Consider the following 72,089-nt stretch of genomic DNA (forward strand, 5'->3'; position numbering starts at 1 on the left):
GTAATCTCAAATAAATAGGGTCTCCAACACAAGTACACATCAGAGATTTGTTCCACTTGGCCATGAAGGTGACAAATACAATTTCAACCCCCTTACCAAAAACAACTTTATGGAGTCAGCAGGAGTCAGATTTCCACTTGACATCGATACAGGGGAGCATCTTTAACAGGCCTGGGTGACAATGTCATTGGAAAAGCTGGAGAGAAGTTAGCCTTGATACTGATGGTTCTTCTTGCCTGTGTGTCAGGTGAGACGACAGACATACAGGACAGTGTTGAGCTGACAGTGTCGTGTCGGCGGTGACACCATGAGACTGAGCGGGGAGTGTTGAAAACGGCCCCTGGTCCCGGGAATGATGCACACGCACTCCATCAGCTCCTAGTGAGTCAGGACATGTCAACTTCTCTTGTCACCAATACCGACCCCTTTAATATGAACTCTCACTTAACCCACCATGCCAAGGACTTCCCATCTGAAAAATGCATCATTTTTGAAGAGAGGGTCAGAGTATTTAAGGGCTTTAAGGGCTTATCAAAATCTATCTCTTTTGGCATCTATCAGTCTACTTGTGCAATCATCTTTCAATGATGTATGCAGTTCTTCTTTTTAATTAAAAATAATTTAAGGTATCAGTATGCTGATTCTGATTTATGTGTCTAAATAAAACAATCCATCTACACTGAGTGTGCAAAGCATTAGGAACACCTGCTCTTTCCATGACCAGGTATACTGACCAGGTAAATCCAAGCTACGATCCCTTATTGATGTCACTTGTTAAATCCACTTCTATCCGTGTAGATTAACGAGAGGAGACAGGTTAAAGAAGGATTATTAAGCCTTGAGACAATTGAGACATGGATGTTGTATGTGTGCCGCTCAGAGGGTGAATGGGCAAGACAAAAGATTCAAGTGCCTTTGAATGGGGGATGGTAGTAGGTGCCAGGTGCACTGATTTGAGTGTGTGTGGGTTTTTAACACTCAACAGTTTCCCATGTGTATCAAGAATGGTCCACCACCCAAAGGACATCCAGCCAACTTGACACAACTGTGGGAAGCATTGGAGTCAACATGGGCCAGCATCCCTGTGGAACGCCTTCAACACCTTGTAGAGTCCATACCCTGAAGAATTGAGGCTGTTCTGAGGGAAAAAGGGGGTGCAACTCAATTTTAGGAAGGCATTCCTAATATTTTTGTACACTCAATGTATATGTGGTTAGATAAATAACCTATACTGTTTACATTCAATCCACTTGACATCTGAACTGCATTCCGTTGCTTTGCTCATTACATTTCCTACCATCCTTTAAATTATATGAATTACTTTTAGAAAAGGGGGGGCCGATCAAATGAGAAGGTGTCAGGAGGGTAGTAAGGGAGGGCACGTGCTATACAAAAGGAACATGTACTAAGGGAACTCATCTGGCTGTCCCAAATGATAGACCCTTTTTAATTTGATAGGGATGAGAAATAGCAGCTAGGGCTGACACCACTTTTTGCTGATGCGGTGTGGAAAATGTCCCTTGGAACATATCATTGTGTGAAAAAATTTGACAGAGCCTCTTATCGGCCCTCCCAGAAAAATAAAAAAGATCTAAACAGGGTAAGTTGTAACGATGAGATGCAATAGAGAAGGTTGGTCCACCTGAGCAGAGAGATCTGTACACAACCAAAGAGCATTTCACTCCATGGCTTCTCACCCTTACTGCACCAGCACCACCATCTTTAAACACTAATATCACTACGAGCTCAATCAACTCCACCACTCACTAACACCCACTTTGACCATGAATACTCCCTGCCATATACAGTGCCTTGCGAAAGTATTCGGCCCCCTTGAACTTTGCGACCTTTTGCCACATTTCAGGCTTCAAACATAAAGGAATAAAACTGTATTTTTTTGTGAAGAATCAACAACAAGTGGGACACAATCATGAAGTGGAACGACATTTATTGGATATTTCAAACTTTTTTAACAAATCAAAAACTGAAAAATTGGGCGTGCAAAATTATTCAGCCCCCTTAAGTTAATACTTTGTAGCGCCACCTTTTGCTGCGATTACAGCTGTAAGTCGCTTGGGGTATGTCTCTATCAGTTTTGCACATCGAGAGACTGAATTTTTTTCCCATTCCTCCTTGCAAAACAGCTCGAGCTCAGTGAGGTTGGATGGAGAGCATTTGTGAACAGCAGTTTTCAGTTCTTTCCACAGATTCTCGATTGGATTCAGGTCTGGACTTTGACTTGGCCATTTTTACACCTGGATATGTTTATTTTTGAACCATTCCATTGTAGATTTTGCTTTATGTTTTGGATCATTGTCTTGTTGGAAGACGAATCTCCATCCCAGTCTCAGGTCTTTTGCAGACTCCATCAGGTTTTCTTCCAGAATGGTCCTGTATTTGGCTCCATCCATCTTCCCATCAATTTTAACCATCTTCCCTGTCCCTGCTGAAGAAAAGCAGGCCCAAACCATGATGCTGCCACCACCATGTTTGACAGTGGGGATGGTGTGTTCAGCTGTGTTGCTTTTACGCCAAACATAACGTTTTGCATTGTTGCCAAAAAGTTCAATTTTGGTTTCATCTGACCAGAGCACCTTCTTCCACATGTTTGGTGTGTCTCCCAGGTGGCTTGTGGCAAACTTTAAACAACACTTTTTATGGATATCTTTAAGAAATGGCTTTCTTCTTGCCACTCTTCCATAAAGGCCAGATTTGTGCAATATACGACTGATTGTTGTCCTATGGACAGAGTCTCCCACCTCAGCTGTAGATCTCTGCAGTTCATCCAGAGTGATCATGGGCCTCTTGGCTTCATCTCTGATCAGTCTTCTCCTTGTATGAGCTGAAAGTTTAGAGGGACGGCCAGGTCTTGGTAGATTTGCAGTGGTCTGATACTCCTTCCATTTCAATATTATCGCTTGCACAGTGCTCCTTGGGATGTTTAAAGCTTGGGAAATCTTTTTGTATCCAAATCCGGCTTTAAACTTCTTCACAACAGTATCTCGGACCTGCCTGGTGTGTTCCTTGTTCTTCATGATGCTCTCTGCGCTTTTAACGGACCTCTGAGACTATCACAGTGCAGGTGCATTTATACGGAGACTTGATTACACACAGGTGGATTGTATTTATCATCATTAGTCATTTAGGTCAACATTGGATCATTCAGAGATCCTCACTGAACTTCTGGAGAGAGTTTGCTGCACTGAAAGTAAAGGGGCTGAATAATTTTGCACGCCCAATTTTTCAGTTTTTGATTTGTTAAAAAAGTTTGAAATATCCAATAAATGTCGTTCCACTTCATGATTGTGTCCCACTTGTTGTTGATTCTTCACAAAAAAATACAGTTTTATATCTTTATGTTTGAAGCGTGAAATGTGGCAAAAGGTCGCAAAATTCAAGGGGGCCGAGTACTTTCGCAAGGCACTGTATCTAGCAGACTGTTATAACGGAGCCCACATCCGCTGACAGCAGTCGACAGCTGTCTCTCTTAAACAGGCTACGCTATACACACACACACGCGCATGCACGCACGCACGCACGCACTCACACACACACACACACACACACACACACACACACACACACACACACACACACACACACACACACACACACACACACACACACACACACACACACACACACACACACACACACACACTCCTCCATCACTGTCAACAGATAGAGAGAGAGAGAGAAAGAGAGAACACAACTGCCAGGGCTGTCTGCCTATAGACAGCCCATAAATGACCTAAAGGAAAACATTTTAAGGTAGGCACAGAGGAGAGAGAGGTCCTCACCCTCGACCAATCAGGTTTCAGGAATCTGAGACTTTTAGATGACGTGTCCCCGTGGAATCCGGCACGCTCCGTGATAACAAGGGACGCATTCCCGGAGGAGACGGCATTATCTACTTACTCGGATTCGAGCTCGGCTGAGTCTAACTCGTCTTGATCCATGAGTTCGCTGAGATCTTCTCCAGTACGCTGATCCCCAGCGCCTCCACAGACAGCTTGTCCAGAACCAGGACCCTGCACCTTCTCAGCAGAGCTGCGTTCACCTGGAACAAAGGGTTCTCCGTGGTCGTCCCCATCAGAGTCCCTGTCCCACACTCCATATGAGGGAGGACGGTATCCCACATACAGACAGACAACAAGAGACGGAGACAGAGAGATTAAAAAAGAAAAGAAAAGAGAGACATGGGAGGAAAAGAAGTGCTTGAGCATCCTTAAAGTGACTCAATATGAAAGGTAGGTCATAGTGCTTAAAATGACCTGCAAATGAAATACCATTGGCACTATCCCTCATTGTACATTGGTTTGTAATGTAGCTGTGTAAAAGCATTATAGGGTACATGGTTAAAGGACAAAGCTATCTCGTGCATGCTATGATGTCTGTGTTTTGCGTTTTAGCACCTCTTTAGCCGAGCAGGGTGTAGAGGGCCGGCCCTGCTCTAACTACCTGTTCATTTTGATCAGGATTTACACAGACAGGAATTAAGCGTAGTTCTGTGCCACAATGAAGAGCGATCATATCACATTATACTACACAAAATGTAGATAGGAACAATAAATATCCTTATTATCAGTTGTTATCGGAGTGATGCTATGTTATTACTACTGTAATTTGTTCAACTTTGTATGAATGTTAAAACAATCATGGCATGCTGTAAGATTTTTGTATATTTTGGATCAAATATGTTTTTGTCGATATGTACTGGTCAGTGGTAAAGATGTTGTTCTTTGTCCCAGATAACATAACACTTAGTACAACAAAAACCTTGATCCAAAAGAGCGAGTATTATTTTTACAATGGTGTGTGGGCTGTGAAAGGAGATAATGGCCATTAACATTCAACATAAATCTATGGAGTTGTCTTGGTTATTTGGGTGATATAATACAAGATTCCCCATTCTAATAGTAGAATTATGAGAAAAATCTATCTCTCAAATGGCATCATTGAATCAGATTGAGATTCCACACTCAAAATGAATGTATCATTCCAGGAATCTGAGGTAGATGCAAAGTGTGTATGGGTGGGTATTGGGAATTGCTTCTGAGTGAACTCGCCACGTGTTCTCTTTTACATTTATTATTGCAGGTATCATTTTTTACAATCTCACTTCATATTTCTTGAGTTCTCTTGCAACATGTGAGCCGCTTGTGTCTTCAGTTTAGGGGTGTCACATTTGTTTCGCATGATTATGGGATGTGTAGTTTATAGCTCTGCAGAGAGTGGGATTCTGGGCTAGATGCAATGTGGAACAGGTGAAGTAAATCAACTCTTATTTTCCCCATTATCCAAATGTATATCAACATCTGTGTGTCAGGAGCAACATATTCTGTTGCAACTACATGCATTTTTGACTGTCTATATTTGATCTCTCTTCAGCTCAGACAAGAGGCCCAGCAGCCATGAGAGACAGGCACCAGAGGTCCCCCTGCAGAGGACAGAGAACGCCCACCGTGGTTGAGTGTCTCCCCCAGCCAAGGTGGCCAAGCTGAAGGTGGGCCGCCAGCGCACTGACAGCCAGAACAACATAGCCAAGCTGGCGTTCTTCTGCTCCCTGGAGAGGGTGGAGACCATGCGCTGCTTCTGGGAGCTGAAGCACATCCAGCTGGAGGGAGGTTTGGAGGAGGTGGGCATAATATATATGGCAGATTTCATGTGTCCTTTTACTGTGCCACTCCCATGAATTTACTGGTTGACTGGCACCATCTAGTGTTAAAGTCCCTTCCCTGCAGTATGCTGCAATCTCCAGTCCAGAGATCTTTTCACCCCTCCTCAGGGGGACCCTTGGCCATTTCACAATTTTGTTGTTGCCCTGAACTAGCTAACTTGTTTCACAAAATCAACAGCTTGATAACTAGTTGACAAATTGAATCAGGTGTGCCAGCTCTTGAATAGTTGAAATACATGGATGGGCTGGGGGTCCTCGAGGAGTCTACTGAGCTCTAGTTTACTGAGTTCCCCAAGAGAGGGCTGTAACTCGAACCCCCAAAACCATAAATCTATGGAATTAAAGAACAGAACCAAGATGTAGTCAGTTTTTCAGCCACTGGGTGGCATCGCTCTCAACTTTGAGAAAGAAGACATTATATTGACTCAACACCCTGCTCTGCTGCACTCTAACTTGGACTTGATAAGAATCATTATGCAGCGCCCCCCTAGAGTAGGCCTTGTCAAAAATGTGGGGCTGTCGGAGGGAAAGTTGCTTAGGCAAACAAACTATGAAGGAAAAGAAGTGGCTACAATTTACACTTATTTTGTTATTTAATGAAAATAATGGTCCGTTTTTTCCATGTACTGGGGTAACTGCGATTAAGCCTGACTCGGCGTTCCAATGCATTCAAAATACTTTGGGGAAGGCCCTTCCACACCGTTCTCAACAAACCATTTATGGACCTCGCTTTGTGCACAGGGTCAATGTCATGCTGAAATAGGAAAGGGCCTTCTCCAAACTGTTGCCACAAAGTTATAAGCACAGAATCGTCTAGAATGTCATTGTGTGCTGTAGCGTTAAGATTTCCCATCTATGGGGCCTAGGCCGAACCACGAAAAACAGCCCCAGACCATCATTCCTCCTCCACACAGTTGGCACTATGAAACTCCCGACGGGCAGTTCTTGTGCTTACGTTGCTTCCAGAGGTAGTTTGGGACACAGTAGTGTTGCAACCAAGGGACAGATGATTTTTACCTACGCGCTTCAGCGCTCGGCAGTCCCGTTCTGTGAGCTTGTGAGGCCTACCGCTTTGCAGCTGAACCATTGTTGCTCCTAGACGTTTCCACTTACAGTTGCCCGGGGCTGCTCTAGCAGGGCAGAACTTTGACAAACTGACTTGTTGAAAAGGTGGCATCTTATGACGGTTCCACGTTGAAATCCACTGAGCTCTTCAGTAAGGCCATTCTACTACCAATGTTTTTCTACGGAGATAGCATGGCTGTGTGCTCGATTTAATACACCTGTCATCAACAGGTGTGGCTGAAATAGGAGAATCCACTAATTTGAAGGGGTGTCCACACACCTTTGTATATATGGTGTATATATTTTACATTTAAAACATTTGTAGAAATAACTTAATCAGATGATATACATATAGCTGTTTCAAAATAGTTGACCAGCTTACCATAGAAATGTTTTGTTAAAGTGGTTTCTGTAATTATTACGGGGGGCTTGTTACCCCACGTCACCCTGGTCTACGTTCTATAACTAGTCAAAGACCAGTGGTGTGGTTCACAAGTCTACAGTACCAAAGTATTTTAGAGCAACACTTACGTTTGTACAGTTGTGCAGGGTAGGTTGCTATTCACCAGACCTGTGAACTCATCACTCTGCCTGGCAGAGCCTGTGGCGTTGCCAAGGGAAATCCAGGGTCCTTTTCAGACATGCCAAACATTTGCCACTGTTGTTTTGGTATCTCTGTTACCATGCTGCCTCCCAGAGTGTCAAGCTGGCACCGTGAGCCAGATTTTATTTGACTTATTTCGCCAGATGATGTGTTGCCAGTCGCCAGCCGCCAGGGACAGTATGTCCTTTCACAGCCCAAATGTTTAATTGTTGAGCAGTTCTGCTCTGCTGAAGCATCACATTATCGAGAGGACCTTAATTAAGGAACATTTTAAGTACTGTTGACATACCGGTAGACACCACAGGAGAGAAACAATGCCTTAAGCATTAATTCTGCATTTTAAATACAGTGAATTTTCTAACGATACGCAATTTAGTGTACATTACAAATGCTCAGCCATTGATGCGCAGCATGAATCCAATAGTACTGGCTATTTACACTCCGTTCCAAGTCTCCAAACTTGCTGGCAGTCTATAGAAACCCCTGTTATCACAAATACCCTTTCTTGTATGTCATGAACTCTTGGTAGTTTTAAGAGTTACTATTCGGAGTTCGGAGACATGTTGTTTTTATCCATTAATCATTAGGGCCGGGAATTGTCAGGAACCTCACGATACTTAGGTGCCGATACGATATGTATTGCGATTCCCACCATTCTGTTATGTATTGCAATTCAATACTGTGATTTTATTGCGATTTAATGTTGTTAACATATTGCTCACCAAATGTCTGCTGCAGAGGGACAAGAGAGAGCCATGAGCCTATTTAAAAATAGATAATAAGATGGAGAACAAGCGACGAAGGAAAAATACTTGACGTTTGGTGCAGCCAAATACCGCAAAAACAATACTGCAATATCCAGACTTTCCAGACTCACATCAAACATCTCCAATCCAAAGTTAAATCTAGAATTGGCTTCCTATTTCGCAACAAAGCCTCCTTCACTCATGCTGCCAAACATACCCTTGTAAAACTGACCATCCTACTGATCCTCAACTTCGGCGATGTGGTTTACAAAACAGCCTCCAATACCCTACTCAATCAATTGGATGCAGTCTAGCACAGTGCCATCCGTTTTGTCACCAAAGCCCCATATACTACCCACCACTGAGACCTGTACGCTCTCGTTGGCTGGCCCTCGCTTCATACTCGTCGCCAAACCCACTGGCTCCAGGTATATCTCTCTGGTCACCCCCAAAACCAATTCTTCATTTGGCCGCCTCTCCTTCCAGTTCTCTGCTGCCAATGACTGGAACGAACTACAAAAATCTCTGAAACTGGAAACACTTATCTCCCTTTAAGCACCAGCTGTCAGAGCAGCTCACAGATTACTGCACCTGTACATAGCCCATCTATAATTTAGCCCAAACAACTACCTCTCCCCGTACTGTATTTATTTATTTATTTTGCTCCTTTTTACCCTTGCAAACCAAGGTGCTAAGTACGTATTCTGACGTTCTTAGCACCGACCTCTCAGTAGGTCTGTCTCTTAGACACCATTTGCTGACAAACCCACCTGTCCTTTGAACCCCATGGAGCTGATGGGCTGAGGAGTGGGGATTGACGGAGTTTACAAAGTTTGAGCGTTGGAGCAGAGGTAATTGTGCAGTAATGTTTGGGCGTTGCTAACCCTGGAAACTGGGCACACTCTCTCTGCTAATCAGCATTCTGCTATCTGTCTAAACCTTCCTCTCTGCAGCCTTTGAATCCTCTCTCTGAGGTTCGAGAGGACCCTGTTGGACACTGAGATTAAAGACAGAGCGGAAAGTGGGTAAAGCCACAGGTAACTTATTCAAGGGCAGGGACAATTGGCTAGTGAGCAGTATGTGTCTGATGGCTTCGTAACTCTGGCGCAGACTCTGGGATTTACTCTGCTACAGGAAGGAGTAAGCCCACAGAATCCATCCCCCTCTAACATGCAGTTAGAAAATAAGTATTTTTGATGTCTTGTAAATAAGAGAAGCGTGTAGTCTGCTTTATGCCAATGGGTGTTGTGAAAATGATTGCAATCTCCCAAAGCACGGGACAGCATGCAGCACCTGGTTCATGTGACCTAGGACCTTAGTTAGAAAGGCATGGCTTTGAAACTTAGCTTTTTTCTTTAGTGTTTCAGTTTGTTCATTCAGGATGGCATGCTGTTACTGTTGCTTTAAAACACTATAAAACCCGACAGTTCTGGCACAGGTGTGATGTTCCATTGGATACAAGTTTGAAGTAGAACATAGCCCACCGATACTTGTCAGCACCTTAGTAAGATATGAGAAGGCCTTAGGCATTGGACCCTTTACACTTAAAATGACCATGTGCTGTTTCACCAGTTTGTTTCCACTGAAGAACTTGCCAGCAATTATGTGATAGTTGTAGATTTTCACTTTCAACACAAACTTAAATGTATGAAACATATTTAGGGGACAAGACAAGCATGTTTTTATAATGCCATAGATGTCTCAAGTTTTGAGGGAACGTACAATTGGCGTGCTGATTACAGGAATGTCCAACAGAGCTGTTGCCAGAGAATTGAATGTTCGCTTCTCTACCATAAGCCACCTCCAATGTCGTTTTATGAGAATTTGGCAGTACCTCCAACCAGCCTCACAACCGTAACCACGCCAGCCCAGGATCTCCACATCTGGCTTCTTCACATGTGAGATTGTCTGAGGGTGTGCTGAGGCGTATTTCTGTCTGCAATAAAGCCCTTTTGTAGGGAAAAAGTCATTCTGATTGGCTGGGCTTGGCTCCCCAGTGGGTCATGTATACAGATCATGTACAGGGAATTCGGAAAGTATTCAGACCCCTTCACTTTTTCCACATTTTGTAACGTTACAGCCTTATTCTAAAATTGCAACAAACAAAAACATGTTTATCAATCTACACACAATGCCCCATAATGACAAATCACATTTTTGCTAATTTATAATAAAAAACCACTGAAATATTAAATTTACATAAGTATGATTACAGCCTCGAGTATTCTTGGGTATGACGCTACAAGCTTGGCACACCTGTATTTGGGGAGTTTCTTCCATTCTTCTCTGCAGAGCCTCTCAAACTCTGTCAGGTTGGATGGGGAGCGTCGCTGCACAGTAATTTTCAGGTCTCTCCAGAGATGTTCAATCGGGTTCAAGTCCGGGCTCTGGCTGGGCCACTCAAAGACATTCAGAGACTTGTCCCGAAGCCACTCCTGCGTTGTCTTGGCTGTGTGCTTAGGGTCATTGTCCTGTTGGAAGGTGAACCTTCGCCCTAGTCTGAGGTCCTGAGCGCTCTGGAACAGGTTTTCATCAAGGATCTCTCTGTACTCTGTTCATCTTTCCCTCAATACAGGCCAGTCTCCCAGTCCCTGCCGCTGAAAAACATTTCCCACAGCATAATGCTGCCACCACCATGCTTCACCATAGGGATAGTATTGGCCAGTTGATAAGCAGTGCCTGGTTTCCTCCAGACATGACGCATGACATTCGGGCCAAAGAGTTCAATCTCGGTTTCATCAGACCATAGAATCTTGTTTTTCATGGTCTGAGAGTCCTTTGGGTTCCTGTTGGAAAACTCCAAGCGGGCTGTCATGTGCCTTTTACTGAGGACTGGCTTCCATCTGGCCACTCTACCATAATAGTCTGATTGGTGGAGTGCTGCAGAGATGGTTTTCCTTCTGGAAGGTTCTCCCTTCTCCAAACTCTGGAGCTCTGTCAGAGTGACCATCGGGTTCTTGGTCACCTCCCCGACCAAGGCCCTTCTTCCCCAATTGCTCAGTTTGGCCGGAAAGCTAGCTCTAGGAAGAGTCTTGCTGGTTCCAAACTTCTTCAATTTAAGAATGATGGAGACCACTGTGTTCTTGGGGACCTTCAATGCTGCAGACATTTTTTGGTACCCTTCCCCAGATCTGTGTCTCGACACAATCATGTCTTGGAGCTCTACAGACAATTCCTGCGACCTCGTGGCTTGGTTTTTGCTCTGACATGCACTGTGGGACCTTATATAGACAGGTGTGTGCCTTTCCAAATCATGTCCAATCAATTGAATTTATCACAGGTGGAATCCCCCAAAAAGTAACACAATGTGGCAAAAGTGAAGGGGTCTGACAACTTCCTGAATGCACTGAACAAAAATATAAACTCAACATGCAACAATTTCAACGATTTTGCTGAGTTACAGTTCATATAAGGAAATCAGTAAATTGAAATAAATTCAATAGGCCCTAATCACATGACTAACGGTGTAACGGTGCAGCCATGGGTGGGCCTGAGAGGGCATAGGCCCACCCACTTGGGAGGCAGGCCCATCCATGGCTATGCCCTTGCCCAATCATGTGAAATCCATAGATTAGGACCTATTGAATTTATATCAAATGACTGATTTCCTTATATGAACTGTATCTCAGTAATCTCATTGAAATCTACATTTTTTTGTTCAGTATACAGGATCTGTGGTGTCCCCGCTACGTAACAGTGCAACTGAACTAAATATGCCCCTCAACTGGCCTCATTTGTACACTGTAGGTGGGGAATATATGGTGTGATGTCTTTAACGTTATGGACATAACCATTAAGGTAAATGGGGGATTTGGAAGAGAAAAAGACTATGCGAAAGAGAGAAGCCTACAGTTGTTTCTCTGTCTCTCCCTCTCTCTTTCCGTCTCTCTCTGAGAGGCATCTAGAGCAGTACAAATCAGTGAGTAACAGTACAGTTTAATAGCGTCTGTTAGAACCTGGCATCGCGTTATGATGTGACAGATTTTTACTGTGGGGTGGCTAGACAAGCCAACTGAGGCTGGCATGTTTTTGAACTAGCAGCGTCATTATTGACGTCAAACGAAATTGCAGGACACTGTGTGACAGTACAGAGATGCTTGCTGAAATTGTTCTCTCTACCCACCAGGTACCCATATTTGTACAGCCACCCCTTCTGTTGATTGATGTAATGAGACATCTCCATTTTGGTACTGGACCAGGACAGTAGTGTCACAGTTGTCACAATAGTAAACACAAGGTCACAAATCCGCAGTGGGTTTGGACCACTCGGGTGAGGGGTCAGGTAGGGGGGGACTTGGAGACATAAGCAGTTCATCACTCATTAGCTCTTTATAAGTTTCCTCAATGTGTTTCCTCAAAAAATAAGTGGTTTCTCCCTTTAGAGTATGTTAGTTTGAGGAGGAAAAGGCATGTTGGTCACCACGTGGACATGTAGTCAGAGAGGCGCCTGTCAAATGGGGGTTGCATGCAGTGGCGTGTCCAGAACACTTTACTATGGGGTGGCCAAGCTGGGGCACGGACCCAGTTTAAGGGGACCATAACATTTTGAACCTCTATATAATTATGATAGTTTAATGCATTAAATGCTTCAGCTTAGGTTTGGTACAGTTCCCTGTTCAAATAAATCAGAAATCAATTCCAAATGTCTTGTTACAGTGTTTGCATTCAAGGTCCGGATTTGACTGTATATAAGCGTATTAGCATACAGAAGTAAATTCAATTGAGAAGTCCATCCAGAGTGCAAATTGCACCATGGCATTCGGTAGGGTCTTCATTTTTTCATGGGACCTCCTATGTATGCACGCGCTTGTCATACTCTTTTTGGCCAGACAGCATTAGATACATGGGATTCACCTCCTAAGACAGAGAGGTGCTGTTTCGCTCGCTCGGATGCTTTCTCCAGTGAGATTGATGAGTCTTGCTGTTGGTGCGTGTCTTGTTCAAAATTCTCAATATATTGAGAGACGACCTATCAGATCTCAGAATTTCCGGGGTAGGGGCACTGGGGTGGCCAATCAGATTTCAGAGGGTGTTGTGACCACCCCCTGGACATGGCATTGGTTAGCGTGGGTAGCCTGTGAAGCCTTGGAGATCACCCAATTTGATTCAGTTGGGGAGAAAGGACGCTGTGCACCGAGGGGAACTACAGATAGAGCATGTGACTTATTATAGCATCAGGTGTTGTGATACAGTGCAGACAAAGGGTACTGCACTGTCCATCAGTAGATAAGGAATTTTATGGCAGCAGGGAACGGTTTTCTTTTTGAATCACCCTATCATAATCACAGTACTCTACCGCAAGACAGTTGCCATCCAGCCACCAAGAATCTTCACGTACAGTACCGTTTCCATTGTCCTGAAATGGCCAGGGTAGACAATATTTTTCATTGTCAACCCAAGTCAATATCAATATTCCCTGATGTTGTCCTGATCCCATCTCTGATACCACAGGTAACCATCACAGCTCTACCGGCTGTGTTATCTCCTGGAACATGATGTGCTTTAGCTTAATGTCACATTCAATTCAATTACTGAGCTCAACACATGGAATGGGGATTACAGTATGTGTGGTAGTGTTGAAGAGTCACGTGAGTCGAGGATCCCAGCAGTGAATGATTTTGAAGCTGCCTCACTGTATAATATTGAGGATGTTTTGACGAATACAGAATTCATGGCTTCCATAGTCTGAGGCAAGCATTAACGTGTGGAAAAGAACACCCTTTTCACAAGTTGGATCGTTTTCATTGCAAAGATGGGGATATCTTGATTACAACAGAGGTATGGGATCTGTACAGCACTATACACTGTAGACACTGTAGACAGGCCTTTGGCACACTGTGAGCAGCGCACTGAACAAATAGGTCAGCGGGTTATTAGGTTCAAAGAACTGCTGACTACGGATGAGTCATTGTTAATCTTGGCTTTGGTTTAGAAGTTGAGCAATGATGTGTTCCATCAGTAAAGCGTGTTCCATCAGTAAAGCTCCAAAGACAAGATGATCTATCACCTTCTCCTGTTCCCCTCTCTGTCGTGGTATCTGGTAAGATCTGCAGCACTATTAATACATGGGGCTTAGCTTTCCATTTGTAACTCGGGACATCGAGTCGACTTGCTATTTACACGAGATTGCAACACAGTACATGTACAGTATGCAACAATATGGCGTCCTCCATGGAAGATGCCCTTACATTTCAGACTAATTTGCCATTATGTAAGTGTTATAATACACAGTAAGGATCTTGCTCGTGTTGTACTGAAAAAGTATATAAACGCAACATGCAACAATTTCAACGATTGTGGTCTGTGGTTGTGAGGCCAGTTGGACTTACTACAAAAATTCTCTAAAATGACATTGGAGGCAGCTCGGGCTCTCAAGGGGTGCAGCGGTCTAAGGCAACGCATCTCAGTGCTATTGGCGTCGCTACAGAGACCCTGGTTCGAAACCAGGCTGTAACACAACCAACCGTGATTAGGAGTCCCACAAGGTGGCGTACAATTGGCCCAGCGTTGTCTGGGTTTGGCTGGTGTAGGCCGTCATTGTAAATATAAAAAGCAAGACAGCAAGATAAATCAATGAATTAAAGTTAATCTTCATTTTAGCCTGCTACTTCTCAGGAATGTACTTGAGGAAATGGTACCTACATAATAATTATCTAATGAATAACACAAACTCTTGTTACCCAATCAAAAAAACTTTTTATTAACTGATATGCAAAAACATACTAGCGTGCACACATGTTTCTTTAATTCCATTTATTTTAACAATAAATTCAGTTAAACTTGGTACTCATCTTGTCTCACAAACACTGGCCTAGTGTTCCATCCCACAAAGTTCCGTAAAGAAAACTAGTGAATATGGGGGTGATGGGGGGGGGCTTCTAAGCTGTTAACAGCTGTTAAGTTTCTTAGCTGCCACGTGTTAGTTTTTTCCCCGTACTTTCCAAGAGACCACCAGGACCGGTAAAGAGTTGGCAGGCTAGGCGGTGTGATGGGGGGGACGGGGCTAGGGGACAGTAGGGGAATAGGTGTCCAACCTCAGGCCCCCCCCCAGCAGGCAGCACACGACCCTGGAGCATCCCAGAGCTGCGTGTTCCGGGTGAGAGAAGCAGAGGTCCATTTATAACAGCGTAGGTTGTCTCCTTGACAAAACTGACAAACTTGACAAACGCCCCTCTAATACCACACAGTACACTCCCCCGGCAGAGACTGTATATCCTGTTCAGAATAAGACACGGTTAAAGTTAACGCAGACATTAGCATTATAAAGATGTGTGTGTGGGAGTATGCATGCAAGGGTGCTGTCACTCATGCAATAGTAGTGGCATGGCAAATGTGCTACAGTACTTGCTAATACTCACTATCAAGGGGTGTGATGTGATTTAGCAACAGTAGGTGAACGTTATTTCCTTTCTGCATTTAACAATAGCCTGTCTTTTGAGGGACTTGGTTTACAGTTTCTTATTATTCCATGATTAGGTGTTCCACACCTACAGGGTCACACACGTTCAAACATGCACGCACGTCTTGTACAAGACTTGTACACACAGTCTTGTATAGCTAACCTTGTGGGGACACACAATTCAGTCCCATTAAAAATCCTATTTTCCCTAACCTCAACCTTAACCCAAAAACCTAACCTAACCTTAACCCTAATCCTAAAACCTTGCTCCTATCCCTATCCCTAAACCTTAACGTAATTCTAACCCTAACTCTAATTCTAACCTTAACCCTAAATCCCCTAGAAATTTGACCTTGTGGGGACAAACAAAATTTCCCCAGTTGTTTGTTTACTATTCTCGTGGGGACTTCTCGCGGCCACAAGAATAGTTAAACACACACACACACACACACACACACAAATAAAATAACGTTTTGATCATGCTATTCCTTTGCTGCCTGCAACCCCCCTGTGTGTGTGTGTGTGTGTGTGTGGCTGAAGTTGTAAATGCTCCACACATACTATATTGAGAGGGTGGGTAGGGAGGGACTTGAGTTTGGGCTCTCTGACAGCCACTGCTCCAGTTTCACTTTAAAGTGTTGGTGATATAAACTCGACCTCTGGTTTATGTAATCAGCCCCACTACTGAAGCATGTTTATTCCTCCCGGTCTTATCCACAGTTTAATCGTCTTACAGTTCCCCCCAGCCGGCCCACAGCAATGTAGCGTAATATGAACCTCTATTAAACGCATTGACTTTCGAGGTAGATGTGAACATTTTAGCCCATATCTGGGGAAGCTTTCACAGTTGTGCTCAGAGTTTTGTGGCCTGCTACTTAGAGCTGCAGTTTATAGCTCCAAGGCCTCTATTGGAGGACATAAATATTCAGGTAAATAGATATCTGCTGTAGTATTCTTTAGAGCACTATATTTTCGGATCTGTACCACTGAGTGCAACCGTTGATCAGCCAATGTTCAATTGAATTAGTAGTAATTGAATTAGTAGTAGTGTGAGTATTTAAGCTCAATGTTGATTTATGAGCGTCATTTGTGTGCAATGATCCTCTGAGGCAGCCCACCTTGACTTTCTTTTCCCCTCGCTCAATGGAACATTTTTATTCCATGAAAATAATTGCATGCGTAAGGTAACCCTCTGCGCCTATGAAAGTGACACAAGCTAAGCCTACGTTGTCGAATGACCTCCGTTGTTGAAATTGCCATTCTGTCACCTGTTGGTACCCAAGGACTGCATATTCTGTATGCAACATTTCTCCAATATGTTTTTGGCTCCAAAGTGTCTGTGGAAAACCGTATATCTCAATGTGAATTAACCCATTCCCTTGTTCAGGGGCAATAAGCAGTGTTTGTATTGATGACGCATATGTCTCTTATTACACTTTCCATTGATGCAAAGCACATAGAGTTCCAGTCAAAAGTTTGGACACACCTACTCATTCAAGAGTTTTTCTTTATTTGTACTATTTTCGACATTGTAGAATAATATTGAAGACATCAAAACTATGAAATAACACATATGGAACCATGTAGTAACCAAAAAAGTGTTATACAATTCAAAACATATTTTACATTTGAGATTCTTCACAGCCATTCTTGGCCTTGATGACAGCTTTGTACACTCTTGGCATTCCCTCAACCAGCTTCATTAGGATTTTCTTTACAACAGTCTTGAAGGAGTTCCCACATATGCTAAGAACTTGTTGACTGCTTTTCCTTCACTTTGCGGTCCATCCCAAACTCATCCCAAACCATCTCAATTGGGTTGAGTTTGAGTGATTGTGGTGGCCAGGTCATCTGATGCAGCACTCCATCCCTCTCCTTCTTGGTCAAATAGCCCTTACACAGCCTGGAGGTGTGTTTTGGGTCATTGTCCTGTTGATAAATAAATGACAGTCCCACTCAGCGCAAACCAGATAGTAAAGTGTGCCTTGAATTCTAAATTAATCATCGACAGTGTCACCAGCAAAGCGCCCCACACCATCACACCTCCTCCTCCATGCTTCACGGTGGGAACCACATATGCTGAGCTCATCCGTTCACCTACTCTGTGTCTCACAAAGACACGGCAGTTGGAACCAAAGATCTCAAATTTGGACTCATCAGACCAAAGGACAGATTTCCACTGGTGTAATGTCCATTGCTTGTATTTCTTGGCCCAACCAAGTCTCTTCTTCTTATTGGTGTCCTTTAGTAGTGGTTTCTTTGCAGCAATTTGACGATAAAGAACTGATTCACGCAGTCTCCTCTGAACAGTTGATGTTGAGATGTGTCTGTTATTTGAACTGTGAAGCATTTATTTGGTCTGCAATTTCTGAGGCCGGTAACTCTAATGAACTTATCCTCTGCAGCAGAGGTAACTCTGGGTCTTCCTTTCCTGTGGCAGTCCTCATGAGAGTCAGTCATCATAACGCTTAATGGTTATTGCAACTGCACTTGAAGAAACTTTCAAAGTTCTTTAAATTTTCCAGATTGACTGACCTTCATGTCTTAAAGTAATGATGGACTGTCGTTTCTCTTTACTTATTTGAGCTGTTGTTGCTATAATATGGACTTGAATATGGACTTTTACCAAATAGGGCTATCTTCTGTATATTACCAATACCTTGTCACAACACACCTGATTGGCTGAAACGCATTAAGAAGGAAAGAAATTTCACAAATGAACTTTTAACAAGGCACCTGTTAATTACAATTCATTCCAGGTGACTACCTCATGAAGCTGGTTGAGAAAATGCCAAGCGTGTGCAAAGCTGTCATCGAGGCAATGGGTGGCTATTTTGAAGAATCTCAAATATAACATATATTTAGATTTGTTTAACACTTTTTTGATTACTACATGATTCCATTTGTATTATTTCATAGTTTTGATGTCTTTACTAGAAAATAGTAAAAATAAAGAAAAACCTTTGAATGAGTCGGTGTACAAGATTTTGACTAGTACTGTATGTCCCAGATGGACCACTGCATCAAGCACATGTTGATAGGCTTATAGAGTACACTGTTGAGGGGTCCAATTACCAGGCCCTAAGTAAAACAAATTGTAACTGTCTTATCTGTCTATGAGCAGGCTAAGCGTGTGTGATGGTGTGGGAAAGATCTGACTGGATGTTCTTGTGAGAGAGAGACAGTATTAATCATGGCTGTCACCCCCTCTCCAATTTCAGCACAGAGGCTAAAGACCTTAAGTGCTTTCTCAGCCAGGGGACTACAGGCTACAACCTGAACCTGCCTTGATTTTCTCTTGCTCGCTCACTGGGTGGGCGCTCGTTACAGCTGTTTCGCAGCCAGCGAAGAGATTTCCGTAGCAACGTACATGACTGTCTTAAATACTGAAAATCAGGGCTCACATGCTGTTATCACAACCATTATTTTTTAGCCTCTCATAAACACTTCTAAGATGTGAATTGCTCCACCTGTCATTAATAAGGATCTTTTTTAAATGTTTTTTTTTTTTGGCAAACACAGCTGTTCTTTGTGAGTGGATCTTTTAACAATTGTTTGATATTTTGAGTTGACCTAAAAACGTCCCCTACCGGTTATAAATAAAACTTGTCAGTGTCCCTCCTCCTTTCCCCTCCCCATCTATGACACCTGTTCAGCCTAATCATTGTGAAACCACCAAGTCAGACTGAAAAGTCTACTAATTCACATGCAAATAAAGTCAAAGAAACCCAAAGCGTTTAAGCATCATCCCAGACAACTTTTCACTTTGCCTCAGAGAGCGGGACTGTGTACACTGGCCATTTTGAAACTTGGTAGGCGGGCCAGCGACTGATGACGGTCGTGGGCATTTGTCTGACAGCCCCTCCAGAGCCGAACCCCTGCCCGTCACAGCCACCCACAGCCCTCCGCCCCCATTGCTGCTCCCCTGCTGACGTTGGCTGTTCTGTTTACATTTAGGGAGGTCAGCTTATTCCATTCTTAATACCACCTCCAGTAGGGAGAAGTGCAGAGGTGTCAAACTGTGGGTGAGCGACATAGGGGCATAGGGACAATCTCACAGATTACCGTGACCATTACTAGCTGTATCTTTCTGTTTTACTCTTCATGGATTTGAATTAATTTTTCATCGAGATATTGGCATTTCATTCCCGTTTCTGTCATTAGATCAGCTTGTCTGTACACTTGAAGATGAGCACAGGGGGATAAGGCTGGCTACATTTTCCAAAAAAGGTTCCCCGTCTGTCTCACGGACATTGGTCACCAACCTTTCCGTGACCGTTTTTCTGTTTCGATTGGGCGTTCTAGTGATTCTATCATGAGTTCCAAGGTAGTGAACTATAACTCAACCTCAAGAAAGCCAAGCACGATGGATAACGTAACCGATTGCAATGGTGCCGGCTTGGTCCTCATTCAGAATCACATTGAGTCTCTGAACAGTAAGATGGACAAACTCATCAACATCCAGGAGAAGGTCCTCAACCGGCTGGATGGAATGTCCCAGGACATTGACAGTATAGAGAGGGACATGGAAACACTGAAGGTGGATAAGGAAGAGATCCATATCCCTGCCAGAGCCCGAACTCTACCACCGGCCCTGGCTCAAACCCAGGGCATGGGCATGGGGGGCGAGGTGAGAGAGATGTGTCAGGAGATGAGCTCCATCATGACAGTTCTGGACCAGCGCTCGGAGAAGCAGGCTGAGAAGCTGGACGGGATGGAAAAGCTGGTCCTCAGCATCCATCAGGTCATCATATTCATTGGGGAGACGATGAAGAGCCCCCGGGTTATAGAGATGATGTTTATGGGTCCGGCAGCACACAAGGCCTCCAAGTCAAAAGACCTCAAGATGGCTATTAAGAGGCAATCGTCCGCAGAAAAGAGCAAGAGCTCAGTTACTAAGAAGACCGACAAGGTGAGACTGGGAGTTCTAACTGCTGTCATGTCTTTGGCTATGCCAGATTATGTGATATGACTTGCTATTCTACAAAATAATTTCTCTGTAATTAATATCACCTGATTGAGCTAATCATGTAAATGTAATTAACTAGAGAATCGGGCACCCCAAAATAATATTTATAGAGCTGTTATCTTCCAAATAAACTCTTAAAGACCTAGTAATATTTTACATCCATAGCAGTCAACATTAATCTTCATCTTACTTCAGTCTCATCTGAAAGTTGTACATTCTTGGTTATCTGCAAGAACCCTGGCTAACAATTTGAATCAGCAATACAAAATTGGGTTTAATCATTTACTTACTAAATACCTAACTAATCACACATAATTCACATACACATAATTAAATCATAACTTGATTACAAATTACGTCATAGGAAAACGTCCCTAGCGGGCGGAATAGATATGACGACTTGTTACACAACGGAAAAGTGGCTGGGTTGAGTGAAAGAGCGGGAAGACAGGAACAAAGGCGAAGCTGTGCTATCGTAAATACAGTATCTTATGCATTCTAAATTACCGGCCATTTGGAAAAGGAAAACGCAATAAATATTTTCTCTGAGCTGTGCTTCAGTAGGTTGGTGGCAAATTGAAGGCCGTGTGGCCAAACCGAGTCCTCTGTCCTTTGAAGAATGTCTCTGGTTGTCAATTGAATACATTGTAGTAACGTCGTTGATAGACGGAATACTCTGTCTGTTCCTTCCTAACCTGCATTTGCAGCTGCAGTCGCTAACTCAACAGCTAGGAGGTATCACTTCTGTAGTGAATAAGAGTTCAAAGTTCATACCATTCGCAACCAAAGCTCCTGCTGATGTTGGCTTCGTCATGTAGTTATTTTCTGAACCATTCTGACATAGGATCGTCATCCTACCTCATCGGAACAGGAAGTTCTATTGTCGTCAAGGGCTTATATAGGAAGGGAGAAAAGGGGTGTGTTTCATAGTTTACAACCTCTGTCTCTTCACGTGGGCGGGCCACTGAGTGAGCAGCCCTAACTTATGAAAACCCACTTCTCACTTTCTAGAAGCTAAAATCACATTTCATCCCATCACAAAAAAATTCATATTCAAACATTTAAATTGAACTAATATTCCATGTGAATCCAATAACTCTGATGTGTAGACTTTCCACTGTAGAGTTTGTCATCTTATCATCAATGAGAATGTCTCAGATGACAACCGAACTGACATCATATTCATTAACTTAAGTATCACTGCATATGTTCAATCGTTCGGATTACCAGAATATAGTTCATTTCCCCCCACATACTGATGTTCCCAGAATCTCTATGTTAACCAAGGTTTTTTAAAAATGTAACCTCAGTAGGTTGGAGAAGGGAAAAGGGGGGAAGAGGTATTTATGACTGTCTTAAACCTATCCCCCAGGCCAACGTCATGACACTGCGCTAACCAAAGAGGTGTGTTTTTGCAGGTCTATGTAGACTATATAAAGGTTGCTTTATTAAGGCACTTGGATACGTTAATGTGAACTGCGTTCATATTTTTAGAATGGATTGACGATATGGATGTGACGGGAACTTAGGTTAGATGAATTGCTGGGTTCACTGTTCCCTCATGGACCTGCAAGTTACATGTCCTTAAACAAATTTGCACAGTTGTATATAGGTTCGGAGGTAGACACGGCGTTCCATGTTGTCATGTTTGGTTTATGATTTGATTTCGTTTTATGACTTTGCCACTGCAGAGGAAAATTATCAGAGCAGCAAAGCTGACTAGTCAAGTTGAGTTTTGTTTCCTAAGGAAGGATTGTGGCTTTGCTCATGCTACTTTTCCTCAGGCAGTGCTGGACGATGTGTCAAACCAATATGACTTATATAGCGATCTCCACTGGTTTATAGCAATATTCACTGGTTTTATAGCGCCATGCATAGTATGCCATACTGTATGGAAGGTGCCAAAGCCTATACACAGTGGTAAAATTGATGGGGAACTTTCCACCACTAGGCTTGTTACTGTGACTGTATTACCACCAGACCGGCGGTCACGAGTTGTGATGGCAGTTTAATTCCACGTGACCGTTTCGTCATGGTAATTAGGCTTCTCCAAGCTCTGATTCAGGGCAACCCCCCATGTACATTGTTTACCTCCCGCCATAGTAACAGTGTCGAACAGCCATTGATCTAAATGTCTCTACTTAACACTGTATGATACATGTCACAGAGGTTGGCACTTCTTCAGATTTGAGTGGCTCAAAATAGGAAGAAGAGGATGGACCTGTATAGGGGAGAGTTTTTAATAGTGGAGTGGTTCTATATCGTTCTATTCTATATTTTTTTGAAACTGCACTGTCGGTTAGGGGCTCGTAAGTAAGCATGTCACTGTAAGGTACCTGTTGTATTCTACGCACGTGACTAATACAATTTGATTTGATTTCAGTTGCTATATGCTGTAGGTGCTGTTTTCAGATTCATGGTATTGCTTGGGGATGGAGTGCTGGACCGGTAGAATGTATTTGCCTTTGTACTAGAAGCAGGCATGTGGCTTAAATAGGGATCTAACTTAAGGACTCATTGGCAACAGGTGGCAACAGGTAGCGACAGGGGTGAGAGAGAGCCTAGTGGTTAGAGCATTGGGCCAGTAGCTGATAGGTTGCTGGTTCAAATACCTGAGATGACAAGGTGAAAATCTGTTGATTTACCCTTGAACAAAGCACTTAACCCTACTTTACTTCATTGATGCTGTACTACTATGGCTGAAGCGTAGACAAATATGAATGCTCATAAAACATGTCAAAAAAAATATTTAAAAAACAACTGACATGGTGAGAGAAGACCAGAAAGATCTCTGTATGTGACAATAAATATATTTGTTTATCTTAGGGAAGTTAGTATAAGCATTTGGTTGACTAGATTTGGTACTGGACTGAATAGATAACAGAAAGAGAGGAATTTGATTCATACTGTCTACTGGACGGGGTTACACAATGTGTGGCACTGTTTGTGTTGTGGAAGATTAACTTTACACCCAATTCCTCTGAGCTTAATGGGCAGTCACTTCCAACTTCAACAAGCACTTGAAATTGTTGATACAATGTGAATAGCAGTAACACGCGGAGGGGTGGTCTTAGGCACAGACACTGAAAGTCAATGGGTAGTAGTGTTTGGCATTAAAGCCTTATAACAGGTTATAGGTACCCCATCACTCTCCATCATTGGCACAAGGGTGGATGCCAGGCAGATATCTGTTTTCATGCCCAGGGTATATTACCTGCAGGATCTATTTTATTTTTTAAATCAAATCAAGCATAGACAGTGTAGCGTACGAGTTTCCACATTTCATGGTGAAGAGTAGTGTGAAGTAGATGAACTAGGGTATAAGGAAAGGGGTACTGTAAATAGGTATTGGTATCGGAACATTTTAATGTAGTCAGACCCTTATTTGGTTCGATGAGGGTCCTTCCATTTCAACACAGTTCCAGCACAAAACAGACTCATTTGATACAGACATAACCTTTTCAGCTTGATTTGAGGTTAGAACTCAAACAGCAACTCGGAGGTAATGTAAGTCCTGACCTAACGTAGCAGGTGTAAGAGAAACGTCTGAGCGGGTCCCTACAATCCGGTTTTCATGGGAAAAGGAAGCTATGTTGAATATACTGTATCATTGAAAACCAGATGTTTACTGTTTATAAGTCCACATGTTATGGCAGCATCCATACCTCTGTGATTGGCTATTGGCTACTGTATGACTGAATTCTCGCTGTCGTCAGAGCTTTCGTCAGGTTCTACCTTCAGCCTCTGGCCAGCTCCCATCAACTCAAGGTATGAGATGTCTGTCCACCACAGACATCTGTCACTTTAGCCCCCCCCCCCTCCCCCTCCCCACACACACACACACCACACACACACACACACACTGTACTCAACCCCCCTATCCTTAGATTTGTCCTTCAGGAAGAAACACTGCTGTCACTGTGGAAACCCTCTCCTCAAAATATCTTCTCTGCCTTACTACTGAGCAGTGCTTACCTCACAACCAACAACTAAGAGGCCCTCAAGAGACATTTTTTAAGATGTTGATCTGCTCATAAAAGGACTGGAGCGTTTTCTGTGGTACTAGTGAGCCCCGCCTTACTGAAGTCTGTTTGAGAAGACTTGTTTGGTTGGTTGCGCGAAATGTTTCCGCTCAGGGTTGGCATTGCATGCCATTACTCACTATGCCGGGTGATATGCTATAAATTCGCAGCCTCGTACGTATGTAACACCCTATCCATTCATCTGCTGTGTGCAATCAACAGCATGCTTTGACTGAAACAAATGTTGATGCATATTAACGCAGTATCAGAGTGCTGCCCTGAATAAAACAACTGATAAGTTATATGTTATATGTTTGACGGTCACTTTAATGTAATTCTTCCTTACTCTTTCATGTCTTGTTTCCAATTTTCTTGTTCAGTTGTACCTTACACCACCCCTCACCCTTCCTCCTTACCCTTCCTCCTTACCCTTCCTCCTTACCCTTCCTAACTGTGTCTTTATCCATCTCATGTTGCATGCCATTCACCCTGTCCAACTAACATTGCCATGCTGTCGGTCTTCTTAACAGAAAACTACCTCTACTAAAGCCACTAAAGGTACTCAAGGGATGATAAACCCTGCATGTGAACGCAGCCCAGCTCCCCGGAGACCACTCACAGTCACAAGACAACAACGCTCCACAGACCAAAGAATTTCCTTGCAAACAGCAAACCCACCGCACACTTTGTACGTGTTCAATTGCTCAAAGAAAACATGTTTTCATGACGTTTCTGAGCAGTAGATATTGTAATTGCATTCTGGTAGTGGTTTAAGGGAAATATACATACCTGACCTCATTTGAAGGAATGTTGACATGCAGACCAAATGCAGAGCGCGATGATCTTATATCGCGTTCTTCCCTTCCTTTAGCCAAAAGATCACAAGAAGAAGGATGGGAAGGAGAAGTCGGGTCTGAGCCCGAAGGGTCTGAAAGCACAGAAAAAGAAGAAGCCCCCAGACACAGCAGGTGCTCACATCACAGCACATTCAAATGTGTCAACAATACATCACAGCCATACACCACTCACACACACAGTGACCTTTATTAGTCAAAACAACCTAAATCCCACACAGCAGCACTCACAACATGTAACATGTGAGATGTAAACAACACCTGTTCTGAAAGCTTCGAGAGCGAGAGAAGAAAAATTGATACTTTCTTTTTAGCCAAAGGAAAGGGAACAGGCAAGTCACGACACTCTTCCTGTCAGACGTAAACAACAGTATTGTACTAACAAGTATATCATGACACAGAAACATCAAAGAGCTCAAAAGTTCAGACAGAAACATCAGACAACCACTTGCCGTCCTCTTAGGAGGGTACCAGGAGTGTGTTGACATTCTGAGGCATTGTGCAATTGTCTGATTAAAGTTACCAAAGTGACGTTCAGGCAGGTGGTTGAATTAATTTGAACTGTATACCCTCTGACATTCTGTTTGTTCCTCTGCAGATACGATCTCCCTTAGGAAGCAGGTGTTGCTACTAGAGGTGGTTCAGAAGCTCAACAGGGAGAATGCAGAGAGATCATCATCATCATCAGGTCACCAGCAGCAGCAGCACCTCACCCCTGATGGCTTCCTGGACCTGGAGGCTGGGTCTGGAGGGGCCTCAGAGGGTTCCCTCAGCACAAACCTGCTGGACCTTATCCTCGAGGGCTCCAAGGCCCCTGTGACTGAAGAGGAGTCATTGTCTGAGGAGGAGGCTGCAGGAGATGGACTAAAAGTGGAAGAGAGGAAGGAGGAGGAGGTTGTAAAAAAGGAGAAGGAAGACCACCTTGTTAATGAATCTAAGGAAGAGGAGAGAAAGGAGGAGCTGTTGAAAATCACAGAGAAGCCCGAGGAGGATGGAAGACTAGAGGAAAAAGAGGGGGAGAAGGAGAAAGAGGGGGACACTACACTCTCTAAAGGCCCATCGGAAGCTGTTGATATGTCGGTAAAGGATATCCCTTCTCTCCCAACCTCAGCTGAAGCTCCAGGAGACACCAACTCCATTCCCGAGAGGTACAGTATCTCCTCTACCCTCACTCTCTTCCTATTTCTATCTTTCTCTCTCTTTGTCCCCCTTTTCACACGATCTTACTCTACCTTTCTCTCACCCTACTTCAATGGTGCTTTATGTGCTGATCCCTCTCTTCCACGTATACACACACATGCGAAACAGCATTCCACATTTTCTGAAACATTTCTAAAACATGCCCGTCTGTTCCAGCTGTGAAGACCACAACAAAAGTACTTCATCTGTGTCTCTGGAGGCAGCAAAACAGGACCAGGTGGAGGAGGGCAGCACCGGCAGTAAGCGTCGGGTGATGGAGGAAGACCTGGGAGTAGAGGACCACAAGAAGAGTCGGGTAGAGGACGGAGAGGAGGAGGAGAGGGAGGGGGAGAGGAAGGAGGAGGAAGAAGCAGAGAGACCAGAGGATGAGGATGAGGGATGGGGCGTCTTCAAGGCAGACGGGGTGGATATCAGTGTGGAGCGGAAGAAGAGGCTGGGGAAAGATCAGGCCACAGAAGTCAAGCAGTCTACTGGGGAAACGTTCTTCATTGGTGAGGACCAGCATCTTTATGGGGTACCGTGGCTTTAAGTCTGGCGCAAAGGTGGTAAGTGGGCGGAATCTTATTCATTTGAAATGTGCACACGATTCCATAAGTCACACATTGATCTCAGTGGAAGACTGGAATTACGCAAACAAATCTTAGGATTCGGGCCTAATATGAAATCCAACAGATTGCTGATATGGTGGCAATTATCTCTTTCTGTAGAAAATATTCATACCCTTATTGGATTTGGATAGAAAAGCATGCTCTCTCGGAGTAGCAAAGTACGAGAGAACTGAAGTTTGCATAACCAACCTTGTATCTTCTGTCATGTTTACCACAGGGTGTGAGTAAGCACAGGGTGATAATTTGATTATGACAATCCTGAGGTACCATTACAAGAGCACATGTTAACTGATTGACAATACAGCTTATATTTCCCCTCCATGCTACTGTTTGCCAGGGCTCACTTGATATCAATCTCAAAATGACTTCACTGGTTAAATGAAGGATAAATAAATAAGAATATATTTGTATGTATTTCATACCTCCCTTTAGACAAAAGTCCTCCTCCACCAGCTCCATTCAACCATCGGATAGTGTCGGCCAAACCCAACCAGATCAACAACTTCTACACCATCAACAGAGTTGAGATTCTAGGAGGGTAAGTGTTCCAACCTGAGCATTACTAGTATCAAATCCTAGATGCCATTGTGTCCGTGAGCATTTTTATTTGTTTAACCTTTATTTAACTAGGCAAGTCAGTTAAGAACAAATTCTTATTTTCAATGACGGCCTAGGAACAGTGGGCTAACAGTGGGTTAACTGCCTGTTCAGGGGCAGAATGTTCAGGTGTGTAACTCTCCTCTCTTCTCCTCTCCCCTGGTTCATAGCTTCAAAGTTATATTATAGGAGAAATCAATACAAAATACAATACCTTCACAAAATGATATTACTTTCCTGTATTGGAAGAGATCTGATTTTGTATTTGAGGACATACTGATAAAATAGTTCTGATAGTTCAAGTTCTGACTGTGAGATCCCAATCAATTCAGGGGATGTGTTATCTTGATGTGTAACATTATATGATTTGTGACTTGCAGGTGATAGTTTTGGCAAGTCTTTCTGACCCCTGTCGAGGGAGTATGGTTGCGTTGAAACGTTCCCATTATAAATCATAAAACGACACAGACAGGTGTAACTCAGAAACGTTGAACTGATGACACTTTACTTATCTTTGCTCTCTCCTAGGGGTCGTTTTGGCCAGGTGCACAAATGCATGGAAAACTCCTCAGGTCTCACGCTAGCTTCCAAAATCATCAAAGCCCGGAGTCAGAAAGAAAAGGTACAAAGTCAACTTTTTTTTTTAGACATGATTTGCATGCATGTAAAAACCTCCACACATCCTTGTAGCTTCCTTGAAAACTAATTTTTGAAGGCGGACCCACTTGGCTTCATATTCAAAATGTGGAAGTAGACATCGGAACATAATGCTCTAAGTCCACTTCAGTCTACGTGGATGTATTTCCTCAGATGTTTTTAATTTGACCCAGAAAAGAGAAGCCGTGCCTTGCCTGCTAGCTGTGAGTGAACATTTGACACTTCTCATTGTGTGGTTGGTGTGTGTTCGGCATGCAGGAGGTGGTCAAGAATGAGATCATGGTCATGAACCAGTTGGACCACGCCAACCTGATCCAGCTCTACGCCGCCTACGAGTCCAGGAATGATATCATCCTGGTGCTGGAATAGTACGTTCCCTCCACAGAATTAAATGGAACGTTATCAGCATTATACTGAATCTCTATGGTTTTCAACCTTGCTGTATCTTCCTTCTCATAATGTTTTCTCAACCCACATCTTTAAAGGACCAGTGCAGTCAAAAATGTGATTTTTTTCTGTGTTTTATATACATTTCTACACTATGAGGTTTCAATAACACCGTGAAATTGTGAAAATGATAATGCCCTTTTAGTGTAAGAGCTGTTTTTTACTGCCTGGTGACATCACCAGGTGGTAAATTTGATTGATAGATATTATTTGCCAGTTAAATAAACACACACAACAGATACATTTTTTTAAAGTGTCAGGCATATCACAAAAAAGTCTTATTTCCATTGTATTCCATTATTTCCATTCCATTGTAATCCCTAAATTCCATGGTGCGAAAGCATTACAACATTACATAAATAAAGACATATTACATAAAGACTTGAAAAATATATATATTGCTCGATCATCAGCCAGCTTTTGACATTCTTTTTTAAACGAGATTGGGGTCGGCATGGCTTTAAGTTGCTGGGGTAGTTTGTTCCACTCAACAGCAACGGTATATAAAAAGGTGTTCTTACCAGATAGACTCTTGAATTTAAAAACAGGCGATATCAGGCTCTGGTGGGCATCTCTAATATAAGTAAATGATGTGATAGGTACCTAGGGGCTGAGGCAGTAATGATTCTATGGACCAGAGCAAGTGGAATTAATTTGACCTTTTTCTCTAGCTGATGAAAATGCTTGACCTCCAGATGAGTGGGGGGATTTTAAGTAAAAACCTCGCCAGTTTGTTTTTGGCTGGTCTGTCTGTATTCTTTAGATGTTTAGGGATGCTGGTGAGCCATGATGTGCAGGCACAATCAAAGTGACACTGAACTAGCGCACTTGCCAGAGTCTTTAGGGTGTCACATCAATATATTTTGAGGTCCAGGAATTTAGTTTTGTGGTTTATCTTTGTTAAAACCTTCCATAGTCATAGTCTCACCAGGGAGGTACGTATCCAATTCACACCCAAGGTGAAACTGATGTTTTTGGTGTAACCACTGAGTTGCCTACTTTGAAACTAAAACCAGTGGACCTTGACAGCTTTTACTCTGGAACCAAATAAGATGGATTCTGTTTCTCATGATGCAGATGAAATGTGTTATCTGAATGTGATTTACTGATATTGGGTAACTGTACTAAGGATCTCTTCTAGGCTTTGCTCTAATGGGACACCAGTAGAGCAGAGTCATCCACATACAAAAGCAATTTACAATGTAGCAAAGAGCTGCTGTTTTTAGGAGTGAGATCATGTCTAAGTTTTAATCAGCACTTTCAAAACTGTTTTTTATTCAACACTATTACAAAAAATAAAACGCGCTTCTCTTTACTTACACTCGCCCTGCAATAAATGAGTAGCCAAGTGTATCGATAGCCCTGCATTTTTATTATTATTAGCAGCTATTTTAATTAGCAGTATATTTTAATATCGGGGAGTATTTCACTTTCTCTGGTCATATGAACAACATGAATTTGTGCCTGAGGCAGATGCGGTGCAACTCGAGTTTCTTCATCAGGTGTAAAACTGTGTCCCCTCTCTCTGGTCAGTCGCACCGGAGAAAAGGAATACTTCTGAGACTAATGCTGTGTTCAAAGCAAAATCTCTGACTTTTGACTTCAGTGTGTTTAAGACAATTGGGATCTCTGAGGGAAAAAAACGAGATCCGATTGGGGAAAACCATTTTTCCGAGGTCACAGTTAAAAGCACCATGACCATGAGATGCAGGTACCATCAGTCCAGTAAAATAAAAAGCTGTGCCTTGCAAGTGCCACACCAACTGATCTATTTTGTTATCAAAGCTTGAATATTGAAATATAATATGGTCTGAAAATAACACTATTGGCAGGCCAGGTATATAGCCAATATGCTGTGATAATGTATTAGACCTACTGCACAAACCTCATTCCGACAGAACTGTTTTTATTAGGCTAATGTTTAAAAAAAATGTAAGTCATGTTTAAAAAAAATCTCGACTTGTTTTTTGGCTGTGAAAGTAATCTTGACTCACAAAAGATCGGTGACCACTGCACTAGAAAGTTTTCATTAACATCCACCATTTTGTCTCTACTTGATAAATAGGATCTAACCGAGTCAATGGCCCTGCTGTTAAAACCAAAAGCATGGTACTATGATCAACCTTGTCAAATGCCATCTGCAGATCCAGCATTATCATTCCACAGAAAAGTCCTGATAAAGTCAGTTGAAAACAATAGACTTGTCAGTGGAGTGGGACTTTCATAAACCAGACTGTAATTTGTATCAAACTTTTTCCAGCACTTTAGACACCACACTCAAAAATAGATACAGGTCTATAGTTCCCATGTGAGTTTTGCTGCCCTTCTTGTGGATAGGATCACTCTATTATGTTTCGTATGTGTGGAAACTCTTCCCTGCTAAATGGGTGACAAAGGGGGCAATAAATTCAGCAACATATCTTAAAAACCTGTCAGGGATATTGTCGAGGCCTGTAGCTTTAGAGCAGTTTAGTTTAAACAGTCTCTTGCCAACTCAAGCCGGAGACACTGCTGTAAAGGAAAATGCATCAGCTTGTACAATCATCTTGGAGTAACGGCCTGGGTCCCGACCCTCCCCATACACTCCAGTACAACCAGGTATCCTCTAAATGAAATCTAAGGCAACTGTTGTGAAAAAGGCATAAAGATTTTTTAGCTGCCACTTCCTTGTCAAACGTAATTTTCCTTTGACCTCAAGACCCAAGATTTTGCCATTTGTTTCTGTTTATCACTATATGCCAACTGTTTTAGGGAATTCCACAACTACCTAGGATTATTCCTTTTCTCAGAAATGTTGCAATTAAAATATGATTTTTTGGCATCTTCAATCATCTGACTATCTTTGTTCCTTGGGGTTCTGTGTCTAGGGAAAGCATCGTCCTCTTTGCTTCTGTTACATTCTCAAAATGTGGTATTCCGTGATTTAATGGCCTCAAGGATTTCTTGATTCATCCAGGGTTCAGTTTTTTGTTTAATTCTTACAGTTTTCCATAGAGCCACTTTATCCACAATGCTTAAGAAACAGTTGAAACAGTCCCATGCTTTATCCATATCTAGACATATAAGTACCGGTTCCCAATTAACTTTACTCAAGTGATCAATAAATGCATGTTTGTTAAAACGTTTCAGAGATCTAACAGTTATTGTGTTGTGAAAGTTGAACAGTTAGTTTTCATTTTTTCCTTCACCACTCTGAGAAAGACTTCAGAACATGCAGCGGACATGCTCAAACTTTAACTAATATAACCATTGACCATAACCATAACATAACCATAGGTACAACACTTCCACTCACGGGTGGGCAAAAATAACTAACTGATAGCCATGCCTCCACTAAGCTACGCCTCCAGTGATTGGCCCTTTTTATATAAAAAATATTGGATACAAAAATGTACCATTATACTAGATTATCTGCACGTGTACCCTAAAAGGTACTGAACAGCACCATGTGAGATCATATGTGTACCTCTGAAGGTACATTATGCGTATTTTGATATTTTTGTACCCCAGAGAATAATACTGTACCCTAACCATACCCTTTTTTTCTGCGAGTGTACAATGTCTTTGTGTGTGTGTGATCGCAGTGTGGATGGTGGGGAGCTCTTTGACCGGATCATCGACGAGAACTACACTCTGATGGAGCTGGACACGGTCATGTTCATCAGGCAGATCTGTGAGGGCCTTCAGCACATGCACAAGATGTACATCCTTCATCTGGACCTCAAGGTAAACAACCACACTGTATTTGACAGGGGCAGTGATGTTATTGAGAGCAGGGCAATACACAGATTGTGCACAACAGATAACCACTTGTCTACCTGTGTCTTGATATTTTTTCACCTTGAAGGGTTTCCTTTTTTGTTGTCTTTCAGCCGGAGAATATTCTATGTGTGAGCAGAGTCACAAATAAAATCAAGATCATTGACTTTGGACTTGCCAGAAAGTAGGTTTCAAATTCACATTGATCTTTGTTTCATTCATATAATTTTAGATGATATGATGTATCACTGAATGCAGTATTATAACATGGTATTTGTATTGATAGATTCCTCTTCAAAATGAACATGTATTCCTCCCAGATACATGCCCAGAGAGAAGTTGCGAGTGAATTTCGGCACCCCAGAGTTCCTGGCCCCAGAAGTTGTCAACTACGACTTTGTGTCATTCAACACCGATATGTGGAGTCTGGGAGTCATTACATATATGCTGTAAGCGCGCACACACACACACACACACACACACACACACACACACACACACACACACACACACACACACACACACACACACACACACACACACACTCTCTCATTCTGAAGGCTCTTCCTCTCCTTCTACAGTCTCAGCGGTCTGTGTCCTTTCCTGGGCGACAATAACCCTGAGACTCTGAACAACATCCTTGCTTGCCAGTGGAACTTTGACGAGGAAGAATTTACAGACATCTCAGAGGAAGCCAAAGATTTCATCTCTAAACTACTCATCGTCAATAAAAGGTATCATACATCCAGGGGTGAAAGTAGATTTAATTTCTTCCTGGTACGGGACCTCCAATATGCGCACGCACATGCACATCAAACATTTATGGGCCTGGAGTGGCTCTGGACGTTCTGCTGCACCGAGACAAAAAATTGCCACAACCCCTCCTATCCCTGCTAAACTAGAATACTGTACAGCAGGGGTTTGCAAGAGGTTTGGCCTTGGGCTAATTTTCTTCTCAGCTAATAGTCGGTAGAACAGAACATAATAGTAGGCCAATTCATAGGCCTATGCTACAAATTAAACAAAATGTTTAACACATCTGGTTAGTAGCTATATAATCAGTTCAATGTCAATAACGTATCCTAATATTTTCACTCTGATTAGACTTATAAAATCACCAATGTCTCTATTAAATTTGTTTTTATATTTATTTGTGCGTTGATTGTGGAAAAACAGCTTGCAATCAAGAGAAAACTTCTCAAGAAAGGTGGATAATAAATAGAAGTTTCAGGCAAGAATGGACAGAGAAATAGGCATTCTTACCATATTTCTCCATTGTCAAACCAGGGTCTTGTTGGAAACAAATCGGTTGATTTTTGCAAATAGTTCAATATGAGACATCCGTATGAATCTAAGAATATCAATTTCAAAAGTTACCTTTCCACCCAGACAGAGACTCAACCGAGGCAGTAAATCTCAATATTCAACTGCTGGCTACTCAGCCATTGCAAACTTCTTCGGGATCGGTGTTCCTTCCACGGGACGGTTGAGCTAACATAGGCTAATGCGATTAGCATGAGGTTGTAAGTAACAAGAACATTTCCCAGGACACAGACATATCTGATATTGGCAGAAAGCTTAAATTATTGTTAATTGAACTGCACTGTCCAATTTACAGTAACAATTACAGTGAAATAATACCATGCTATTGTTTGAGGAGAGTGTACAATTTTGAACATGAACAGTTATTAATAAACAAATTAGGCACATTTGGGCAATCTTGATACACATTTTTTAACAGAAATGCAATGGTTAATTGGATCAGTCTAACACTTTGCACACACACTGCTGCCATCTAGTGGACAAAATCTAGATTGCACCTGGACTGGAATAATACCTTTTGACCTTTCTCTTGTATTTCAAAGATGATGGTACAAAGAAATACAAAACAACGGTTGGTTTGTCCTTTGTATTATCTTTTACCAGATCTATTGTGTTATATTCTCCTACATTCCTTTCACATTTCAACAAACTTCAAAGTGTTTCCTTTCAAAATGGTACCACGAATATGCATATCCTTGCTTTAGGGCCTGAGCTACAGGCAGTTAGATTTGGGTATGTCATTTTAGGCAAACATTTAAAAAAAGGGGAGGATCCTTTTAACCCAACAACAGAAGCGCTTCCCTAAAGCTGCCTGGGTTTAAACATCTCTTTTCCGACAGTGAAAGGCTCAAATAATAGGGACAGAATAGGAAAGTAAATGTTTTATCTCCTTGAATATTGCATGCCACAGCTCAGCATTCAGAATGTCATCACAGTCACATCTTTTGTGGGCATTTTAACGCTTGGTTCTAGAATAAGGCATCATGAAGTTGTTATGGAACACTTTATATTATCTGGATACTTTTTATTTATTTATTTCAAAATTTAAAGCTGACAATAGGTATCCTTTTTGCCCTTTTCTTTAACAAAGGGTATGGCATACAGTGCCTTGCAAAAGTATTCACCCCTCTTGGCATTTTTCCTATTTTGTTGCCTTACAACCTGTAATTTAAATTTATTTTTTATTTGGATTTCATGTAATGGACATACACAAAATAGTCAAAATTGATGAAGTAAAACGAAAAAAATAACTTGTTTCAAAAATTTCAAAAAAATAAAAAAATGGAAAAGTGGTGTGTGCATATGTATTCACCAACTTTGCTATGAAGCTCCTAAATAAGATCTGGTGCAACCAATTACCTTCAGAAGTCACATAGTTAGTTAGATTGCACACAGGGGGACTTTATTTAAGTGTCACATGATCTGTTACATGATCTCAGTATACATACACCTGTTCTGAAAGGCCCCAGAGTCGCAACACCACAGAGCAAGGGGCACCACCAAGCAAGCAGCACTATGAAGACCAAGGAGCTCTCCAAACAGGTCAGGGACAAAGTTGTGGAGAGGTACAAATCAGGGTTGGGATATAAAAAAGTATCCAAAACTTTGAACATCCCACAGAGCACCATTAAATCTATTTAAAAATGGAAAGAATATGGCACCACAACAAACCTGCCAAGAGAGGGCCGCCCACAAAAACTCACGGACCAGGCAAGGAGGGCATTAATCAGAGAGACAAAAAAGAGACCAAAGATAACCCTGAAGGAGCTGCAAAGCTCCACAGCGGAGATTGGAATATCTGTCCATAGGACCACCTTAAGCCGTACACTCCACAGAGCTGGGCTTTACGGAAGAGTGGCCAAAAAAAAAACAATGCTTAAAGAAAAAAATAAGCAAACAAAAAGGCATGTGGGAGACTCCCCAAACATCTGGAAGAAGGCACTCTGGTCAGATGAGACTAAAATTGAGCTTTTTGGCCATCATGGAAAACGCTATGTCTAGCGCAAACCCAACACCTCTCACCACCCGAGAACACCATCCCCACAGTGAAGCATGGTGGTGGCAGCATCGTGCTGTGGGGATGTTTTTCATCAGCAGGGACTGGGAAACTGGTTAGAATTGAAGGAATGCTAAATGCAGGGAAATTCTTGAGGGAAACCTGTTTCAGTCTTTCAGAGATTTGAGACTGGGACGGAGGTTCACCTTCCAGCAGGACAATGGCCCTAAGCATACTGCTAAAGCAACACTCGAGTGGTTTAAGGGGAAACATTTACATGTCTTGGAATGGCCTAGTCAAAGCCCAGACCTCAATCCAATTGAGAATCTGTGGTATGACTTAAAGATTGCTGTACACCATCGGAACCCATCCAACTTGAAGGAGCTGGAGCAGTTTTGCCTTGAAGAATGGGCAAAAATCCCAGTGGCTAGATGTGCCAAGCTTATAGAGACATACCCCAAGGTGGCTCTACAAAGTATTGACTTTGGGGGGGATGAACAGTTATGCATGCTCAAGTTTTCTGTTTTTTTTTGTTCTTGTTTGTTTCACAATGAAAAATATTTTGTAACTTCAAATGATACAACCCCCGCAAAAAAATCCATTATCATTCCAGGTTGTAAGGCAACAAAACAGGAAAAATGCCAAGGGGGGTGAATACTTTCACAAGCCACTGTACCCTCACTAAATTAAAGCCCTGGTTTTAACCAAACCCACCAAGCCCTTCCCAGACACGGAGGTATTTAAGGAATGCATGGTGACGGTATTGGATGATTTGGCTATACTGATAAATCTAAGGACAGCATAATTACGCCTGTCAATCAGGTAGGCTTACCTCTTTTTACATAGGAAAATAGACTCTAGCAAAGCCCTATTGTTGTTAGTGAAGTCAAATTAAATGAAGACAATTGTTAAAATTAATTACTTTCATCTCCGTTTGCTGTCCACCGCTGTTTGATTATGTCGCAGCCAATCCAAAACTGCCTTTTTCTTTGACTTCCTCATTAATTAGTTAATGATTTAAAAAGTGTCTGTCTCATGACATTGTTATACATTTGGTCTCCAGTCTATGAGCTACAGAAAAACCACATAGGCTACTACTCTTTCCACTGTAGGCTACATCATTCATGTAAAATGAATCTGATGGAGCGTTGATGGAGCACCGCAGCGCTGCGTCTCTTTAACAGCACCCTGGAGAGGCGCGCTGGGCATGGACAAAGTGGACACTGATTATCATGGGGCGGCATCAGCGCTCACCTAAATAGCCCTCATGCCACTGGGTGAGAGACGTTATCATTGTTTTTAGACAGAGTAATGTGAGGTGTTATGTGTTGTTGGAGGTGCGTCTTGGTCAGTTTAGCTCGGAAAAGGCCTCCCTCGTCAAACTGCAGCTCTAGGCGGCTGCCTAATCCTACCTAACGTGCCGTGGGGACCTAATCAAAGAATTACATTTAGAATCCCAATAAATTCTATAGCATCTCGATGGTCCTAATTATAAAGATTTTTCATTTAACTTTTACAACGTGTTAGCTTTTCTTGTGGCATAAACACAACCAGTCATGATGTTTTCATCTGATTGTCAAACAATCAAGTCAAAGGGCTCACAGTATTTATTTTGCCAGGACGCCGTACTGGACCGTACCACCTTACTTTCTCCCCTGCATACACCTGCCTCATTCCAGAATATATTGCTTAACACATAAAGTACATTTTGCAATATATTAAAATCTATCTCTCAGGGGAATGTCTGCCAAGAGACAGAGCTTTACATCTGTTTCTACATTTATCTCACAGCTTGTGTTTGTGTATGTGTGTTATTGTGCAGTTGGAGGATAGGTGCCTCTGAAGCATTGAGGCATCCTTGGCTCTCTGACCCAGTCCTCCATCACCGACTTCATGAAAAGGTACAGGACACCTACTCACTCCTTATAGAGAACAATAGCATCAACCTTTTATCTCTGCACTGTCTCTATGCACACTTACAGGACACCTACTCACTCCTTATAGAGAACAATAGCATCAACCTTTTATCTCTGCACTGTCTCTATGCACACTTACAGGACACCTACTCACTCCTTATAGAGAACAATAGCATCAACCTTTTATCTCTGCACTGTCTCTATGCACACTTACAGGACACCTACTCACTCCTTATAGAGAACAATAGCATCAACCTTTTATTTCTGCACTGTCTCTATGCACACTTACAGGGCCCTACACACTCACTCCATCATCTGATCACTTAATATGCACATACATTTATACGGACTTTACACACACGCACACCCACTCACATACAGTGCATTCGGAAAGTATTCAGAACCCTTGACACGTTTTGTTAGGTTACAGCCATATTCTAAAATTGATACAATTATTTCCCCCCTTCATCAATCTATAAAACAATACCCTATAATGACAAAGCAAAAGCAGGTTTCTAGATATTTTTGCTAATTTATTACAATTTTATTTTTTTTAAATATGTTATTTACGTAAGTATTCAGACCCTTTACTCACTACCTTGTTGAAGCACCTTTGGCAGCGATTACAGCCTCGAGTATTCTTGAGTATAACGCTGCAAGCTTGGCACACCTGTATTTATGGAGTGGCAGGAAGCCTAGTGGTTAGAGTGTTGGACTAGTAACCGAAAGGTTGCAAGTTTGAATGCCCGAGCTGACAAGGTAAAAATCTGTCGTTCTGCCCCTGAACAAGGCAGTTAACCCACTGTTCCTAGGCCGTCATTGAAAATAAGAATTTGTTCTTAACTGACTTGCCTAGTTAAATAAAGGTAACATTTTGGCAGTTTCTCCCATTCTTCTCTGTAGATTCTCTCAAGCTCTGTCATTGGATGGGGAGCATTACTGCACAGCTATTTTCAGGTCTCTCCAGAGATGTTCGATCGGGTTCAAGTACGGGCTCTGGCTGGGCCACTCAAGGACATTCAGAGACTTCTCCACAAGCCACTCCTGCATTGTTCTGGCTGTGTGCTTGGGGTTGTTGTCTTGTTGGAAGGTGAACCTTCGCACCAGTCTGAGGTCCTGAGCGCTCCGGAGCAGATTTTCATCAAGGATCTATCCGTTCATCTTTCCCTCGATTCTGATCAATCTCCCAGTCCCTGCCACTGAAAAGCACCCCCACAGAATGATGCTGCCACCACGATGCTTCACCGTAGGGATGGTCCCTGGTTTCCTCCAGACAAGACGTTTGGCATTCAGGCGAAAGAGTTCCATCTTGATTCCATCTGACCAGAGAATCTTGTTTGTCATGGTCTGAGAGTCTTCAGGTGCCTTTTGGCAAACTCCAAGGGGGCTGTCATGTGCCTTTTACTGAGGACTGGCTTCTGTCTTGCCACTCTACCATAATCATCTCATTGGTGGAGTGCTGCAGAGATGAACCTGGAAGGTTCTCCCATCTCCACATTGGAACTCTAGAGCTCTTGCCTAGACCATCGGGTTCTAGGTAACCTTCCTGACCAAGGCCCTTCTCCCCGAATTGTTTAGTTTGGCCTGGCCGGCCAGCTATAGGAAGTGTCTTGGTGGTTCCAAACTTCATTCATTTAAGTATGATGGATTCCACTGTGTTCTTAGGGGACCTTCAATGCTGCAGACATTTTTTGGTACCTTTCCCCAGATCTGTACCTCGACACAATCCTGTCTCGGAGCGCTACGGACAATTCCTAAGACCTCATTGCTTGGTTTTTGCTCTGACATGCACTGTCAACTGTGGGACCTTATATAGACGGTTGTGTGCCTTTCCAAATCATGTCCAATCAATTGAATTTAGCACAGGTGTACTCCAATCAAGATGTAGAAACATCTCAAGGATGATCAATGGAAACAGGATGCACCAGTGCTCAATTCGAGACTCATAGCAAAGGGTCTGAATAAAATGTAAATAAGTCATTTCAGTTTCAAAAAATATTTGCAACAGTTTCTAAAAACCTGTTTTCACTTTGTAATTATGTGGCATTGTATGCTGATTGCTGAGATGTTTTATTTCTTTAATCAATTTTTAGAAGAGGGCTGTAACGCAACAAAATGTGGACCAAGTGAAGGGGTCTGAATACTTTCCGAAGGCACTGTGCGAGCTGCTTCTACTCTGTTAATCTTATATCCTGTTGCCTAGTCCTTATCCCTGTAGATATCTACCTCCATCACTCCAGTATCCCTGCACATTGTAAATATGGTATTGGAACTGTCCCTATATGTCAGGGGTCGGCAACCTTTTTTGTTTGGAGTGCCACTTTACTATTTATCTTAACATGTCTAGCGATCTGTGTGCTAGTAGTGATTTTCAAATGTGCATTACAACTAATTGTGTCTGTTGAATATCCACAAAAGTAAGAATTCCATAGCTCGCTTAACAGAGGCGCTTTCCATTAGCCCCGCAGGCTTGATCTTGGAACACAGATTCTCTTGGTGAATTATATAGTGACATTTAAACACGGGGTGGCCAATCTTATCTTCGGTCAGCTTTCCGAATCCTGTTTCCCCACCATAGCTGGGTGTAATAGCGAATGTGTTTTTTGATATCGACACCTCTCTCTCCTCAAAATGATCTGTGATCTGGTTTATAGACCAAGCAGCTCCTCACGTACCTGCTCTGAGTCACCGTATGTTGCAACAACTGCCAGACGTGGAATGTCAATCACATCCAAACTCTCATCAAGAGCCACACAGGTGCGTCTTTTGACGCTACAGTTTGCTGCTCCTATACATTTTCAACCATCTCGGTAACGCGCCTTTCAACAGTTCTGGCAGACACAGGCGTGTCTTTTATCTTTGAGATGATTGTGTCTTTCGAGTCCTTCAGTCTTGTCCGCCTCATCCTTAAAGTTTTTCTCATGTCTCGTTCCAAAAATGATGCCGCACACTTGATGTCCGACAAAACAACAGTTTTACAACAAAGAGAGCAAATAGACCGGTGCATCAGTAAAACGAATCATTATTCATTTGTCCAAGAGGCAATAAATGAGTGGACATCTGCCTTGTTTTTCTTTGCTGATGACATTTTGTGCCCTGCACTTTTTGAAATAAGAAAAGAAGGCTTGCTTGCTGCTAGCCATGTGAAAACGAATCTCTCATCTTCAGTGCTGCCTTGGTTTTGAATTTTGTGGGAGAGGTGAGGTGGGTTGTCTTGCACTGAACTAATGGTATGAAACTCCTGCAAAATCATGAAAGCCCATTGGCTAATCAGGATTGACATACCTTGGAAACTACGACATTGCATTGAATACAAACGCACATTTGAAATCAATGTATGGAAGGCTGGCACACGTGCCTTAGGTTGCCGACCCCTGCTGTGTATAGTAGGCTTACGTATTGTGTTCTTCATATTTCTTATTTCTCGTGTGTTTATTTTCTTCTGGAATTGCATTGTTATTGATTATTGCATTGTTGGGTTTTTGAGTTTTCAAAAAAGGCATTTCACCGTAACTTGTGCACGTGACCTAAAAACTTGATACAGCTTTTCAACCTTAGAGAATATTGCTATACTATGAAGTGGTGTAGTTCTATTTTTAAAACAGACACTGATTGGTTTGCTGAGGTTAGGAAGTGTTTTTGTTTCTAATTGTTATCGAGTATTGACTTAACTTTGTGTTTTATAGAAGAACATGTGTCACTGTTCCCGGCGATCTTCATGCGTACCCATTACAGAAAGTTGAGGTAAGACGCTAAACCTTCCTCATCACAAATTCTATCTACTTCCTACTGCATATTTATTTTTACATTTGTGTAAACACCCTACACAGTTTAATGGAATATTTTCCCCAAAATGCACGTGCTACGTCTCAAGTCAGGATTCAACTCTCAATCTCCACAATAAAGTAATGTCCTCCTAGGAACCACCAGGGGGAAGCATTTTCTCAATGTTTGTGCATAAAGGCAGTAAGACATTCAGATTAGAGCCAAACAGCCCAAAAATGTTGACATTGCTGAAACTGCACTGTTTCCCATCCTGTTCTGTTTTGAGCAGCATGATGACTAGACGGCGCCAGCTGTGGCCACCTGGACCAAGCCTGCTGTACACCTGCACGTTTACCGGCGCTTACCTATCTAAACACCTGTAGAAGTACACCTGTAGAACTACTGGAGCTTACCTGTCTGTACACCAGTAGAACTACAGCCTGAAAAACTACAACCTGTAGAATTACTGGAGCTTACCTGTCTGTACACCTGTAGAACTACAACCTGCAAAACTACAACCTGTAGAATTACTGGAGATTACCTGTCTGTACACCTGTAGAACTACAGCCTGCAAAACTACAACCTGTAGAATTACTGGAGCTTACCTGTCTGTACACCTGTAGAACTACAGCCTGCAAAACTACAACCTGTAGAATTACTGGAGCTTACCTGTCTGTACACCTGTAGAACTACAACCTGTAGAATTACTGGAGCTTCCCTGTCTGTACACCTATAAAACTACAACCTGTAGAATTACTGGAGCTTACCTGTCTGTCACCTGAAGAACTACAACCTATAGAACTACAATCTGTAGAACTACAACCTGTAGAACTACCGTAGCTGTGTGATGGTTGGACGATACATGTTACCTGAACAACTGTTAGCTCACTAGATATGCTGTTTTGTTGGTTTTAGTACGTATATCCAAGGATAGGTCAAAAATTAGACAAAAACAAGGACTTGGTTTTAGTGGAAACATTACCTGACAGTCATACTGTACTTTTTTGAGTGGGTTGTCATGTACTGTAAAAGTGCTATTTCAGTGTGATGCCAAAAGCTTAGAAGTCTGGAGGGTGTCGTGAAAGATAGTATGCTAGGTACAGTATGTGAATTTAGTAGGGTTAGTATGACATAACACCAAACTCTAACCTCGTATCTTGTAAATACTTTGGGGGTTTTATTTTGTCAGACAAACTAGATTCCAGATTTTTAAAAATGTTTACTTTTAGCCAATGTTGTTTCCCTGTCGTACAGTTGTACTGTTCTCTTCCCTCGTGTGTGAATCCATTTTGATTAGCTTTATTTCCATCTCAGTTATCCACAATGCATCTCAACGTTTATGCTGTGATGCTGTTCTCCATTTCATCTCATTTTCTGTTCATGTAAAAGAGTTCCGTGTTGAGTACTGTACCCCACTTTTCCTCGAACTGTGTGTGTATTTATCAAACCAAAGGATTTTTCCGTTTAACTTGACTGATAGACAGACAAATGTCATGTGTTCGCTGTTTGTTTTGTGCTCTCTTGATGTTGGGTGTAAATAGATCAAATGTGTAGATGTTTGCTTAAACTTTTAATGCAGACCTGGGGTACTTAGTGAGTCTGGGAAAGCATTGTTATACCGTTTTCATTTTCTTGAAATCATTCGATCCATTATATAATTATAGAATATAAATTGCTGTTGATAATCTATATTGTATTTTGGAAAAATATGTACTTTCAGTAAAGAAAATGGAAATTGTTACGCAGGAATACTCATTTTTTGATTTCACACAGACAGAACAAAAAAGGCCTGAGTTCAAGCAAGGATATTAATACATTTAAATCTAAAATAATCTGACAATGTTCGGGATGTTTTATCTATGTTCTAGTATATTTGTAAATCTACAGTATGAAAAGGGTTGAATGGATCTGGTCAGGTTTTATAAGCTCTAGGATGTGCACTTTAAATAGTTATTTGTTTAAATCAGATGAATTTATAAAAACTAATCCTGGCACTTAAGAGAAAATACCATGTTTAGAAATGATGTTTTTATGCCTGTAGTCATACCCTGCATTATTTCATTATATTTTGTTAATGTGTGTGTGTGTGTGTATATATATATATATATATATATCCCCAAAAGCTTTACTTTATATTCAAATAATCTTATCTTATTAGTATTTTCTTTGTTTCCTTTGTTACTTTTTATTTAATGAAAGCATGCTTTTTGCTTTCATGTGCTCAGTAAAACCAATTATAGTGCATACATGACACATTCTACATCATTATTTCAATGTGTAGGGTTGTGCACACATGTTTCCATAGCTACTATTGTTACTTGTTCAAACTTTTTCTCAATGCTTGTCCACATGTTATTATTTTGTAATTAAAAATAAAACTACTTTATTACCTTCCATGAATGTTGGCTATTGGAAAGTATACCAGCTATTAGAATTAAATATGGCTAGTATTTCATATATTACACTTTTCCTCTATGGTGTATATCTATCTTAGGTTTACAGTTGTTTAAACAGTAAAACTGCTGTCTTTTTGGTCCGTTGGACATTGATTGTCATTTTGTCGTTTTGAAGGATAGAGTACAATATAAAATCCAATAATAATCTGATCTCAGCAATGGAGTCAAACACATTTTGAATTCAATGTGTCTTTTGAAGTTTTGGAGCATTACAACTTAAATAAATATTACAGCGAAAGAAAAAACACCTTTATTATCATTTAAGTTTTGTATTTTTGTATCTAACCTTTTATTTAACTGAGGCAAGTCAGTTAAGGACAAATTCTTATTTAAAATGACGGCCTACATTATCACAAGTGTCTTTTCATTGAAATTCTATTTAAAACGTATTCAAATTGTGTTGTATTTCCAACATAAAGTAAGAACAAATCTTTAGTTCTGAGTTTCTGTCAATCACAGTGTTGGTGTTTTGTTGGTTTCCTGGCTGTAGCTCCTGTAGCTTCGAGGCTCAACCAATCCCAATTGGTTTTTAATTCCATTGACCACATGTGTCCAGTAGAGGGCAGTAAAACTAGGAAAGAAGTCCGTACACTACTCAGGATTTCAATGTATATATATATATATATATTGAGTGGACAAAACATTAGGAACACCTGCTGTTTCCATGACAAACTGCCCAGGTGAATCCAGGTGAAAGCTATTGTACCTTGTTGATGTCACTTTTTAAATACACTTCAATCAGTGCAGATAAAGTGGACGAGACAGGGTAAAGAAGGATTTGTGAGACTTGGAATGTGAATATGAGCCGTTTCAGCAGGTAAAGACAAAATATTTAGGTGCCTTTTATACGGGGTATGGTAGTAGGTGCCAGACACACCGGTTTGAGTGTGTCAAGAACTGCAACGCTGCACAGCTTCCCATGGGTATCAAGAATGGGCCACCAACCAAAGGACAACCAGCCAACTTGACACAACTGTGGGAAGCATTGGAGTCAACATGGACCAGCATCCCTGTGGAGTGCTTTTTGCACCCCGTAGGGTCCATGCCCCGACTAATTGAGGCTGTTCTGAGAGCAAAAGTGGGTGCCACGAAATATTAAGAATGGTGTTCCTAATGTTTTGTACACTCAGTGTAGGTCTACTCAGTCATGCTCATTAGGCTCTCCTTTTAAACAAAAGCAATGTTCAAAAGTTGCAGCAGGTGGGTCGTTCAACCAATTTGGTGTCTTTTGAGCAGTGTAATTTAGTCGACCTAATTTTAACATTCAGTCCTAAATAAATTCACAAAAAAACATTTTTTTTATTTGGTGAAAAAAAAAAAAATGACTATAGCAAGTACCAAATCAGTGCCAAATAAAGTAACAGGGTTGACGATTTGTTCTTAAAATCATCCATAAATTCCCTTGTTACAGGGAGAATGGAAGATTGTTGTCAGCAACAGTGAGTGGCAATTGAATGCAAATTCAATTCAAACATTGCTAGCCTGTCTATTCCGTGTGTAACAGGGTTGATGTTTTACGCCCAACCCACTCAGTTTTCACCACCACAAAACATCAGAAAATGGCCAAAAAGAGTAGAACCAGCTTACCTGGTTTGACTCTATGATTTGACTCTTAAATGTTCAATGTTTCTTTAGAATAATAAAATAAAGGAATAGTTCCACCATATTAAAATGAGAGTTCAGTTCACGTATAGATAGGGTTAAACTTAAAATGATGTACAGGCGTAAATGATTCACGAATCACATTACATAACGAATCATCTTCAGAAATGATTCACTAATCACATTACATAACGAATCATCTTCAGAAATGGCTACAACATAACTAGTGCTTTATTGTGAAACTTGGATACATGTTGTGATTAAGTGGGTTAAAATCGTCCTAGAAATGACGCAGGGTTGACAGAGGGATTTATTGAATTCTCAGTGTGGTCTATATTAAAGGATACTTCAATGAATATAACAAGCTCTTAAAAATGCAATATCGGTGCACAATTTCTACTTAAAATATCAAAGGCACTCTTTTCATGGAACGACCCAGGTACTTTTAAGACCAGGTCTGATGGTACAGTATATCTCCTTGGTTTAATGGGTTGTCAATAGCCATTTGCTGCAAGTGTTCATGGCATGGCTGTAGCTGCTGTAGCATTTGTCGATCTGCCTCTTCATTATCAAGTTTTCAAATTGAGTTTGTCATTTTTTTTCAGAAGGTGGTTACAGATACAGGTAGAACATTCAACATCATTTTAATTCAGATATATTCATACATTCAGTTATGATATTTGTAGTTCATATAATCCACTTTCCTGTTCCTGTGGGCTGCCACCTGAAATAATCATTTAAGAAACAATCAAAGAAATGCATACAAAGACAAAAGAGCCGCATCAACAGAAATATTCTGCATGCAAGGAAAATGAAAATGAAAAAAGGCTCCCCCTTCCCAAGCCAGTCCCCCCCCAACCCCCTCAGTCCCCATCCACCCGCCCGCACCCTCCACGCCCACCCGAAAACCATGTTCCCCACCCCTTCCCACCATGCCTAGCTCCCCTCCTCCCGCATCTTCATCTTCATCTCCCCTACCCCCCACATCCCGACCCAAAGAAAGCATGCCTCCCACCCCGTCCTGTCCCACCAGGCAACCGAGGTTGCTTATCAGTCCCCCTCCCACCCATCCATACCCTGAGTTTCCCCTTATATTCCCCCTAATCAACCCCCCCCCCCCCCCCTCCAAGGACCAGAGTCTCATTAAATATACAGTATATCGTTGGTTTGCATGTTGAGGCTTTAGTTGACATAGTTTTTTTTTACAGAGTTAAGTATATTTGTCAATGCCTCAATTGTTTCTTGACTAGCACCATTCATTCTCGTTGTTGATAATTCTAATGTTATTATTTCTAATAGTAACTGTATCCACTGGTTAAATGGGAGCGAGTGAGGTGGCTGCCATCTTAGAGCCCCAACATGTTTTGCAGCAGTGCTGCCTGCCAGCAGTAATCTTCTCTGATTAAATGAGAGATTCAAAGGGCTGTTATCATTAAGTAACATAACGGCAGGGGAGCTTTTAATATTTACATTCATTCTCTTTGAAATGAATTTTGTAACTTTGTCCCAAAAGCATTTAACTGCAGGGCACTCCCACATCATATGAAGGAATGTCCCTGATTTAGGGGACACAATGAACATTTGGAAGTTGGGGTCAATTTCATTATGAAACGTTTCTTGGGTGTTAGATAAAATCTCTGAACAAATTTGAAATTGATGGTTTGGATCACGGGATCATTCCTGAGTTTTGATTATATGACTAGGATTGTTATTGGGTAGCGCATAAAAATACATTTCGTGAATAAGCATGAACAAATCATTTTTTAAGCATGACTAGGTATTTAATTATATGTAAACATGTTTAATTAAGAATGGCCTCATGAAAGTTCATGTAAAATATAACTCATTGTTGTTTTGATGCCATTCAGACTTCTCTGAGGTTTGCAAGCGATAGCTACACACAGAGAATGCCACCACAGCCTGGTCTTATAGACTAAACGTGACATAATACATTTAAATACGGGACACTCTAATTAGTATGATATGTTACATTTTTTACGGTTACATAAGGCAGATGGTTACTTAAAGCAAAAAAAACGACTGTACCCAAGGGACGCGAGTTCGAATCTCATCTCGGACAACTTTAGAATTGAGTTAATTAGCACGTTTTCTACTTAAAATATAAAAAATACTTGTTACTTTGCAACTACTTAGCATGTTAGCTAACCCTTCCCCTGACCCTAATCGTAACCCTTTAACCTAACTCCTAAACGTAACCCTAACCTTAACCCCTAACTCCTAGCCTAGCTAACATGTGATATGAATTGTAATTCTTAAAAACATATCCTATGAAATGGGCGATGGACATCCACAAATGAATACCTACTGTACAATACGAAACGCAATCTATCATACTAGATGGAGTGACTCTGATTTACGTACAGAATAATACAAATTGCTCTGAGACCAGGTTGGCCACCATGGTCAAACCATGTCCTCCTGAACTCTCAACCTAACCTTAGGCCTAGTAATGCTTTGGCCAAGAAAATCAAGGGTCATGGCCCTTTATAGATGAATGATATTGGATGGTGTGGATTAGCCTAACACCTTTGCCCCATAATACCCTAGGGCAGACCCTAAGTGAAGTCCATCTATGGTCTCTCGCATTAGAAGCTTAGGCGAAAGCAATCCTTGAGTGAGATCTGTTTCGATTTAGGGTTGGAATGAAAACAGCCTTGTTGTTTGTGATGTGAGTTTTCAGGCTTTGCAAGGTTGTATTTGAGGGGGTGAAAAAGTGTCAGAAGGACTAATGCACCCACAGAGAGACAACATGCACATCTCTATTACGTAAATGGATTTGATCAATTAAAGATAACTATTGTTAGAATCCACTGATGTGAGCTAAATGTTCCTTGGCTTGGCAGTTCAACCTCTCGTTAACCCTGCTGCCTCTGACGCAATCTTGTCTCAAGCTATTTCTGTTCTAACTTTTATTTACCTCGGCCAGGAGTCACCACACATGCACTCAAGCGCGCACACACACGCACGCACGCACGCACGCACGCACACACGCACACACACACGCACACACACACACACACACACACACACACACAGGCACACACAAACACACACACCCGTGGAAATCAGATGAAAGCACAGAAGATTCCAGAAGCCTAATTAAAAGCAACTGAGGGAGCCAGTGTGTGGGATACAGTTTGTTCACCTGAAAAAATAAACAGAGGACTACAGTGTGTGGGGTGGGGTGCTGGTGCTGCTGGTGGATAGGGTTTAGCTGAGCTATGTTGGGAAAAAAGTGGGAATCAGGGATTTTTAACAGGGGCCAGAGGAAGGGTTGAGAAACACAGAATGAACAGAAAGAGAGGAAAAGAGAAAGTGTATGTGTTCAGTGCCCTGAAAAAGTGTTTGTCCCCTTTCTAATTTGATCTACTTTTACATTGTTATCAGACCTTCAACCGAAACCTAATATTAGATAAAGGGAAACTTAGGGAACAAATAAAACAACAATTACACTTTTAGCTGCAATGATTCCAAACAAACACTTCCTACAGTTGTTGATCTGTCTCTCATGTCGCTGTAGAGGAATTTTCGGCAACTCTCCCATGCAGAACTGCTGCAACTCAGCGACATTTGTGGGTTTTCAAGCAAGAACTTCTCGTCTCAAATCCTGCCACAACATCTTAATTGGGAATAGGTCTATACTTTGACTAGGCCATTCCAAAATGTCCAATTTGTTGCCTTTTTAGCCATTTTCATGCATCATAGTCTTAACCCAGCTGCGCCTCAGCTCCCAATTGAGATGTTGTGGAAGGACTTAAAACGAGCAATTCATGCATGAAAACCCCCAAATGTCGCTGAGATCAAGCAGTTCTGCAATGCAAGAGTGGGCCGAAATTCCTTCACAGGGACGTGAGAGACCGATCAACCGGAAGCATTTGGTTGCAGTCATTGCAGCTGAAGGTGGCACAACCAGGTACTGAGTGTAAGGGGGCAAATGATTTTTCACACAGTGGAATTGGGTGTTGCATAACTTTGTTGATTAAATAAATAAAACAAGTATCAATTTGATATTTTTGTTAATTTTGTCAACTGTAAACTCAGGTTCCCTTTATCTAATATTAGGTTTTGGTTGGAGATCTGATAACATTCAGTATCGAAAATACGCAAAAATTTAGAAAATCAGAAAGGGGGCAAATACTTTTTCACGGCACTATATGTGTGTTTGTGTCTGTGTGAGTGTATGTGTGTGAAAGCACCTGGTAAGGAATTTGTGTTGTTCATTTCCACTTATTAAGATGTTTTGTTTCCAGAAAGCTCTAGCCCTTCAAATATGTATGGTAATGTTTTCACTGTCAAGACACACACACAATTTGTCAGAAAGTGAAGAAAAAGGAAAACCAAGGGTGTGTGTGTGTGTGTGTGCGTGCGTGTGTGTCTGTGTGCGTGCATGCGCATGTGAGGTCAGAGGGACAAAGGGGTTCTTTAGGGTATCTCAGATCTCCCGTCCTGATCGCTGCCATCTAATCTAATCCACACAACCACCTCCTTATCCCCCTGTCTAGTTCTGTTATCTCTCTCTCCATTTTACCACTGTCAGGATTTCAATTGAGCTTATAACAACCATGCCTGTGTTGGGCTGGATTTGGCACTTACTGTAGCCCAATGTTATGAGCCTCGTCTCGGCCGGGCCATACCACACAAGGAGAGCTAATCAAAGGACAACAATCAACCCTGTCAGCTCCGACACTTAGCCTGCTAGCCCGTCCAGCTCTGATTGGACCGTCGGTCCTGATGATGTCATGAGAAAGATGATTGAATTAGGAGGATGGCCCAGGAGAGAGAAACGCTAGTGACTGGTTAACTGGGGTTGTTATGAATTGATTAGTCTGGTCTGGTCTGTGTTTATTACTTCCTGTATGAGGCTTCCTTTGGTTGGCTGCTGTCTGGACAGTGGGAAAGATGCTGATAATGGCAACTAGTCATACTCCTGTAGCTAAGGAAGAAATGAAAAAGGTAGTGATTTTGTTATTGGTAATGTAGTACTTACTGTTATCATCTGGATGTAGTCTGGATTCTAAGCCATCTTTTTCGGTGTCTGTTAAGAGTTAAACGAAGGTTCGATGTGCCAATAAATAATTTGTATTTTATTGGCGGGCGCCTTGAGCTAAAATTGGTATCGTGTATAGGCCTACTGTTCTGATACACAATGTCAAACTTAACAAATGAGTAAGAAAGAGGAGGAAGGTAAGCGCTACTAAGGTACACAATAGTACATTTTGGTAGATAGAAGGTGCTCTTTGGTAAAAAGGGTAAATTGGTCATTAAAAAGAAAGGAGGACCAAGGCACTCTTCATATAATTCATTAAAATGCCTTTATTAGTATGAGGCATTTGTAGTGACTGTGCATGGGAGTGACATTTTTTATGAGCCTCAGCTTGCAATTATTGAAACAAGTGAGAGTCCTCCACCAAGACCTCATGGCGCTCACTACTGATTAAGCTAATGGTTTTATTCTTAACATCTTCTACAGTTAGCCTAACATTTCAGACAGTAACAGTTAGTGTTAGTAAATGCTGAATAAAGAATACATTTAAAAAACAAACAAGTAATAACAAGTAGAAACAATGTTTAAACATTACCCAAGATGCCACTCTCAAACCGGTAGTAATTCCCGCCATTTTAAAATCTAAAACCGAAACTGCAGTGCATAAACCTGCGATTCCAACACGTTACTGCATTTTATAACAATATTCTATGGTAGAACAAGCTACTTAACATATGGTAAACATGTACCAACGGTGAAACATTAGCAGGGACAGATGACCTTCTGCGTAACTGCTAGCAAGATCACCTCCTGGCTAACTGGACTTGCCAGCTATCTTCTGCTATAGCTGCCTGCTAGCCAGCTAAACCCCAGTGGAGGCCATCTTCACCATTCTTCCAATGTGAATCTTCCTACCAAGACAGTGTGAGGCCCTCAGGTAAAGTTGGTCTTCCCAGTATATGACTGCTCTCGCTCCAGAACACGAGAACATTTACATAGTTTTCTCTTTCAAAGTATGAGAAAACGGTGATACGGCTTGGAAACAAGTAGGCCTACCTCCTGATTGAAATGAAAGATGCGATCAAAAGTATAATTCAACAAAATATCAGTGCATCTTTTCTTTTCATCTTGGCTAGCTGGGAACTGAATATTATTGTTTCACCATCAGACACTGCGTTTCACCAACAACAGACACAAATTGTTTCAGGGAGGGTTCAGAAAGAGTTGAGCCATTCTTACCTCATGTGATCTAGCTAATATGTCTTATTCCTTTGAACATGCAATCATTTGGCTAAACAGGTGAAACTGATTTCTTTCCAGGTTTCTTTCCCCTTCACAATGTATTTGAGAGCCTGAGGCCTGGGAGCTAGCTAAACAGAGAGTTTTGTGTGACAGGCTTGAGAAGCCCTAGATCCCTGGTCCAAGGCCCAGCTTGGGATGGTGAGAAATTCAATTTAAGACTGAGGAGAAAAAAAGACCCACGCTCCCACACAGAAATCCCTCTCTCCTCCCCGCCACCCTCCCCCACCCCTGCGTCCCCTCCATCCACATCTCCAGGGGCGATGTGGAGGAACCAAACCAGAACCAGATGTACTTATTGGGCCTAAAGATAACAAATAGTGCCTGAGTTCCTGTCAGTTACAGACCACCGGAGCAAAGACACAAAAGGTGAAAAAAAGAGGCTGACATGATGTCTGCCCCTTTCTCGCTGTTTGTTAAATAACAAAATGCATTCCTGTGAATAAGTTAGTCTGAAAGTATTCACTGGAGCAGAGGGAGGGATGGGGAATAATATGAGTGGCTCATTTTGTCCAGGCCCATGGTCTCCTGGTGGCTGTTCAACTGAACTGCTGCCGTGTAGCGTGTGGTGTGTGTGTAGACTGGTTGCACAGACTGGAGGGGGTTTGTTACGTCAGGGCAGGGGATGGTTGTGGTGAGGGTGCAGGGCAGGCAATGGGAGCTGGTTGGAGGTGGAGGCGCTGGGAGACCCAGGTGCCATCTTGGCTCTGAGAAAGCATCCAAGGCCCTTGCCTGGTACGCTCCACAGTCGGTCAGCCGATATGCCTACCACCCACCCACATACATAGAGAGCAGAGAGAGGGAGTAGAGGGAGGGAAACAGTGAAGAGAGAGAAGAAAAAAAAGCGCGAGAGAGAAAAAGATGGAGTATAAGAGCGAAAGAGAGAGAGGACAAGTCTCAACCCCACATGGGATCCCCACGGATCGGCTAACAAAGTGTCCTTTGTAACAGGAGTTTCCTGTACGTAATAAAATATATTGGCTATCTTGCACTCTTCATAAGGGAGGAGAGACTGGGAGGCCAAGAGGGGGTTGGATGTCAAGGGGAAGATTCTCTGTTCTGTTCAAAGAATATCCCTGGAGGTAGTCTCTCTCTCTCTCTCTCTCTCTTCTCTCTCTCCCGATCTCTTATATTCTCTCTCTTTGCTCTGTGGAGATCCGGTGAAAAGGAGAGCCTTGTGGTTCTCAGGGTCATAGGGCAGGTGGTTCTGATTTGCGTGGCGTGAGGGGAGGGGGGGAGAGGAACAGACCGAACAGCGTTTATGCTCAGTTAATGGCAGTACACATGTCGTCAGGTCCAGCGCTGGGAACGTCCAGCGCTTGGTGACTGATCTGTTTTTAACATCGCTGAGGTTCGCCACCAATGAACTATCTCATTAACCCTTTCAATCACAACCTAATTAATCACCTTTTACCTGGATATCTCCCAGGGACAATGTCTGCTCTCTCCTAGCACCGTGTTCTCATGAAGATAGAACTTTTTGAGTCATGACATTCTACTACACTACTCAGTCAATTGCGATTTTGCATGAGAGCAGAGATAAAAAATTAAAATAAAATAGGCCAACCTTTGAACTTGCAATGATTGCTTATGGTTATATTTGTTTAACCATCATTAACCATATAGATTTTTTTCAGAATCATGTGGTGAGTACATGTGCGTTACTTTTATGAGTGCTCGAGCCGCCTTTCAAGAACGGTTAAAACATGACTTATGAAATGAAAACAACCGCCTCTTCCCACCCACACACAGATTGATTTGCAGTCGTAGGGGAAACACAGTGGCTTGCTGTGTCCAGTGTTTTCAGAGCGCTGATCAAATGACCAGGCCGAGGTTCCCTTTAATGATCTCGGAGGATCCCTGCTGCTGGGTCACCCAGCGGTGTGGCTCCATATCATCTCCAGGCTGGGACCCACCCCTGGTCAGGGGCTCCCCACAATAGGGCCCTCTCCATCAGCCTTGTGTTTATCCATCAACCTGGCTCACCCCTGGGCCTGCACAGGGTCTCTGTTAAGCCAGCCAGCCCTGCTGAGAGGTCTCTGGGCAGCACCACTGCAGGCAGGGATGGTTCAAACCATCAAGGCATGTTATGTGGGCTGAGGTTCAGGTTTGGTCAGCTCAGAACCTCTGAACCAGACATTTAAAGTGGTCATCTCTCATATCTCTGACCTCCTACCCATGCACATGTCCAATTATCCTGCCCACGAACATACCCCTCTGTTATGTTTAATTGCACACACAAACACACAAACGCACGGGCACACACACACACACACACACACACACACACACACACACACACACACACACACACACTGGTACATAGGCTACATACATAAAGTACATACACATCCATCTCTCTGCTATGTCCTCCCATCCCACCCACAGAGACTGTCCTCCCTCCCAGTGCTGAGTGATTGATGAGCTGAAGCCTGGACGGTCCCTCTGCTGCCGGGACCGTAAGTACGCAGGGGGAAAAAACTCCAGCTCCAGCCTGTTTTCTGTCTGTATGACTCCCAAAAATAGCTCCCCCTGCCAACACAAACATCATGTCCTGTAAGGCAACCAATGGCAGGCCCAAGCTGACCGTCCGGCCCGGCCGCAGCTATTGTGGTGTAAAAGGTTTCCCACAAAGAAAGTCAGGCAGGAGAGAAGAGAAGGATTCTCCAAATAGCTAGGACGGACAGTCAGACGTACAGACGACACAAGTCGAGACATGGTCAGAGAGAGAAGCGGCTGAGGTGAAGTGGAGAGATGTGACATCAGGGATCACTGGTTTTAATTGGTTTTCACTCAGTCCAATTTGTCCCTTGTTGTTGCTGCGGCATTAAAATGCCCAGCGTGAAATCTGACTGGAATGCAACCTTTTACACCGCAGACTGCAGCTTTTGTTACTAAAGCGCTGTACCCTGCAATTCTATTGGGCAGCCAAATAACCATTTTTTGGGACACAGGTGGGCCCTGTTGAGCATGGCTCACGGAGGTGAAGACTCTTTCCTACTCCATGACACACTGGCAGACACCAGAGTAACACACACACACACACACACACACACACACACACACACACACACACACACACACACACACACAGAGAGAGAAATAGTGGGTGGATAGGTTAGTGTGGGTCCTGGCCTCTTGGTCTTGGGTGGAATCACTGATCTTTGGCTATGCTCTCCTGTCAGAGGCAGAGCGGGTTCACGATTCACGGTCTTTTCTTGGATTGGCATTCCTGGTCAGACCAGGGTCTAACCTCCTTTTAGACAAGGAAAACAGGAAAAGAGCAACACAGTTCTGTGGTTCATTCTTTTGACCATACACACTTGACCACACAAAGGCAGCCTGTGTGAGAGAGACATTTATGTGTTTTGTGTGGCAGAACAGACATGCAGATGTAGTCTCCTGTGTGTCTGTTCCGTGGCGTTGTCGATGATATTACTGTTATTGGTACTTACAGGTTGAGAGGTTTGGTATTGTTGTGGAAATGCTGTTTTTATTACTACATGTTCTTACACATGAGCAGCGGTTGTAATCAAGCTATCTACCTGCATTACCTTTTTCCCATAACATAAATATCTGTTCTTTATTTTCTTTATTAGATGAAAATAAAATGAGGCCTATTTAGTGGTATCTGAATTGAGGGTCCTCTTAAACGGCTTATTTATAACGATGCAATTACAGCTTGTTCAACATTAGTAAACTGTAAAGGATGAGACATTATTACTTATTTCCATGATGTATTACTTATTTCCACTATGTATTACTTATTTCCATTATGCATTACTTATTTCCATTATGTATTACTTATTTCCATGATGTATTACATATTTCCATTATGTATGACTTATTTCCATTATGTATTACTTATTTCCATGATGTATTACTTATTTCCATTATGTATGACTTATTTCCATTATGTATTACTTATTGCCATTATGTATTACATATTTCCATTATGTATTACATATTTCCATGATGTATTACATATTTCCATTATGTATTACTTATTGCCATTATGTATTACTTATTGCCATTATGTATTACATATTTCCATTATGTATTACTTATTTCCATTATGTATTACTTATTGCCATTATGTATTACATATTTCCATTATGTATTACTTATTGCCATTATGTATTACTTATTGCCATTATGTATTACTTATTTCCATTATGTATTACTTATTGCCATTATGTATTACTTATTGCCATTATGTATTACTTATTTCCATTATGTATTACTTATTTCCATTATGTATTACTTATTGCCATTATGTATTACATATTTCCATTATGTATTACTTATTTCCATTATGTATTACTTATTGCCATTATGTATTACATATTTCCATTATGTATTACTTATTGCCATTATGTATTACTTATTGCCATTATGTATTACTTATTTCCATTATGTATTACTTATTGCCATTATGTATTACTTATTGCCATTCCGCCGACAAGTTCTTCATTATTGGTATGTCAAAGAAGTCACATCACACATATGATAATACTTAATTGCATTTATCAAACACTTCTCAATAGGTCGGGATTGGGATGAAACAATGCAGTACATTTTTATATTTTACATTTGATTAAGTGATTGAATAATCTGTTCTTACACTATGTATGATCACTTTTTCCCCCCAGTTTATTAAAGTAGGCTCAAATCACACACAAGATTGAGTTACATAAGATACACCATTTTACCAGTTCTAGAAGTTGTTTTTTCATCCCCTCACATCTACAGATGCAACAGAAATAGAGTGAACTATCATATTTATGTTTGCACAATCAAATGTGAGTGTGTGCGTGTGTGTGGGCCAGGACGTCTACCACGCGGCCCGTGGGAGAGGAGGAAGTAAGTGAAGCCGTAGCGCTGAGGTAGAAGTGAGGAACAATAGCCCACACACATCCTGATCCTGTGGCTGTCACACTCACAGTCAGCCTGGAATACCCTACACAAACACTTCTGAGTCAGGACACACAATTCCCCCCTTTTTCCCACTGTTCCAGGTTTTGTTACTGGCTGAGCTTGTCTCTTTGGCTCAAATGCTTTTCTTTCCATGAAAGTGTCTGATTTATTTTTTTTGTAGCAGATTTTTAAAATGTCATGCCCCCGCCCCAGTTTGTCAGAGTCGGGGTGAGAGCATCCAGGCTGTGTAGAGGACAACCACAAAAACAAGTAGAAGTATACTCAAAGCTTCCTGTCTCGAATCTCAGGATATCGGGGGAGCCATGCATGGAATGTTGAATATTCTGAGAATATCAACAGTGGGAATACAGTCCACTTGTACAGACAGATGGACCCCATTGGGACTCTTTCTCAGTCGGTTAATGCTTGCACTGTACTCACAGAAAGTATGTAAAACACAAGCAGGGTTTCTATGTTGGAAAACAGGCTCCTTCTGCTTCTGACCTCCCCCTCTATGTTCTCTCCACCTTGTTGCACTTGCTTCCCCCATCCCCCTCACCCCCCAGCACTGTCTCAGCAGAGACTGTCTCTCTCTCCTCTCCCCAATCTGGCAGACCATCAGGAGGCCATCAGGACCTGCAGGCCCAAGTACTGGAGCACACATCAGCGCAGAAGGGGAATCTCTCTCTCTCTCTCTCTCTCTCTCTCTCTCTCTCTCTCTCTCTCTCTCTCTCTCTCTCTCTCTCTCTCTCTCTCTCTCTCTCTCTCTCTCTCTCTCTCTCTCTCTCTCTCTCTCTCTCTCTCTCTCTCTCTCTCTCTCTCTCTCTCTCTCTCTCTCTCTCTCTCTCTCTCTCTCTCTCTCTCTCTCTCTCTCTCTCTCTCTCTCTCTCTCTCTCTCTCTCTCTCTCTCTCTCTCTCTCTCAAACCCACTTTCCAGAAACTCAGCAAAAATTAGTGCAGAGTTTTTGCTTTCCGACCAGAGGCTAATGCACCCACACCTGTATCCCTCCCCAAAAACCCCCTTTCAACCTTCCATCCAGCATCCCTGTCTGCCTGGAAATCTGGCCCCTTTTCCTCAAACTAGCCACAAACACCTCATATCCAGGACAACTCATTCCAAAACAGAAAGCTAAACACCCCTCCTACTCTAGCAGCACCATTCATTCGTCAGTTCCACAATGGCAGCATAACTTTTGGTTGAGAATAGAATGTTCTGGCAATGAAGCGTTGTCCTCTACATTTTCATGCTCCGTTTGCTTTGCCCAGGCCAGGGCTGTTTGCTTTGATGAGTCATTGACAGACTGACCCTGGCAGAAGTATTTTCACTGCAGAGACTGAAGCCAGAAATGCAGACGCAGAAGACTGAACGGGAGCTTTCTTAGATGTTTGCTGCTGTCAGGAGTTCAACAATGTAAAGAAGCAGAAGGACCACCCATGAATGTGTCCATATAGGCAAAAATAGATGCGATGGAGCAAGCTGTGGTCCCATTTGTGGCAGCTCTCTGAGAAAACACTGAAATGCTGACAGATTGAGAAGAGGGCAGAGGCGACTCCTACCACGAGAGGGTGACAAAAGCTCTGGAACAATAACTGCCATGATATCAGAGGCCATCATGAGCTCTTGTTTTCCCTCGTGTCAAAAAACATCTCCAATTACATTCATACCTAAAGAGGAAATTTAAGCAGGGAGGTATGAACACTTTTCGCCAGCCAAGTAAAGAGCTGTAATAAAATGTAACTGCAGAGGCCGAGAATAAAAATGCCTCATATTGAAGGATTGTGTGAGAGAGAGAACCACTAAATGTGTTTCAAGAAATGGCTGTGTTAGATTGACAGGACAGTGGCAATCATTTCAATGTTAACTTATGTCTTTCAACAATTAATTCTAGAACTTGTATTGTGTCTCTGCCACGTTCTGAAGACAAAGACCCATAGTGAAACTGTACAGTTCACCCCACCCGCCACATGCTCTACTCACATACCAACCCCAATGTTTTTTTGACGTCAGTGACTGGTCTTAGTTTAATCATACATTTCCTCCCGCCCTGGTTCTCGCGCTGGTTCTCGCCCTGGTCCAAAGCGTAAAACATCCTCACCGCTAAGCGACCATCAGTGCCACTCATCTGCCCAATCCAGCACCTCTCTCTACCGTTCCCGTGGCGACGGTCACTAAACCGGCCAATCCCACGCATCCGTTAGGACCTTGGTGGTCTGGAGTGACTCTGAGGTGGCACGGCTACACAGAGTCAACAGGATGCTGGGGGATGGAGGGATGAGAGTGTGGAGTCAGCAGCCTGCCTGGTTGTGGAGTGGAAAGCCGGCAAAGCCCACAGATTCAGTGCTCGCACACAAAAAGGGCCACACTGAGACTGAGATTAGTGGGAAGGAGAGGAGGAGGCTTTGGCCTGAGATGGGTGAGAGGGGAGGTAGTGTCAGTGCTGGCAAGTGAACTCCTGAACAGTTACAGCACATTGCACTTTATCATGGTTTATGATTAGATTGAAGACTGTTCAAGCAATTCATCTCTAGCTAATTGTGATATGTAGCTCATAATAGTGATATATACCAAGACTGAAATTAAAAACATTTTTCTCATACTGTCCTTAATGATATAGATACTGTAAGTATTTTACACTATATTTTACTGCAAAGTGTTACCATTTTAGTAACTCTCTAATTTAGTTTAAAAGCAAACTTGTTACACAGTGGTCTCCAGAGACAACTCAGACATATAAAATAAAACAGTTAAAACAATTATAAAATGAATAATACATTTTCATGCTTTAATGTCCTCCGAGAAACCATTTTCCCATCAGTGACTTTATCCCCCAGAAAATCCAGACTCCACATCCAAAGCAGTATTACTCACTCTGTGTTTTGCTAGCTTTTTTTTTACCAGTTTTTCGAATGAACCTTGTCCCTAATGTGAGTAGAGTACAGTCAACAACAAAAAAAGCTTGGTTAAAAACAACCCAATTTGTTTTTTGTTAACCCAGCATTAGGTAAATAATGGACAGAACACACGCTGGGTTATTTTGGCCCAGCCCGTTGAGTTGCGTGATTAACCCAATTTGTTAGGTTGTTGGGATTACCCAAAAATGGGTTCATTTAAGTTTGGTTTATTTTCAGGTGTGGTTTATTAGGGGCGTGGCTTTCAGATCATTCTTTTTTTTCACATGTTAAGATTGTATACTGCAATTTTACATTTTCTTTAAATATTTTCCTTAAATATTCTTATATAATATTAACATGATTCATTACATATTGTAATGAAGTGGTAACTTTCCTAACATTGGGAATTGCACAAGCTCTTAAGAAGCGCATACACTTATTTGAGGCTTACTTCTGTTAACCTCATAAAAGCTTAAAAACCGTCCGTGTTTAACCTTAACATGCTACTAACAATACAACAGAACAGCTGATCAGGAATGACAGTTACTCTCACGGGTGGCCCCTACTAAGCCACGCCTCCAGTCTTCTAATCTGACCTGCTGAGTCACATCTTTTTAACCCAGCCCAACAACCTAGCATGTTTGTGTGTAATATCAAGCCTGGTAAACTAATGACTCACTTGTCTTTCAAGTTTAGCTAGAGGGAGAAATACAAACCACCGCGGGAACTCCCTGTCTGCCTCACTTCCAATAGGCAGATAGAGCTATAAAGACAAACATAATGTAAGCTTTATCACACTTAGAAAGAAAACATATCAAGTATATCTAAGATGTGTAAAGTAGAGTTATGCTATTACAAATTAGGAGCGAGCTCTTTGATTCACTGAAAGGGAATTAATTGATTAGTTAATTATTCCGATATTACCTCAGTCCGTGTAAGTGAATCAGGAGAGAGTTACTGTAGTTATGTGAGTGCTTCATAGAACATTTTAGAGGATGGACTGAGAAACGATCTGTTGGAGTTCATCTGAAATCGATCGTATTTCACCCGGACATGTGCTTCCCCTTTCCTGGATTACTGATGCGTGTAATAAAAGGCACACTGTTAGACTGGCTTCCTCTGAACCCTAAAGCCCCAGAAACAGCCTGTAATATGATGGGAATGCTTATGAATTTCATATTTCAGTCAAGGGCAGAGAGCCGTTTCAGGAAGTGTAGACAGGTACAGGGGCCAGGAGATCTGGGGATTGCAGAGTGGCTACAGTATCTTTGGCTGATATGCTCTCAGACATGGCGGAGACAGGGATTCATATCCTTAGAAATACTTCTATTATCACTAGTAATGTAATATACTGTAGTATGTGTTCTATGGCATTATTGTCCATTATAAAAAAAAATGGTATTTATTGAGATATAACAACTAAATGGATTAAAAAGCATGTATTAATTACATGGAGTGTACAAAACATTAGGGACACCTGTTTTTCCATGACATAGACTGGCCAGGTGAACATTTCAATCCACTTCAATCAGTGTAGATGAAGGGAAGAAGACAGGTTAAAGAAAAACTTGTAAGGGTGAGTGGGCAAGACAACAGATTGAAATGCCTTTGAAATGCCTTTGAACCGGGAATGGCAGTAGGTGCAATGCTGCTGAGGGTTTCATGCTCAACAGTTTCCCGTGTGTATCAATAATGGTCCACCACCCACTCCGGAGTGGCGCAGCGGTCTAAGGCACTGGATCTCAGCGCTAGAGGCAACACTGCAGACCCTGGTTCAATCTCGGGCTGTATCACAACCGGCCGTGATTGTGAGTCCCATAGGGAGGCACACAATTGGCCCAGTGTAGTCTGGGTTAGGGGAGGGTTTGGCTGGGGTAGGCCGTTATTGTAAATAAGAATTTGTCCTTGACTGACTTACCTAGTTAAATAAAGGTTCAATTTAAAAAAAAACTAAGGACATCCAGCCAGTGATTGAAAACGGATCGTTAATGAAAGAGGACAAATGAGGCTGACATGAATTGTGCATAATAACACAACTGTAGATGGGCTACAGTTAGTCAACTGACAATCCAGTACAAAATTGGTACCCAAAGGCCCATTCAAGAATGCACAACTCATCATACCTTGACATGAATGGTGGTATGGCAACTGACCTTATAGAGTTCCACTTCTTTCAGCAAACAACAAGAAACTGTGGTTGCAGTGGGTTTAGGAATGAAAACATGGGACATTGGAGAATTGGAATTGCATAGTCTGATGAATCCTAGTTCCTGCTGTTTCATGCTGATGGGAGGACTAGGATATGGAGAAAACCACAAGAGTACATGCATCCATCATGCCGTGTGTCAACAATACAGGCTGGTGGTGGGGCTGTTGGGTGTGTTTTCATGGCACACATTGGGCATCTTGATAAAAGTGGAGCAACATTTGAATGCCATGGGATATGTGAACATCATTGCTGCCAATCAAATGCATCCCTTCACAGCAGCAGTGTATCCCTCTGCAAATTGATTTTTCAGCAGGATAATCCCCATTATACAAGGCTAGGATTGTCCAGGAATGGTTCCATGGACATGACAGTACATTTGGCTTAATGCAGTGGCCTGCCCAGTCACCAGATCTCAATTCCATTGATGGAAGGAACTATTTGGATTAGAGATCCACAACATGTCAACTTGACCCTACTGTGGGAAGCATTGGAGTCAACATGGGCCAGCATCCCTGAGGAAAGTTTGACACCTCGTAGTCCATGACCTGACAAATTGAGGCTGTTCTGAGGGCTCAATATTGAATGCTACTCAATATTAGGAAGGCGTTCCTAATGTTTTGTGAACTCAGTGTGTATTGTATACTTTGCTAAGTTTAGACAAGCAGTAGGCTTATGCAACATGAATGGGTCTAGCTCACTTCATATCTGTCACACCCTGACCATAGAGAGCCTCTCTATTTTGGTTAGGTCGGGGTGTGACTAGGGTGGGTAATCTAGGTTGTTTTGTTTCTATGTTGGCCTGGTATGATTCCCAATCAGAGGCAGCTGTTTATCGTTGTCTCTGATTGGGGATCGTATTTAGACAGCCATTTCCCCACTGTGCTTGGTGGGATCTTGTTTTTGTGTTGTTGCCTGTGAGCACTCCAGAACGTCATGTTTAGTTTATTCTTTATTGTTTTGTGCGGTTCACATCAAATAAAAATGTCGAACTGATTTCACGCTGCGCTTTGGTCCGAGTGTTCTTATGGCAATCGGGACAGAAGATCCCACCAAACAAGGACCAAGCAGCGTGCTAAGGAGGAGAAGGTATCCTGGGCTTGGGAAGAGATCAAGGAGGAGAAGACAACCTGGACTTGGGGGGAAATAATGGGAGGACACGAAAGTCTTCCTTGGAAGCAGACGCAAGGAGAGAAGGGAGGACAGCGACGACGCTGGGGTTCGCGGCCACATAGAAAGCCCAAAAGACAGGGGGGCACACGGGGGGAGGGCACACTGTGTGGTCGGCGGAGCCGGGGAGTGAACCAGAGCCAGTCTGGGAGAAGATGGAGAAGTTGGAGGAGAGTGAACGGAGAGAGTCAGATTGGAGGAGAGAGAAATTAGAGAGTTGTTGTGTTGGTGTATGATGCACGACATTCGCACTAAGAAGCGTGTTATCAGTCTGATGCCACCTGAGTCAGCTCTCCGTGCTCGTCCCGAGGAGCGTGCTATCAGTCTGGTAAAAACTGTGCCGGCTACACGCACCAGGTCTCCAGTACGCATCCCCAGCTCTGTCCTGTGCCAGCTCTCCGCACTCGCCTTGAGGAGCGTGTCATCGTTCCGCTACAATTTGTGCCGGCTATACGCACCAGGTCTCCAGTGCGCCTCCACAGCCCAGTAGTCCTGTACCAGCTCCCCGCACTCGCCGGGCGAAGTGTGTCATCGTTCCGGTACAATTTGTGCATTCTATACGCACCAGGTCTCCAGTGCGCCTCCACAGCCCAGTACGTCCTGTGCCAGCTCCTCGCACTCGCCCTAAAGTGTGTCTCCCCAGTCCGGTGCCACCTGTACCGGCTCCATTCACTAGGCCTCCAGTGTGCCTTCCCAGTCCGGTACGCCCGGTGTCTTCTCCTCTCACTTGCCCTGAAATGTGTGTCCCCAGTTAGGTGCCACCTGTGCCGGCTCCATGCACTAGGCTTCCAGTGCGTCTCCCCAGTCTAGAGCTTCCGGCGACGGTCCTTAGTCCAGAGCTTCCGGCGATGGTTCAAAGTCCGGAACCTCTTGCGACGGTCCACAGTCCGGAAGCTCCTGCAACGGTCCACAGTCCGGAAGCTCCTGTGACGGTCCACAGTCCGGAAGCTCCTGCGACGGTCCACAGTCCGGAAGCTCCTGTGACAGTCCACAGTCCGGAAGCTCCTACGTCGGTCCATAGTCCGAAACCTCCTGCGACGGTCCACAGTCCGGAACCTACTGCGACGGTCCACAATCCGGAACCTCCTACGACGGTCCACAGTCCGGAACCTCCTACGACGGTCCACAGTCCAAAATCTCCTGCGACGGTTCACAGTTCGGAACCTACTGCGACAGTCCGGAACCTCCTACGACGGTCCACAGTCCGGAACCTCCTGCGACGGTCCACAGTCCGGAACCTATTGCGACGGTCCACAGTCCGGAACCTCCTACGACGGTCCACAGTCCGGAACCTCCTACGTCGGTCCACAGTCCGGAACTTACTGCGACGGTCCACAGTCCGGAACCTTCTACGACGGTCCACAGTCTGGAACCTCTTGCGACGGTCCACAGTCTGGAACCTCCTGCGACGGTCCACAGTCCGGAACCTCCTGCGATGGTCCACAGTCCAGGCACGGCGTCAAGTCCCGCTCCAAGGCCGGAGCCTTCCTCTGCGCCGGTGCCCAGTCCAGGCACGGCAGCCAACTCAGCTCCATGGCCGGAGCCTTCTTCAGCTCCGGTGCCCAGTCCGGGTGCGGCGTTCAACCCAGCTCCATGGCAGGGGCTCTCCTCTGTGCCAAGGCACAGCGTTCTAGCCGGCTCCATGGCCGGACCCGTGGTCTGGGCGATGGGGCAAAGTCCCGCACCAGAGCCGCCACCGATGATGGCTGGATGATGGCTGGAGTCCGCACCTTTGGGGAGGGAGGGTACTGTCACGCCCTGACCATAGAGAGCGTTTTTATTTTCTATTTTGGTTAGGTCGGTGTGTGACTAGGGTGGTAATCTAGGTTGTTTTTTTCTATGTTGGCCTGGTATGGTTCCCAATCAGAGGCAGCTGTTTATCGTTGTTTCTGATTGGGGATCATATTTAGGCAGTCATTTCCCCACTGTGTTTGGTGGGATCTTGTTTTTGTGTTGTTGCCTGTGAGCACTCCAGAACGTCACGTTTCGTTTATTCCTCATTGTTTTGTGCGGTTCACATCATATAAAAATGTTGAACCGATTTCACGCTGTGCTTTGGTTCGAGTGTTCTTACGACGATCGTGACAACATCAATTGCTTCAGATGATGTTATGGTCCACAAGACCGCAGGTCTGTAAGTGGGGGGAGCTGAAGGTTTTCATAATCACTAACAGTCCAGTTTGGGAGCTTAAATAACATAATGGATGCAAGCTTCATTAAGATTGTGATTTGGGAATTCCATTTAATGAAACAGTGCTCTGGCATGTGTCCAGTGGGGTTCTGACCCCGGAGAGGTGATGGTGGGGTGATTCAGAAGACACTGACTTGAATAGCGTGGGAAATGTAGGCCTTTCTACCTTCACCAATACGATTGATACGCCCTAGGCAAACAAATAAACAAATACAAAAAAGTAAATACTGAGCTATTTTTCCACCGTACTGACCACTGGATCTGTGCATCTCGACTCCCTCGTAAATGCTGTTATCAATGTGTCAACTCCATTGCTGTAATGCACAGGGTGCAGCAATCACCGATACCGGTATGTATTCTGAAAATAAGCTCTCACATCCGAGCACTATTCGGGATAAACATGCAGTTGCCGTCAAGGTGTGTTAGCATGTTCAGTCCTGCATGTCGAGATAGTTTTTAGTTCTTAATTGCCTTTGCAGCATCCATTTGATTCAGGAAAGAGGAAGGAGAGGAGGGCGATGAGGGGAAGGGGTTTGAGAGCCCGGGAAAATTAACAGCTGTGTTTCATGAGAGAAAGAACATAATTTAAAGCATGCCTGATTAGAGAGCACATCATTTACTTCTCTTTCTGGTGTGTGTGGCCTCCGTGCTGGGCTGGCCCCTGGTGTGTGTGGCCTCCGTGCTGGGCTGGCCCCTGGTGTGTGTGGCCTCCGTGCTGGGCTGGCCCCTGGTGTGTGTGGCCTCCGTGCTGGGCTGGCCCCTGGTGTGCCCTCAGAGGAGTGCACTTTTAGATCCTATCCCGGGTCCCACAGAGTCCACAGGGTCGCTGCTTATTCAATTAGTCCTGAACCCACGGCTCCACGGCTCCCCGAACTGGCTCCAAACAAAACGAAGCAGGGGAGAGGAGGAGGCGAGGAGAGAGTGCGGGAGAGAGGAGAGAGATGTGGAGAGGGGTGGGCAGTTTGAGAATTATGTTCAGTGTGATTTTACATTTATCCTAAAGAGCGATGAGTGAACAGAGGAGCCGAGAGCAGACAGCATGCTGGAGATGTATAACTAGGCTATATGACCTACAACGTACTGAGATTACGTGCTTTGTTTAACAATGATTTGTGTCAGCAACGTGATAATATCTACTGTGGTCTTCTGTACATCATTTCATACACCGCAGAACTGGATTTCAGCGAGGTGTTACTGTGTGCCTGCTGTAGCCCTTACACAAGTGTCATAATCCGGAGCAGATTGGGCCTGTGGCCAGAGGGTGGCGCTTTGATGACACATGCTAACTGACTGTTTATGACTTCAAAGCCCAGTCGATGAGATGTGCACTGATTCCAAGAACTGAAAACATAATTTCCCCTTCCTAGAAGTCCACCAGATTATAAAGAACTGACAAGGAACTTTGTTCTTTGTTCATCGTTTCGACAAAACACGATTTCGCAGGTGCTTACAGCTTTCGACTTTCGGAAGGGGAGGGGACATTTGGCCCATAGACATGCCCGAAACTTGCAGAGAGAGTGGGGTGGAGCACCATTTTTCCAATCCTCGTTCTGGTATATTTTCTAACACATCTGCCCCCAGAATTTGAATCGAGCATCTGATGAAACTACGCAAGATTCTGTTTATTTCCCTAACTCTAGGCTCATTCTATGGTAAATTGCTCACCGCAAGGCTCATTCTCAAAAGCACAAGACAGTGAGTCAAATTCCTGTGTGCCTCTGCTCTGTTTTGCAAGTGTCTCGGAAAACAAGAGCTACATAAATATTACATCCACTTTCGGTTACATTAACCTACCTGCACTGTTGGAGCTCTATACTTGATTGGGTAAATCAAGGGAGAATGTTGAGCTGTTTCTTTGTTGCAAGCAGCTGAATCATCTGAATAGAAAAATAGCAGAGACACCCCATCAGAATGAGGTACAAATGACTATGGTCCACGAGAGCCAAGTTGGAGATTTCATTCAGTGAGGGAGGCCAGAGCCCAGGCACGTTGTGTCGAAGGCAGAGTGGGCAGCCCAGAGTGCAGTACTTACCGGAAACCAGGGCAGTTGTGATTGAGTTCCTGTTATTTACAGCTTTTTTTTATCTAGCAGAGCAGAGATTCTGCCAGGTTTCTTTCTTTTTCTCTGCCAGCAGTTAGAACACAGAGCACAGAGCCACCACTGTGGAGGCTGTTTACTAGAATGCTGTGTACACTCTCAACCCCAATGTTGCATTGTATTAAGGTTCATAATACATTTTATCGTTCACCTCTGCCAGTTTTGATTTTCATTTGATTGAGTGGTCAGCTAATAGGTTAGAAGTTGTTTGAAACAAAGACAAACATTTCAGAAATTCCGTTTTTGGTAAATCCCATCAGTTTTCCACGTTGATTCAATGTCATCACATACATTTTTTTGTGTGGTTGAAATCATGTTGAAACAAAGTTTATTCAAACAGTTAGTGCCCAGCACACTAGCTCCGGGGAGCCCCTGATCTCCCTAGGCCTTGGGAGCCCCTGATCTCCCTAGGCCTTGGGAGCCCCTGATCTCCCTAGGCCTTGGGAGCCCCTGCTGTGGCTTCTGTTCACAGGGGAGCTGGCCGGCAGAGGATAGTAAATCATCCAATAGGGATGGAGACATTAAAGTTGGAAGGAGGAAGGCTAACTATGTCGGATGGGAGTGGGAGTGAGAGGTTAGAGGGTGAGAGGTACTGTACTGTAGTAGGCTTATGCTGTTGGCTCATCTCTCAACCCCATACACACACAGTGCTGGGGCCTGAAATGTGTGTGCGTGTGTGTGTGTTTGCATGCGCCTGTGCGTGTGCATCGGGGCCTGAAAGTTGTGTTTGTTGTACAATCTGTTGTAGCTAGCGCAAGCTGTTGCCATTTGGGTATAGTCCTCTGGTCACCGATGTGTGTGTGTGGATCTCCCTGCCAGAAATAATGAAGCACTTCAATATACCATACCCCCTCCCTCCTCTCTCAAGATGAATTCTGTGGAGTAATGATATTTAACATTATGAAAGGTTTAAATAAGTATGAGTATGAGTCTTTTTTTGGGGGATGTTCAAGCTGGGTGAAAAATGGCTACATATGTGATTTGAAAAAATCTTAACAGATTATTCTGTAGAGACAAGAAGAGTTTCAGTACAGGGCTTCACTCCCCTGACTCCCGCTGCTCTAAGGCTGCTGACTGCAGCCTGGCCGGAAGCAAAACTAAACCGCTAGGCCATATTTACATCTCCATCTCCATGAATCAAATATTGTCCCAGTAATGTTATCCCTCCTTACCCCGTTCCCATTTCCTGCTTCCCCTCCACCCGTTCCCCTTTTCACTTCCCTCAACACCAGACCAGCCTGATAATGGAACACGATATACATCGTATCTGCTCTGTGAGGTTGACCCAGCGGTACGATTTTACAGTGAGGAGGCAACAATGCAGAACAGATTTTTCTTGCCAAGAGTGAGGCTTTTTATTTGCAAGCGAAGACAATAATAGCTGTCGAAATGTACAAGAGTTTACAGAAATAATCAAATAGAGCGCTTCAAACAAAACCTAGGCTACAATAACAACAGAAACCACAGCCGCGTGCCAACCTGTCCCACAAAAAACGAGAGGACAGGCTTCTTACACCAATACCCATGATGCAACTGACCAATGGGAAACCCTTATTCATATCTGGTCAATTAACATTCAAAGCACATGAAAAACCATACATACATGTTCAGATAATGAACATATGTATTTATACCAGCACACATATCAGTAACGGTGCTAAACCCATGCTTTAGAGCATAAATACCATGTGGGATATAAACGAACGTCCCCCGGGAGAAGCTACTACCACACTACCCGTACCCATTCATTAAATGAGGAACTCAATTTAACCTTGCGTAATACCCTAGATGCAGTCGCACCCCTAAAAACAAAAGACATTTGTCATAAGAAACTAGCTTCCTGGTTTACAGAAAATACCCGAGTCCTGAAGCAAGCTTCCAGAAAATTGGAACGGAAATGGCGCTATACCAAACTGGATGTCTTCCGACTAGCTTGGAAAGACAGTACCGTGCTGTATCGAAGAGCCCTCACTGCTGCTCGATCATCCGATTTTTTTTCAACTTAATTGAGGAAAATAAGAACAATCACAAAATGTGTTTTTGATACGGTCACAAAGCTATCTAAAAAGCAGCATTCCCCAAGAGAGGATGGCTTTCACTTTAGCATTGATCAATTCATGAACTTCTTTGATGAAAAGATCATGAACGTCAGAAAGCAAATGACGGACTCCTCTTTCAATCTGCTTATTTCTCCAAAGCTCAGTTGTCCTGAGTCTGCACAACACTGCCAGGACCTAGGATCAAGGGAGACACTCAAGTTTTTTAATACTATATCTCTTGACACATTCATAAAAATAGTCATGGCCTCTAAACCTTCAAGCTGCATACTGGACCCTATTTCAACTAAACTACTGAAAGAGCTGCTTCCTCTGCTTGGCCCTCCTATGTTGAACATAATAAACGGCTCCCTATCCACCGGATGTGTAGCTAAGTCACTAAAAGTGGCAGTAATAAAGCCTCTCTTGAAAAAGCCAAACCTTCACCAGGAAAATATAATATATTGGGTTCGTGTCATGGGGGAGATCTTTGTGGATTATACTCGGCCTTGTCTCAGGATGGTAAGTTGGTGATTGAAGATATCCCTCTAGTGGATTTGGGTCTGTGCTTTTGGCAAAGTGGGTTGAGTTATATCCTGCCTGTTTGGCCCTGTCCAGGGGTATTGTCGGACGGGGCCACAGTGTCTCCCGACCCCTCCTGTCTCAGCCTCCAGTATTTATGCTGCAATAGTTTATGTGTCGGGGGCTAGGGTCAGTCTGTTATATCTTATCTGGTGTCCTGTGTGAATTTAAGTAGTTTTTCTCTCGTGCTAATGCCCCAGTTTCAACTGTTCTGCCTACGGCCTACGGAATCCTGACCTGTTCACCGGACGTGCTACTTTGTCCCAGACCTGCTCTTTTCAACTGCCCAGAGACAGCACGTATGGTAGAGATACTCTGAATGATCAGCTGTGACAAGCCAACTGACATTTACTCCTGAGGTTGCTGACCTGTTGTACCCTCTACAACCACTGTGATTATTATTATCTGACCCTGCTGGTCATCTACGAACATTTGAACATCTTGGCAATGTACTGTTATAATCTCCACCTGGCACAGCCAGAAGAGGACTGTCCACCCCTCATAGCCTGGTTCCTAGTTTTCTTCCTAGGTTGCGGCCTTTCTCGGGAGCTTTCCCAAGCCACCGTGCTTCTATACCTGCATTGCTTGCTGTTTTGGGGTTTTAGGCTGGGTTTCTGTACAGCCCTTTTGACATCACCTGATGTAAGAAGGGCTTTCTAAATACATTTGATTGATTGATTCATTAACTATGTGCTCGAACACGCCCCATTTGCCCATCAATTCTCTGAACAGGAAATTAACAGAACCCTCTTCAATAAACGAGGAAATACAAGGAAATCATTAAAAAAATCAGAAAATCTATATTAACATTTAAAAAAAACAATATAACATTGCCCTTGTAAGTTTTGATAATTAAATGTATGACCAGAAAGAGCCTATATATTCAGGAGACGCACAACAAAAGGTTTCGGTGCTAGAACAAGCGCTTCCATCTCAAACTCTTAACACACGTTTCTCATCTTTTACAGGTGACTCGTAACAGTTAAGAAGTGTGTGTATATCTCTAACACACATTATGCTTCTCATAAACAGTTTCAACAACATTGTCTGGTTATTCATAATAAGGCGTAACTTTGGTTTAGGTGACGGAGGACATAAGGACAATTGTCACATGCTACGTCACAGTTACATGCTCTCGCTGTCATCCACAGGCAAGATTATTGTATTTTATTATTTTTTTTAACCTTTATTTAACTAGGCAAGGCAGTTAAGAAAAAATCGTATTTACAATGACAGCCTACCAAAAGGTAAAAGGCCCCCTGATGGGAGGCTTGGATTAAAAATAAATTAAATTAAAATACAAAACAAAACACACATCACAACAAGAGATACAACACTACATAAAGAGAGACCTAAGATGACAACATGGCATGGCAGCAACACATGACAACACAGCATGGTAGCAACACAACATGACAACAACATGGCAGCAGCACAACATGGCAGCAGCACAAAACAGGGTACAAACGTTGTTGGGCACAGACAACAGCACAGAGGACAAGAAGGTAGAGACAACAATACATCACGCAAAGCAGCCACAACTGCCAGTAAGAATGTCCATGATTGAGTCTTTGACTGACGTGATTGAGATAAATCTGTCCAGTTGGAGTGTTTGTTGCATCTCGTTCCAGTCGCTAGCGACCCAGGGATGTGTGTGCTTTGGGGACCTTTAACAGAATGTGACTGGCAGAACGGGTGTTGTATCTGAAGATGAGGGCTGAAGTAGATAGCTCAGATTGGGGGGAGTGAGGCCTAAGAGGGTTTTATAAATAAGCATCAACCAGTGGGCCTTGCGACGGGTATACAGAGATAACCAGTCTACAGAGGAGTATAGAGTGCAGTGATGTGTCCTATAAGGAGCATTGGTGGCAAATCTGATGGCAGAATGGTAAAGAACATTGAGCCGCTCTAGAGCACCCTTACCTGCCGATCTATAAATTATGTATCCGTAATCTAGCATGGGTAGGTGGTGTTCAGAACAAGTTTAAGGGTAGAGAAAGCTTGTTGGACACTAAGAAAGCTTTGTTG

At 42.9% G+C, this 72,089-nt stretch overlaps 1 protein-coding gene across 4 annotated transcripts; it reads left to right on the forward strand.

Moving 5' to 3' along the window:
* The first annotated feature begins 3,800 nt into the window (after positions 1 to 3,800).
* LOC110508620 (myosin light chain kinase 3) lies at positions 3,801 to 44,001 on the forward strand. Of its 4 annotated transcripts, XM_036966372.1 has the most exons (15): positions 3,801 to 4,250; positions 5,392 to 5,638; positions 25,357 to 25,453; positions 25,938 to 26,487; positions 26,696 to 27,030; positions 27,580 to 27,685; positions 28,273 to 28,366; positions 28,660 to 28,769; positions 32,433 to 32,574; positions 32,721 to 32,791; positions 32,928 to 33,056; positions 33,189 to 33,341; positions 37,749 to 37,827; positions 41,529 to 41,586; positions 41,897 to 44,001. In XM_036966372.1, exons 2-14 carry the CDS (start codon positions 5,585 to 5,587, stop codon positions 41,583 to 41,585), a joined length of 1,977 nt encoding a protein of 658 aa, XP_036822267.1. In that variant the 5' UTR covers positions 3,801 to 4,250; positions 5,392 to 5,584; the 3' UTR covers position 41,586; positions 41,897 to 44,001. The 4 variants fall into 4 exon arrangements, 3 of the variants coding, with proteins under 3 accessions (XP_036822267.1, XP_021444948.2, XP_021444947.2); XM_021589273.2 differs by lacking the exons at positions 3,801 to 4,250; positions 5,392 to 5,638 and adding an exon at positions 14,051 to 14,135; XR_002471337.2 differs by lacking the exons at positions 3,801 to 4,250; positions 5,392 to 5,638; positions 41,897 to 44,001 and adding exons at positions 19,484 to 20,406; positions 37,039 to 37,203.
* The last annotated feature ends 28,088 nt before the right edge of the window (positions 44,002 to 72,089 follow it).

This window comes from Oncorhynchus mykiss, chromosome 28 (assembly GCF_013265735.2).
Source record: "Oncorhynchus mykiss isolate Arlee chromosome 28, USDA_OmykA_1.1, whole genome shotgun sequence".
NCBI lineage: Eukaryota > Metazoa > Chordata > Actinopteri > Salmoniformes > Salmonidae > Oncorhynchus > Oncorhynchus mykiss.

Excerpts from the sequence above, each read along its gene's own strand:
- LOC110508620 (XM_021589272.2), top strand. The coding sequence starts at position 19,810 with ATGAGTTCCAAGGTAGTGAACTATAACTCAACCTCAAGAAAGCCAAGC. Across the intron at positions 26,488-26,695 it reads ACCAACTCCATTCCCGAGAG|CTGTGAAGACCACAACAAAA; the intron begins GTACAGTATCTC and ends CGTCTGTTCCAG. Across the intron at positions 32,792-32,927 it reads GACTTTGGACTTGCCAGAAA|ATACATGCCCAGAGAGAAGT; the intron begins GTAGGTTTCAAA and ends TATTCCTCCCAG.